Genomic DNA, 72089 nt, shown 5'->3' on the forward strand with positions numbered 1-72089 from the left:
GTCTGAAGCTCTTTTAGTTCATTCCTAGCTATGACCTTAACACCTTGCTATTTTCTAGTTCATTGCTAACTTTAAGCGATTGAACATTTTGGTTTGCATTCCCTCGCTCCGTAGATGTAGCCATCATAACTTCTATCTTGCTCGCCGTTGTTACTACAAAAATTATAGGTATTATAGTAACATCCTGCTATTATTTAGTTCATGGCCAATTTTAAGTAATTGCACATGTTAGTTCGCATTCCCTGCTCTATAGCTTTTGGCATCGTAACTTCTATATTTGGTTTACATTGCCTCGCTCTGTAGATCTAGCCATCATAACTTTATCTTGCTCGACCGTTGTTACAAAAATTATGGCCTCGCTACTATGTTGTTTGTGCCAATTTTTTACTCCATGAACATGTTGGCTTGCATTCCCCGTACTACGGGTGATGCCATTGTTTTGTATCTACTTCATTGTAAGCTAACAAAGTAAGGACTTAGTTTGGCATGCTATCACTCGCTTATCTAGCCCGTAGTACAAATAAACTTGTCATATTACTAGATAATAATTTTGCGTGCCATCTTGTTCTTCAAAAGCTGCATTATTGACTTGTTTCTCTGACTTGGCATGACGCTCACATATGGAATGCTGAACATATTGGTTTGCATTCCCTCTTATACAAGTTCACATGTGATCCCACTATATTCTGTATCTGGTCCATCCTAAGCTCCAGCATTAACTATCCTCTATGTGTTGCTCATTACAAGTTTATATCCCGAAACATCTTGATTTGCATCCCCTTCACTACAAGTTCAGGAGTATTATTTAGTTCACGGCCAAAATGAAGTAATTGCACTTGGCACATGTTGGTTCACATTCCCTCCTCTTTAGCTTTTGCCATCGTAACTTCTATTTTTGGTTTACATTCCCCGCTCCGTAGATGTAGCCATCATAACTTCATCTTGCTCAGTCGTTGTTACAAAATTTATAGCCTCGCTACTATGTTGTTCATGCCAATTTTGTACTCCCGAACATGTTGGTTTGCATGGGACTCGACAAGTAGTAAGTCTCGTCTGTTTCATTCTAACATGCTCGTTATATTGGTCGTTGGTATGCGGCATGCACTCTTTGTTTGCTTATTGTGCGCATTACAATGATCTTGTTATAACGACGAAATGATGAGTTCCAAATTCTTTGGCAAACAATATTGTAGTGTCTTTGCCTTTCCATTGTTGTTGTCTTAACTTGTAATGTCTTTGTTTCGGATATAGGTGCTGCATGGACAACTTAAAAGATTGCCGGATCGCTTCATTGTATTGCTAGGTTTAATTACCATTCAATTTCTCCGGGTTCCGTAATATTTTTTCAAAGCCTTGCAGATCGATGTAATATTTAGTTAGTTTTTATAGTTCTTTCGCGCATTTTTCTTTGGTGCTTGTGGTAAGTGAGGCTATCCGACGTAAATCAATGTCGCGTAAATATTCTCGCATCTAAATCACGAATTCCCATCCCTTAAACGGCCTAATTAACCGAAATCACATATGTGCCGGCCCGCAAAATCCTAAAGCGCCTATTATGCCGACATATAAACAGCAACTAAACGGGCCGGCCCACTTACTTATTGGGCCAGCCCACTTGATTTACGGTGGACCCCACACTCTAATTGGGCCGGCCCACTTGCTTTAAGGTGGACCCCACCCACCACTGGGCCGGCCCACTAACTAGTTGGGCCAGCCCAATTGCTTTTGTGGTGGACCCCACATACTAAATGGGCCGGCCCTTTAAGAGGAAAGTGGGACCCACCTGTGTTTTTGGCCCGCCCACTATCTTGTTGGGCCGGCCCACTTGCTATATGGTGGACCCTACATACTAAATGGGCCGACCCTTTAAAAGGAAAGTGGGACCGACCTGTGCTTTTGGCCCGGCCCACTATCTTGTTGGGCCGGCCCGCTTGCTACATGGTGGACCCCACATACTAAATGGGCCGGCCCTTTAAGAGGAAAGTGGGACCCACATGTGTTTTTGGCCCGGCCCACTAGCGTGTTGGGCCGGCCCATTTGCTATATGGTGGACCCCACATACTAAATGGGCCGGCCTTTTAACTGGAAAGTGGGACCCACTTGTGCTTTTGGCCCGGCCCACTATCTTGTTGGGCCGGCCCACTTGCTATATGGTGGACCCCACATACTAAATGGGCCGGCCGTTTAACTGGAAAGTGGGACCCACCTGTGTTTTTGGCCCGGCCCACTAACTTGTTGGGCCGGCCCACTTGCTATATGGTCGACCCCACATACTAAATGGGCCGGCCCTTTAACTGGAAAGTGGGACCCACCTGTGTTTTTGGCCCGGCCCACTATCTTGTTGGGCCAGCCCACTTGCTATATGGTGGACCCCACATACTGAATGGGCTGACCCATTAACAGGAAAGTTGGACCCACCTTTGCTTTTGGCCCGGCCCACTGGCTTGTTGGGCCGGCCCATTTGATCAAATGTGGACCCCACGTACTAAATGGGCCGGCCCGATAGCAGGAAAGTGGGACCCACAAGCTAATTGGGCCGGCCCAATAACTTCGTGGGCCGGCCCACTTGCTTTAAGGTGGACCCCACTTTGTAAATGGGCCGGCCCGATAACAGGAAAGTGGGTCCCACATGTTTTGTCGGCCGGCCCTTTTGCCTGTTAACCGGTCAAATGAGTGCATTCGGCCCGGCCCACATGCTTAGTGGGCCGGCCCATTAATGTTTTGACCAGTAAACCTTAGAGATTAGGCCCGGCCCACGTAACTAATGGACCAGCCCAGCTATATAGTTGACCGGTCAAACTAAGTCAGCTGGCCCGGCCCGCAAACTTAATGGGCCGTCCCGCTTAAGACGTGGCAGGCCTCGTGTGGGCCTACCATCTACCACGGGGTTTCAGCGGTTAACGCCGTTAACCGCGCTAACGCGCGTCCGCCACGTGTCGGCTTGCATGACGTCGGCAGTCAACGGGCTCCCGAAAACACTTCGCAACGGTCCGATTTTCCGTGGCGGAAGGGCGCCCAAGCGCGACGGACCGAAAAAATCGTCGTAGGACTTTGCCTGACGCAGTTTCGACAACAGAACCCATATCGTCGGGTTAGGCCCATAGGCGACGAAAAATACCCCTTAGCGGACGATTTTGAGACGTTGTCTATCAGAACTTTTCTTGTAGTGCTATTCAATCACTACAACCATGCTACTCCATCTAATACACACTTCTGTCCACGCATGTTCTTGCATACAGGTTGGATCAGAACAACCACTTAACATGGGGTACATGATATGTGTCTAACAATACACATTACACATAATAGATTCCAATCTTATATATCAATATGATAGAATAAAGATCCACCACATAGGAATTACATATATGACCATAATCATGTGGGCAGCTCATATGGTACTAAGATCTATGAAGAACAATAAAGAAATAGATCAAGCTACTGCCACAAACCCATAGTAGAGGTGGACTACTCCCCATTTGTCATTGTGATGATGTTTAAGAAGTTGGAGAAGGCGGAGATCCCTCTGAAGGCGGCTCCGGCGGAGTTTACCCCTCCAATCTTCGCAAATTCAGCCTCTATTTTGGTGTTTCAGTGTTTCTGTAGCACTCTCCCCGATGGAACCCTGGGGGTCGTATATATAGGGTTTTTTTTAGGTCAAATGAAGTCGGTTGGCGAAAGAATCGGGCGAATCGAAGGGCCGAGGGACAAAAGAGATAAGGTGGCGCACCCACCCATACTGGGTGCACCACCTGCCCTCTTTTGGGCCTCTAGGCCCCTCTCGTGAGTTCCAAGCGCTCCAAATGCTTCTCTTGATGAAATCTTGACATCCCCGAAATCCTAGATCAATTTGACTCTGTTTAGGTCCCTCAAAGTAAATAAAATAAAATATACAAAACAAGGTTTTCCAGTCCTGCAGAGTTATAACCCAAATAAAGAGGATCAATGGTAAATCCCCATAAATCAATATAAAACATGGTTATAATATCATATATGTTGCAAACATGTGTGAATATGTATTAGTAAACTACAAAGTTCATGTATGCATTTTACATGCATCATATATACATACAACTTCAGCTAGAGATGGACCAAATTGGCCACACTAGATAAAAGCCTAATAAAGGTTCAACCCTCAATCCCCCTTAAGATGGGTGATAGATATCTATCATTCACATCGTGTCACAAGCCAAATTGCACTCCTTAGTTCACATACTCGTGGTCAGACAATCTGTTACTTGATGTCCTAAACTCATGTAAGATATTTTGGTAATTTGTATATTCAATTTCTCTTTAATAAATAATCGGTCTATATCCACATGTTCAGTTCGATCATGATGCACATGATTGTTGGTAAAATTGATTTCTGACTTGTTGTCAAACCACACACTTAGATGGCCATGTTCAACACATTCAGTTCACTAAGGTGATTTCTCACCCACAACATTTTACTTAATCCTGGAGACACTACTCCATACTCAGCTCCAATAGTTGATTTGGACTCTACGGGTTGCTTCTTACTCCGCCATGACACCAAGTTTCATCTAACAGTAACATGTTAGCCTGATGTTGATCTTCTATCATTGATACAACTCATCGAGTCGGCATCACTGTACGTCATTCTGATGGACTCGGACACTTGTAGCCACACTTCCCAGCTACACAATAGTCATATAGTTCTTCATTTGTGTAATGTTCTTCGTAGAAATTATGCTTCCCACTCTTGAGCATACGACGTGATTTTTGCGAAAACAGAGGGAATAGTAGAAATTATCCTTCTCACTCTTTGGACCTTACAAAGTGATTCAGCCCGTGGGAGAAGTGGCAAACAAGTTAGAGTTGTCAGCATCGAGCCAAATCCACCCTGGTTTTCATCATCTGTCCCAGTTTCTCTAACGAGGGAGGAGCAGGAGCCAAGCGAAGAAACAAAAGAAGCTACTGGCGCGAGTTCTGTTGGCACCCAACTCAGGAAAGAACAGACATCAAACCCAGCTGAAAACAAGTGCAAGAAGCCCACATAGACATTGTTATTTGGTCGTTATTGCTGTTATCAGAGAGGGATATCGCATAAGACATTTGAAACCCCACTTCGTCGAGAATTTCATGTTGGACCTGGAGTAGGTCAACCAAGAACTCGAAGGCTGAACACAAAGGTGGCAACCTAGGGCACCCCGAAATCGTTAGAATAATGCCAAACTTTGCGAAGGGAAGACAACTCGCTCCGCACGCGACAAGTGGCGCGTTGTAGTGTTAGAAAATCCTTGGGAAGTGGTATCTCTGTTCGCCACGTGTCGCAAGGGGAAGCAAGGTAGGGATGGGGGAGGAGAGAGAAGACATAGGGGGCTAGTTTGTGTCAGCTTTTCCCGTTATTTTCTAGATTCGTTTTTTCGAAATGAAATATCTTGAGAAACGTAAGTTCAAATTACGATTTATTTTCACTTTTGAGATCCTCGCGTCGAGATCTTCAAAACTAGATCCCACGTTGATAGATTTCGGAATAAGTTTTCCCGTAGTTCCAATACTAGTATGGTTGTACTCGTGATGTGTACCTAATTGTACTCATGCTTCAACTGATAAGTACTTTTATTTTTAGTGTATTTGATGCAACTTTTTCCTTTACTCAGTAACTGTACTTACTCGTGTGCGTTATTGTACATGTGTTTCTATACTTGTACTTGCTCGTGTGCGTTGCTGTATTTCTGTACCTGTACTTAGTCGTGTGCACGACTGTACCCATACTTGCTCGTGTGTACGGTTATATTCATAATCTACATGTAATTGTACTCGTGTGGTGCACGTAACTGTACTCGTGTGTTGTATGTAACCGTACTCGTGTGGCACGTAACTGTACTTGTGTGTTGCACATAACTATACTCGTGTATTATATATAATTGTACTCGGGTGTTATCGTGTCATCTTATCAACGGTACACTTGTACTTATACTTAGTAGTGTTTGTGACTTGGAATATTTTTTAACTAGCAATCAATGCGATGATCGATGCTAGAACGAATAGCAAGCCAAGTGAGGCATGCACGTGCTATGTGCGTACCTGGTCATGCATGGTCTAAAGAGTGATTCAGCCAGCGAAAAGAGTCATTCACGCACGACGTGAGGAAGTACGTGTACAGAAACTCTCGAGGGCGATGGCGGTTGGTGAAGGCCTTAACCTTGTACAAGATCTCCATCTATCCAGAATACGAGTGGCAAGTGATGTCTCTCGGTAATAGCATCACTAAATAAACAGAACCTTGGCAAATATAGCCATATTATGCAGGAGATTAAGACTGACATAGGGCATAGGGGGACTTGCAGAGGTGTCCTTTGTGCATGAAAATCGCCTGTCAAATAATCTCGTAGCGTAACACGGCAACAAGAACAAGGTACAGAACACATAACGAAAATTTGCAACACGTTGTCAGCAGAAACAAGTAGCCGGCCTTTCCCTCGCGATTTCCGCTCCCAAATAAGCACGCCCTAGCCCTATAGACGAGAAATCACTGTCTACATATACGTGGGCGTCCCCGGCTTATCCGGGACGTCCACTTTGCTGTAACATTCGTGCAATTCAGTTGACTAGTCCTAAAAATTGCAGAAAACATCTTACATTTTGAAAAATTTAATTGATTAGTCCTTTGTCTCCTACAGAACAACGCCCATGTTTTCCTATATCTCCGCATCGATCCATTGGTCAATGTAATTATGTTGTGAAATTAAGAAATTTAAGGATTAACATCTAAATCAATGGGATTATGTTCAGATATTAAGGATACACACCAAAATTAGTTGGATTTGAACCCTCCTTCTATGGACTGTTTTTCGGATTTTTTCCTCCTCCATGTGTTTCGTCCATGGTATTTTTCTCTCCCATTCCATGTAGCAACAGAATCAACCATCCTAGATATGCATATTTTCTAATTTTATCTGTAGAAAGAATGGAGAAGGAACTGACCGGATTCAAAGAAAATTACATGAACCATAGATGGAAGCAAATCAGACTGGAATCAAAACCATATTGGAAGTATCAAACAGAAGGAAATCAGAACTTGGACCAAATCCATATTAGAAGAATCAAACAGAAACAAATCAGATCTTGAAAACATGGAAACCAATCACGTAGGGGAAAGATAGAAATCAGATCGGGAAAACATGAAAGGGGGAAAATAACCCATGGATTTGGACCCTTGACCAGGACCCAGCAATATCCGCCTCCACCGATGTTGCCGCCGGCGCCATACTCCGGCCGCCGGCATCGTGCTCCAGCCGCTATGCGCCTTCTCTGCTCCCAAGAGATGTACACGGTACACATTGGCTACTATATGGGAAAGAAAGTGGACAAGTGCAGGTTGTTTCGTGTAAAATGAACAGCACGCATCTTAGCATGTCCGTGGCCGTTGGATAAGCCTGGGACACCCACACCGTTGTAGAATCTCTGCGTCGCACATCACTCTCCACACTATACAAGCGCATTACGCATAACCCGTACACACTTTATCAAACGCTGCGTCAATTCATGCGCTAGCTAAGGTAGGAGTATGTCAACATCGATCAGTATGTCACTTTGACGGGTAGGTGTGGCGCCCCTCGTCATCGTCGTTGGCGTCCTCGTCCCTGACGCGCTCATGCTGGCTCATGACGTTGCGCAGCTCCAGGGGCGTGGCGGACAGGGCCTTGATGATGTGCCCGATCCCGTTGAGCGGCGATGGCAGCGTCTTCGGCAGGCTCGTCCCCTTCTTCAGCGAGGGAACCTTCCGCTGCCCCAGCTCCACTTGCCCCATCAGGTGCACCACGCCTTTCTCTTCATCGCCCTCCGGCCCGTCGTCGACCTTGAGCGCCACCGCCTTCTTCTTGTTCCGGTACGCCATGTACAGCGCCAGCTGCGCCGTGCCCATCGCGAAACCCATGGCGTTGGGGATCTACTCACAACAAGTAGTGCAATTCAGAAGTTCAGTTAGTGTCAGATTGAAGTGTATATATCGGAGTCTATGATGATGATCGATGCATGCGCGCGTACGTACCCCGATGAAGAAGTCCTTGACGAGCAAGGAGTAGACGCTCCAGATGCCACCATTGAGGAAGAGGAAGAAGGACAGGAAGAAGGGCATGTACTCGACGCTCTTGGTCTTCACCACCGTCATCTGCATGCATATCAAATCATGGCTTAAGTTTTGTTCAGTTATTAAGCTTCACTATGTCAGTCGCTGCATACTTACACTAGACCGACCGTGTCACGTGTCGGCACATGCAGAGAGCTCCAGACTGAAGAGCTTGCATGTCCATGGAATCAAAATCTAAAATTGAAGTCTGCTGGTCGTAAATCGGAACAAACCCATCAAGCCTAGCTGGTAGCTGGAAAGATCACAGACTGGACCAAGGTGCCGATTTAAGTTGAGGGGTCTGGTTCGATTTAAGGACGATTTGAGGAGTGCTCTTCTCCTGTATACGGAGTAAATCGAAGAAAGCGATATCAGACCAAACACCCTACTAACTCATCACAGGGAGACGGGCGTGATTGGTCATCTGAGGTAGGCCAAAATCTCCCCCACTCTCGCCAGAGCAGATTGCATCCACGATCTCGTTTGCACCACGCGTCCACAAGTTTATTGGGGCTTACGAAATTCCAGACATTCCATGTTTTGTAAAGAATATTGGAAAATGACTTTGTCTGGTTAAAGTTACTCTGATTATTGAAAGGAAAAGCTACCGCGCGCGAGACTTTTCAACAAAGCTTTTACTGAAGGTTTTAGTACTACTGGAGAGATGATCGATGCTACTAACCATTGCGGCCATGGGCGCGGCATACATCCCGATGGTGAGCGCGGAGCAGAGCAGCCCCACGGCGAAGAGGCGGACGGGGCCGTGCAGCGCGAGAAGGCCCACCAGGACGACGGCAGCGAAGAAGCTGACGTTGACGGCGAGCACGACCTTGACCATCTTCATCCTGGTGTCCCTGGGGGCGTAGGCGAGGTAGAGCGCGACGTAGACGGCCTGCAGCGCGGCGCCGGCGCCATTGACGGTGACGATGAGGAGGCCACCGGGCTTGAGGAGGCCGTAGAAGGTCCAGAGGGAGGTGGAGAGGAGGGTGGTCACGTACGGCAGCCACCTGAACTCCTCCGTGCTCTTGTTCTTCACCACCCTCCGGAACGTCCCGCTGAATTAATTGAACACCAAATTAACATGATCAGCTTCTCGGTGTATCGTCCTCGCGGATGATCGAAGTTATTAGGTGCTAGGGTAGCTGAACTCACATTGGAGACGTGAAGACCAGTATGGAGATTATGTTCCCTGTTGCAGAGACAGATCCAAGAAACAAAGAATGATGGTGAGAGTCGTGTGAGTTAACCAAGTAAGAGGATGTGACCATGAAGGAAGCATGAGTGAACTGACCAATGATTCCGACGAAGAAGCTTGGATCGGCCATTGGAGCTAGTTTGTTGCACCGTACGTAATAGGCGGGAGCTGTATACGAATGAGATGTCAAGCTATGCCTCTCACACAAGTGACCATATATAGAGACAGGGCTGGTACTCTCAACTCTCCTCGAGTGTTTGGTTTAATGGGGATCTTGTCCGATAAGCACACATCAGATTTCTTTTTAATTAACACAAATGCTGGTAGCTAGGCAGCGTATCTGCAAGGGCTGCCACATATAGGCCGGCAGGTCGGTCGGTAGACAGTCGTGGCGTTCGACGGAGCAGTGAAATCCATCCCGCGCGGACTTTCTTGACCTGAGATTTCACCTCAGCTTCCAGGCCACGAAAGCTTTGCTTTTCCGATCGAGCACGTAGGTAAGCAGCCGGTAAGCCAAACATTCCAACCACTGTAGATAGATAACCATGCCCTAGTACGTCAATGGTTCGTTAATTAAGCACTTTGGAACTCCGATTCTGCCTTGTCGGCCGCAACAAGTCCGGCCAGATCACCACAGTTTCAGTAGCTTTTGGAACCGGCCGCTCAGTCGCTCGGCTCAGTAGAGTTGGTAGCTTAATTAGCTAGATTGATTACTAGTTAGTCGGGGATGGCATGATGCAGAATCCAGACGCACGCCACTGAGAGGCCGAAAGGTAGCGGAAAGTGACGTCGGCCAGGCCATGAGAGCGGAAGAGATCGAGCTGAGTAGACGACGGAGGTCGACGCGCATTCTGGACGGCGGACACGTCGCGCCGTGGAGGCGACGCGGCCGGGAGCGGGAGCAGGCTCCGTACAATGCGCTGGCTACACCGCAGCCGATAAAGCCTCTCCGATATTCCGGCGTGGCGCGTCACCCAGTCCCTGTCCGGCGTGGCCCGCCCGGAGACATGGACGTCATGGAAGAATGACGGGGATAAATCTAGGGGAGAGGGTGACGCCGTCGTCGTCGTCGACTAGCGAAGTAAATAGTGATCGATAGTAATCGCGTATCGCGTCCCGATTAGCGGGGCAGATCGCGGAGCAGGTGTAGTCTGACGGAACAGTTCGATGAGGAATTTGCCTTTCCTCTCTCTTTGTGATCGAGTGGCCGCCGATGCGCACGGCAACGTCCGGAATGAGATGCTGCGCGCACCGATCTGCTTTCGTACCAGCACATCTTACTTGCTTCAAGCATCCGATGTTGTTACGGACGGGCCTAGTGCCCTGGTCGACCTCGATATGTCGACGGGAACGAGGACGCGTGTCTCGGACTGTCAATTTTCTGATTATGTTTGTTGTTGCAGTTAAACTACGGACGCTTGATTTTCACAGAGGCAGATATATAAGCTTAGATTCATGGATACATGTGTGTAACCATTCAATGGATCACGGCTTGTTCTATGTCCAGATGCTATCGCTTCACTCTGCGGTCTACCGATGGCCTACAATACAACACCCAAACCGGGAACGTATCTGGTGCAAATGGACTAGTTCCTGAAAACTCTGAAAATTTTGGATATGGACCGCTAGATTTTTTTTTGATTAAACAGCAGGACTCTACTGCACACCTTTTGTCACGCCCCGAAACCGGGCCTAGTCGTGACAACGCCACATATTTATAACCTTCCGATTATAAATATGTAAGGCTCAAACTAAGACATATTTACAAGGTAAAACAACACTTTATTTGCTATCTTTTCTATTACACAAGTCATAATATATTATTTATATTCCCTTCCCGTACACTAAGCCTACGCCTCGCCGTCATCTTCAAACAAGACCTAATTCTGCAAAAGAAATGGAAGAGGCAAGGGTGAGTATGAGGGCATACTCAGCAAGTAGATACAACAAGAAAACACTAGATGATCAAGAGATTAGCGGAAATCAAGGGATAATAATAAAGTGTCAGTCGGAACCGGATATCATAGATACAACAAAGGAATGGAACTCGGAAATGGACAAGGAATATATTGGTATCACACATGACAGCAAGCTTCCCAACCCGGGAGTCACAGGGGTGAATATCCACACTTATACGCTCTGCGAGAGGGTACTCCGACATCGACAGTCTTGACTAGCTCCACCGACGCTAGCCAAGCAGTGCCCTTTTATCCGCTAAGACCCGGACGCTCCGACCTACTCGATGTCGATCGCTCCTACGGATCCATCACCGACACGTTCCCGAACGGAGGCCGTCCCCGGCGGAGAACACGAGACAGTCCCATACCCGAACGCGTGACCGGTACAATATGTTTGCCGTCGTGACACCAATACAACAAGATCAAGGATATTCGCAGGTAAGTGATACAAATCACTATCTTGAGGTCAATAACCTCAAGGCTCCACATGAGCTCCCGCAAATAATGCAACTCGGAAAGTTGGAGATGACTACCCGTCTCTCTCCAACACGATGATCAAACATGACCAAGGATCATGCGACAATATATCCAACGGATAACATGTGCATATGCTAGAGATATAATCAACAAAATATCTCTCTAACCATACAGGGACAAAGATAAGATCAACAATAGTCTAGTGCATGTATAAATACGAGCACCACAAGAGAGTAACAAGAATATAGACATCAGAATAGGAAAGATATCTCTAGGAGTCAAGATCAGGAGGATGTCTACTTGCCTCGGTACTACTATCAAACTGGCCATCTCAAAAATTGTGTTGGCTACTCCAGGTACTAGCTAGCTAGGATCTGCTCTGTGTATGAGCCCAGATGCTAGCCGAAAGAATACCCCAACGCCAGGCTCTGCCTTTCCTCTCTCTCTATGTACGCGCTCTCTCCACTGATTAACATCTAAACTGATACGTAGTACTTTAGCTGGAGAAGCAAGAGCTGCTACCTATTTATAGGACTCGTGAGCGGCGCTGAGAAAAATATCTGGCCGCTGCCGATTGAAAACTGTCTAGTTGCTGCCTCTCCCGGTGAGTCAAAGATCACTCCTCTTACGTGTCACTCACTTACAGGTTGATAGCCATGCAAAAGATCCACGCAGGAGCCTTGCCGACTAAACTATTTCCAGAACGTCTCAACTCCCTCTAGTACACTGCCACGTCTCACTATGATCCAGCGATGTAGGCAAAGAGATGCAGCTAACGATGCATGCAAAGAGAGAGTACTAAAATATCTAGCATTGATCTATCTAGAACGTGTATCATACTACTAGTATAACTAGGTATTACTTCTAGGTGCTAGCTGCATCCATCGATGGATGGATGACTGAACATGCACACACAAGGGTTCACCAAAAGTAGTTATTTTACTTTTTATTGCAAGCAAAGCTTACCAATTATTTGAAAAATAAAGATCAGCAAATATAACATTATTAGCAGCAAACTATATTCCAACTCAAAATAATAAATAACTTAAAAGTTAGAGTTATCACATTCTCCCCACCTTATTAGAATTTCGTCCCCGAAATTCAACAAAAAAAAACTTATATTTTAAAAAAAACAAGCATGCATATTTAATCATGCAACATGAAAAACAAAGTTAGATAAACATGCAATATATAAAGCAACCGCCTCTAGCTTACGTGCCTAAACTACCCCGTTAGTTAAACCCACATTGGTTTCAAAATTTTAGTTTTGATTAGCCTAAGCTCTGATACCACTAAATTGTCACGCCCCGAAACCGGGCCTAGTCGTGACAACGCCACATATTTATAACCTTCCGATTATAAATATGTAAGGCTCAAACTAAGACATATTTACAAGGTAAAACAACACTTTATTTGCTATCTTTTCTATTACACAAGTCATAATATATTATTTATATTCCCTTCCCGTACACTAAGCCTACGCCTCGCCGTCATCTTCAAACAAGACCTAATTCTGCAAAAGAAATGGAAGAGGCAAGGGTGAGTATGAGGGCATACTCAGCAAGTAGATACAACAAGAAAACACTAGATGATCAAGAGATTAGCGGAAATCAAGGGATAATAATAAAGTGTCAGTCGGAACCGGATATCATAGATACAACAAAGGAATGGAACTCGGAAATGGACAAGGAATATATTGGTATCACACATGACAGCAAGCTTCCCAACCCGGGAGTCACAGGGGTGAATATCCACACTTATACGCTCTGCAGAGGGGTACTCCGACATCGACAGTCTTGACTAGCTCCACCGACGCTAGCCAAGCAGTGCCCTTTTATCCGCTAAGACCCGGACGCTCGACCTCATCGATGTCGATCGCTCCTACGGATCCATCACCGACACGTTCCCGAGCAGAGGCCGTCCCCGGCGGAGAACACGGACGAGTCCCATACCACGAGCCGTGACCGGTACAATATGTTTGCCGTCGTGACACCAATACAACAAGATCAAGGATATTCGCAGGTAAGTGATACAAATCACTATCTTGAGGTCAATAACCTCAAGGCTCCACATGAGCTCCCGCAAATAATGCAACTCGGAAAGTTGGAGATGACTACCCGTCTCTCTCCAACACGATGATCAAACATGACCAAGGATCATGCGACAATATATCCAACGGATAACATGTGCATATGCTAGAGATATAATCAACAAAATATCTCTCTAACCATACAGGGACAAAGATAAGATCAACAATAGTCTAGTGCATGTATAAATACGAGCACCACAAGAGAGTAACAAGAATATAGACATCAGAATAGGAAAGATATCTCTAGGAGTCAAGATCAGGAGGATGTCTACTTGCCTCGGTACTACTATCAAACTGGCCATCTCAAAAATTGTGTTGGCTACTCCAGGTACTAGCTAGCTAGGATCTGCTCCGTGTATGAGCCCGGATGCTAGCCGAAAGAATACCCCAACGCCAGGCTCTGCCTTTCCTCTCTCTCTATGTACGCGCTCTCTCCACCGATTAACATCTAAACCGATACGTAGTACTTTAGCTGGAGAAGCAAGAGCTGCTACCTATTTATAGGACTCGTGAGCGGCGCTGAGAAAATATCTGGCCGCCGCCGATTGAAAACTGTCTAGTTGCTGCCTCTCCCGGTGAGTCAAAGATCACTCCTCTTACGTGTCACTCACTTACAGGTTGATAGCCATGCAAAGATCCACGCAGGAGCCTTGCCGACTAAACTATTTCCAGAACGTCTCAACTCCCTCTAGTACACTGCCACGTCTCACTATGATCCAGCGATGTAGGCAAGGAGATGCAGCTAACGATGCATGCAAAGAGAGAGTACTAAAATATCTAGCATTGATCTATCTAGAACGTGTATCATACTACTAGTATAACTAGGTATTACTTCTAGGTGCTAGCTGCATCCATCGATGGATGGATGACTGAACATGCACACACAAGGGTTCACCAAAAGTAGTTATTTTACTTTTTATTGCAAGCAAAGCTTACCAATTATTTGAAAAATAAAGATCAGCAAATATAACATTATTAGCAGCAAACTATATTCCAACTCAAAATAATAAATAACTTAAAAGTTAGAGTTATCACACCTTTATTAATTAAAGCACACTTACATCATCCACCAACAAAGGTATGGACCACTAGATTATGCACCAAGGGTCATATTGTGAACAACCATCAAACCTCCATCCATTTTAGAGTTAGGAGTCTAATATTATTCTCCATCACATGCTTGGTTCTATTCTCTCTCCCACCTCTCACCGCAACGAATTGGTTCTGGAGCGCCACACTTGGAAGCTCTAGCTAACACCGTCAACGGTCTTGGATCCTGTACCCCCCTCCCTCCCCGCGTCCTGTCCCAGCGGATCCCACTCCAAAATCCATGGGAGTTTTTTTTTATCCAGACCAAGTTACGCACATGTGCATCCCTTTTTCTTAGGGAGAGGGAAGAGTCCTCCTCCCCCCAATGATTGGTGCCCCCCTTTTAGTGTTTCCCTAAAGGCCGGACGGCTGGGCCATTTTGGAGAAGCTATTCATTTAGAATTTTTTAGGGATTTTTTTGGCTCACAAGTTATCAACCCTCTGCCTGCTATTTACCAATGGTAAATACGGAAAAGTTGCCGACCCGAAAAGCTAATTTCTTTTGAAATATTTTGGCGACCTTTTTTGGTCACAAGTTATCAATCCTCTGCCCTGTTATTTATCAATGGTAAATGTGAAAAGTGTCCGACCTAAAAAGCTAATTTCACTTAGAAATATTTTGACGGTTTTTTTAGCTCACGAGTTATCAACCCTCTACTCATTTATCAACGGTAAATGTGAAAAGTAACCGTCCCAGAAAGATAATTTCATTTAGAATTTTTTAGGGATTTTTTTGGCTCACAAGTTATCAACCCTTTGACCGTTATTTATCAATGGACAAATGTGAAAAGTTACCGACCCGAAAAGCTAATTTCAGTTAGAAATATTTTGACGACTTTTGTTAGCTCACAAGTTATCAATCCTATACCCGTTATTTATCAGCGGTAAATTTTGAGAAGTGACCGGCCCAAAAGGCTAATTTCATTTAGAATATTTGATGACTTTTTTTTAGTTAAGTTATCAACTCTCTGTCCGTTATTTATCAACGGTAAAATGTGAAAAGTTACCGACACGAAAACTAATTTAGGTGAAAATGATATTCATTTTAGTTGCAAGTGGTAGTTCATTTGAGATGCAAGTTGTTTCCCCACCCGTTGTTTTCCCCTCTAAAAAACCACTAGCCCGAAAAAGGGAACTATAAAAAAACTAGTCCGGCTAACATGAATCTTGATACTAAAAATAACACCTTATAATATAACATAAAATGAGAGCTTTCAAAAAGGAAATATTGAAAAGGGGATTGTAAAAAAAACTTGAACCACTGGTTTTCTCTTTATAAAATGATTGACCCGACAGAGATGAATGAAATTGTAAAAATAACCCAACTTGACCCGCTATCCTCTTGCTGCCCTTCCTCATCTACACAACGGAAGCACACACGAAGCGCCTATTATTCTTCATGTGACACACCTTTAAATCTTATCTAGTATAAGTGAAATATTATAAATACTAAAAAAACATGAAACAATATATATGGAAAACAAAAATAAACAAATAATAAAATCAGGATAAAAAACCAGTCGAAGCCCTGAACGATTAGCAGAAAATATTTTTTGAGATAAACCACAATATATTAAGCAAACAAGCCGCCTCATTGAAAACCTTCCAGTCCCCTTAGGTACCTGATGACCCACAAGTATAGGGGATCGCAACAGTCTTCGAGGGAAGTATTACCCAATTTATTGATTCGACACAAGGGGAGACAAAGAATACTTGAAAGCCTTAACAGCGGAGTTGTCAATTCAGTTGCACACTGGAAACGAGACTTGCTCGCAAGAGTTTATCGGTAGTAACGAGTTTTATAGCGAGTGGCAGTAGTGAAATAACGAGCAGCAGAGTAACAAAGACAGCGAGTAGTGATTATAGTAAACGACGGGATTAAAATACGTAGGCACGGGGACGGATGACGGGCGTTGCATGGATGAGAGAAACTCATGTAACAATCATAGCGAGGGCATTTGCGAGATAATAATAAAACGGTATCCAAGTACTAATCAATCAATAGGCATGTGTTCCAATTATAGTCGTACGTGCTCGCAATGAGAAACTTGCACAACATCTTTTGTCCTACCAGCCGGTGGCAGCCGGGCCTCAAGGGAAACTATCTGGATATTAAGGTACTCCTTTTAATAGAGTACCGGAGCAAAGCATTAACACTCCGTGAACACATGTGATCCTCACATCGCTACCATTCCCTCCGGTTGTCCCGATTTCGTCACTTCGGGGCCATTGGTTCCGGACGACGACATGTGTATACAACTTGCGGGTAAGATCATAAACAACGAATATCTTCATGAATCAATAACATGTTCAGATCCGAGATCATGGCACTCGGGCCCTAGTGACAAGCATTAAGCATAACAAGTTGCAACAATATCATAAAAGTACCATCTACGGACACTAGGCACTATGCCCTAACAATCTTATGCTATTACATGACCAATCTCATCCAATCCCTACCATCCCCTTCGGCCTACAGCGGGGGAATTACTCACACATGGATGGGGGAAACATTGTTGGTTGATGGAGAGGCGTTGGCGGTGATGGCGGTGATGATCTCCTCCAATTCCCCGTCCCGGCGGAGTGCCAGAACGGAGACTTCGGCTCCCGCGACGGAGTTTCGCGATGTGGCGGCGTTCGGAGGGTTTACGGCGACTTCGACTTCTCTCCGTGCGTTTTTAGGTCGAGGCGAATAAGTAGTCCGAAGGGGCGTCGGAGGCCGGCCGAGGGGGCCACACCACATGGCCGCGCGGGCCCCCCCCTGGGCCGCGCCGCCATGTGGTGTGGGGCCCTCGGGCCTCCACTTCAATTGTCCTTCTGGCTCCGTCATTATTCTGGGAAAATAGGCCCTTTCGTCAAAATCCCGAGGTTTTTCCTGAAAGTTGGATTTCCGCACAAAAACGAGACACCGGAACGATTCTGCTGAAAACGAGCGTTAGTCCGTGTTAGTTGCATCCAAAATACACAAATTAGAGGCAAAACAATAGCAAAAGTGTTCGGGAAAGTAGATACGTTTTGGACGTATCAACTCCCCCAAGCTTAGCTTATTGCTTGTCCTCAAGCAATTCGATTAACAAGCGAGCGATAAAAGAACTTTCACGAACACATTTGCTCATATGATGTATATATTCTCATGATATGGCTAATACTTGAGCAGTTCATAATAAGGTACATGCAAATAAGATCATCTAACGACTATGTCAATCATGAAGAGGTACCAACAATTAATAATAAGCATCATGAATCATGTATATAAGCGGGATTGCAATGTTCATAAGAGAGTATGATAAAGTGGTATCTCGCTTGCTCGTATTTGATTGGCAAAACATAAATGCCCGGGCACCTCCGGAGTTCATAGAAAGACTAGAAGTAGTGATTGTCAAAGATAAAAGCATCAAAGTTATACCACAATCAATCATATTTTGAGACAAGCATATTATACTAAGAATGACAGTTGTGCTCTCAAGAAAGTGCTCAAAGAAATAATGGAGACACAACATAAAAGTAAAAGATTGACCCTTCGCGAGAGGAAGCAGGGGATTAACATGCGCTAGAGCTTTTCATTTTGTAAAGACGGGAGTAAAATTATTTTGAGAGGTGTTTGTTGTTGTCAACGAATGGTAATGGGTACACCAACTACCTCGCCAACCGGACTTTCAAGAGCGGCTCCCATGAATTATTTGCATATTTATGTGGCACTCCTTCCAACCTTTCTTACACAAACCATGGCTAACCGAATCCTCGGGTGCATGCCAACAATCACATACCATGAAGGAGTGCCTTTTTACTTTAGTTTTATTATGATGATGACACTCCCCCCAACCTTTGCTTACACAAGCCATGGCTAACCGAATCCTTCGGGTGCCGTCCAACAATCACAAACCATGGAGGAGTGTCTATTTAAGTTAATTAATTCGGGATCGGGAATCCCATTGCCGACTCTTTTTGCAAAATTATTGGATAAGCGGATGTGCCACTATTCCATATGAGAGTCCGTCAAAAGTAAATGACAAGGTTGAAAGCTAAACACCACATACTTCCTCATGAGCTATGAAACATAAACACAAATTGAGAAGCATTTTGAAGGTTTTAAAGGTAGCGCATGAGAATTTACTTTGGAATGGTTTGAAATGCCATGCATAGGTATTTATGGTGGACACTTTGGAATAACTTGGTTTTCATGTGTTTGGAGGCACGAGCAGCGTTCCCGCTCAGTACAAGTGAAGGCTAGCAAAAGACTAGGGAGCGACAAATCAAGAGAGCAGTAGCTGTCATAATCATGCTTGCGGCAAAATAAATTAATTGAGGCATAAAAGTGATACAAGAAATCTGAAGCAATGTAAATCATTGAGGCTCAATTGACTTTTGTTTAGTCATATGCATGCGTGAGCATGTGCCAAGTCGATATAAATGAATTATTCGGAGGAGGATACCACAATGCCATACTTACTTATGAATAAAACAATGCAAGCAAACATCCATGACATGCTACTCATATTAATAAATTGGAGCTAAGCATGAGAGATCATGAACTACTAGACTTTCTCAAATAACATATACCTCACATGAACCAACTAAGCATGCTCACATGGATGAGTATATGTACAAAAATGAAAACAAATAGAGTTCATACCAGACCTCTCACCACAATCGGATTGTCGTAGATCGTCATTATTGCCTTTTCACTTGTGTAGCTTGGATAATATGAAACGAAAACCACGCTCCAGCCACCGAAGACCATTGAACTCAAGATGAACTTTACAAGACCAAAGAAGAACAGCAAATATTTTTGGTGTTTTCGAATTTAAGAACAAGAACGAAAGGAAACAAGCAAACAAAGCAAAATCTTTTTGGGTTTTCTTATAGCAAACTAGCAATAGCAAATAAAGCGAAACAAATGCAAGAAACTAAGATAAACAAATGGTGAAGAGAAACAACAGAAATATTTTTGGTCTTTTTGTGTTTTGGGAAAGAAACAAAGTGGAAACAAGGAATAGCAAACTAAAAGAAACACGAGAAAAGCGAGATGGCAGAAATCTGCCAAAACTGACAGCAGTACAGAAATCGATTTTTACAAAAATCTTACGTTGCTCAGTTCGAAAAGTGTTCAACTAATGAAAGTTAGATAACAACCTGGGGAACATGCACAAAAATTTGCAACTCAAAATACTGTTCTGGCTGGGCGCACGAATTTTTACGGTAACAGCCCAGAATCTGTTTTCAGGCAGCACTTCCCCAAATATCATCTTCCTCTCATTAGAAAACCACTCAAAGAGACTAAACAAGTATATACAAGTATCCAGCAATCATAATATGCAAAGAATGAGTGATGCCGGTATACCTCCCCCAAGCTTAGGCTTTTGGCCTAAGTGGAGTTCAATCCCATCGAGGGCACTGGGTTCCACGCCGGTGGATCATATGTGGAGTAGTCATAATAAGGTGCCGATGCGGAAGAAAAGCGCGGGGGTTCCTCATACCCAGCTTGTGGATGCGAAGAGCTTGCTGCATCGGATGACGAGTCGAGGTGTTCCTCGACCTCATCCGTGTTGTCTCGTGCACGATGGCTTCCTCCCTCGATGTATGCATTAACTGCACTTTCCGTGATGACCAATCCCCCTGGAATCAAGGTTAAACGAGAGAAGGTGCAGGGCAATCCTACTAATTTTTCAACTTTCTTAGTCCTTGTCCAAGATTTCTTGTAAAATGTTATTCTATAAGACAGGTTCCCTAAATTAGACGAATTAGAAAGAAATTCATGCTTAATCATGGAAGCTATGTCAAGTTTCTCCATAGGGAGCGGAATATCAAGGCTGTGAGGTCTCACATTATGCATAGCTAATAAACGAGAGGCGATGAGACCTCCACAAATTCCTCCCTTCTCACGATTAGTGGCAAGTCTGTTGGCTATCAAAGCCCCCAAGTTATAAGTCCTATTACTTTGTAATGCGGCGGCTAGAAAGGCTAGATCCGGGATAGTTATTTTACCTCCATTCTTTCTCGCTAGAACGCACTTGGTAATGAAATAGGCGAAATAACGAATAGGCTGGGAAATGAATACTACTGATTTTACCATCATCTCTCGAGAAACTCCTTCCATGACAAATCATCTCGAAGAGGTCCAAGAGCTCTTGCGGCGATCCCTTTATCTTCTCGCATGATCCCCATTGCGGCACTTTGATTGCTGCACAAAAATCACTGAATGGCAAGTTGACAGTTTTATTATAAATTTTGTACTGAACCATGGGGTTAGATCGTGACCAATTGAATTTAAAATCTTGCACTACTGACATAGTCAACTTCACATATTGGCATGGTTCCCCATCAACAAAATCATCCAATCCTGCACGAGAGATTAAATTTTGGACGTCCTGCAAAATGCATGCACTTCTCATGAAATCCACACACGGATAGTAAGTGGGATATACTCCTTCTTCCCGGTGAACTCTCATGACCTGTGGCACCTCCAACTCATGTTGGTTGAGTTGGTACCTACCTCCTTCCATTTTCTGAAATTTTTAACAAACAATATAAAACTTGATTTGGTGACATATAATTGAGGGGAACTATTATAGGAACTTGCTAGAGTACTAATCATGCATCAAAACTAATTTCTACCACTTAGAACAAGCATGCAAGCTCACCAAACATGTTACCTACATCAGCAAAATATTCAAGATATACTCAACCAAACAAAATTCTACTTGGATGGGTGGAGGAGTCACATACCAAGGAGCAAATGTGCCAAATTTCAGCAGGAAATCTGAGCTGAGCAAAGAGATCGAGAAATGCTGGAGTTCTTGAGCAAAAACGCGAGTGAGAGGAAATTGGTTCGAGTTTTTCGGGAGAGAGAAGGTCTTCGGGAGAAAGAGATGACAAAGTGGGGCAAGGAGGGGCCCACACCACATGGTGGCGCGCCCACCTCCTTGGCCGCGCCGGCTGTGGTGTGGCACCCTGTGGTGCCCCACAGGTCATCCTCGCGGTGCTCCCGAGTGCCTCGTCGAAAAATAGGACCAACGGTGTAATTTTCGCGAATTTTTGAAAACTTTGAAAAATGCACATTTTACGGATATTAAGTTTATTATTACTGGCCAGGAAATTTTTTTTTTTTGAAATCTCAAATCAACCAAGAAACTTTGCAAATTAAAAATGCTACTGCAACTAAAGCAAGTGGAGGAAGAAAGAGATGTTGTTTACCTCCTCTATGCATATAAAAGGTATTTGTTAACAAGGTTGATCAAGTCTTGCCACCAAATAAATTTTACATAGCATATGAAGAAATAAACCTCAAATCAATCATGTTACCTTGAATTGTATTGATATGGATCCAATCACAAGAGTTTGATATTCTTCTTTAGGCTCATATATAGGACAATCGATAGTTCCAACTTTGATAGTTCTCACATGAGAAATAGTATTAACTCCGCATGCTTTTTCAATCCTCTTGGGGAAATAGACGGTGTGTTCCTTATCATCAACATTGAAAGTAACCTTTCCTTTATTGCAATCAATAACAGCCCCTGCGGTGTTAAGAAAAGGTCTCCCAAGAATAATAGACATATTATCATCTTCGGGCATTTCCAACACAACAAAATCGGTTAATATCAAGCGGTTATTAGTAACTTGAACAGGGAACATCCTCACATATATCAACGGGAATAGCGAGTAGATTTATCAGCCATTTGCAAAGATATATCGGTAGGTATCAACTTATCTAAGTAAAGTCTCTTATAAAGAGAAAAAGGCATAACACTAACACCGGCGCCCAAGTCACATAGAGCAGTTTTAACATAATTATTCTTAATAGAACAAGGAATGGTAGGTATACCCGGGTCGCCCAACTTCTTTGGAACTTTGCCATTGAAAGAGTAATTAGCAAGCATAGTGGAAATTTCCTCATTGGGGATTTTCCTTTTGTTAGTAACAATATCTTTCATATACTTTGAATAAGGAGGCAATTTAATAGCATCGGTCAAAGGGATTTGCAAGAATAAAGGTTTCATCCAATCACAGAATTTATTATAGTGTTCTTCTTCCTTTGATTTTAGTTTCTTAGCAGGGAAAAGGCATTGGCTTTTGCACCTAAGGTTCTCTTTCATTACCATGTTTCTCAGTAATAAAATCTTCTTTAGTATACTTTTTATTTTTAGCATGCTTTTCGAGTTCTTTTTCAACCTCTTCTTTATCGGGAGTATCATTCTTATCATTATCTTCACTATTATCATGTTCATTACCACTTTCGGTTTCGAGCATCGAAATAGGAATACTATTAGGATCATTAGCGAGGTTCGAGAGGATTCTACAACATTTTTATGTTTCTTTTTCTTTTTCTTAGAATGAGATCTAGGTTCAATGCGTTGAGAATCTTGTTCAATTCTTTTGGGATGCCCTTCGGGATATAGAGGATCCTGGGTAGAGACACCACCTCTAGTTGTTACTTCATAAGCATGTTTTTCTTTAGCATTATTTCCTAACAAGTCATTTTGCACTTTAGTGAGTTGATCAATTTGAGTTTGAACCATATGAAAATGTTTAACAAGCATCTTAACATCATTGGAGGTTCTCTCCACAATATCATGCAATTCACTAATAGCTTGAGAATTTTCCATTAGATGATTCTATACTCTCATATTAAAATTTTCTTGCTTAACAATATAATTATCAAACTCATCTAAGCATTGTGCGGGAGGTTTTGAATACGGAATATCTTCCCTAGTAAAGCGTTGAAGGGAGTTTACCTCAATCATGGATGAAGGGGGAATTATCTCACATATATCTTCTATTAGAGGTAGATTCTTCACATCTTCAGATTTAATACCTTTCTCCTTGAGAGACTTCTTGGCTTCCCTCATATCTTCATCATTCAATTTAATTAAACCCCTCTTCTTCACTATTGGCGTTGGAGTTGGTTCGGGCGTAGTCCAATCATCATAATTCCGGCCTATTTTAGCCAATAATTCTTCGAGCGTCGTCCGGAGTTCTTTTCTCGAAAACACAACCGAGCACAACTATCCAGGTATGCCCTAGACTCAATGGTTAGTCCACTATAAAATATATCAAGTAAATCATGCTTTTCTAAATCATGGTCAGGCAGAGCTCTAATAAGAGAGCAAAATCTTGCCCAAGCCTCAGGCAATTTCTCTTCATCTCCCTGATCAAAATTATAAACTCTCTGCAAAGCAGCATGTTGAGCACTAGCAGGAAAGTATTTCCGAAAGAAAACAGCAAGCAATTCTTTTGGACTTTTAATAGAGCTAGGTGGCAAACTATTATACCAAGTTTTAGCGTCATCCTTTAATGAGAATGGAAAGATTTTAGCAACAAAGTAAGTACGCTTCTTAACATCATCAGAAAACAAGCTACTCAAAGTAGATAACTCGGTCATGTGTTCAACGAAGCACTTTCTTTTTCAGTACCACAAAAGGGTGTTTTCTCAACAATAGCTATATGAGATAGATCAAGAGAAAAATCATAATCTTTATCCTTAATGTTTATAGGAGATGTGGCAAATTTAGGATCGGGAGACAGGTTTATATCTAACGAGTATGTTCTGCAAGCAACTTTTTAATTTTTCTTGCATCGGTAGTAGCATGGCATTTTTCAATAAAATCATCATCAAGTTCCACATAATCTTCATCAAGATCATCACTAGAGTATTCAAGTTCGGGTGAATTAACGGGTGTAGTAACATCGGGAGTTTCAGCATTTTCAATTTGTCTAGACCTAGCAATTTTAGCATCTAGAAAAGTTCCCAATGAACCACTATCATCAAGCACGACAGACATATTATCGGTATTATGAGAGTTTTCGGATTCAGCAGAAGTACCGAGCATTTGAAGCATGTGGCGGTGAAACAAGTTTATCAATCACGGATGGTGAATCAAGAGCAACGAGAGGTACTCGAGTTGTACCTTTTCTTGTAGTGGATGGTAATATGGCGACCTTAGTATCGCGAGTTTTACCCATGATGGAGAATTTGCAGCGAACAATATCAATCCAAGTGAACTTCCGAATAAAGCTATGCTCCCCGGCAACGGCGCCAGAAAATAGTCTTGATGACCCACAAGTATAGGGGATCGCAACAGTCTTCGAGGGAAGTATTACCCAATTTATTGATTCGACACAAGGGGAGACAAAGAATACTTGAAAGCCTTAACGACGGAGTTGTCAATTCAGCTGCACACTGGAAACGGACTTGCTCGCAAGAGTTTATCGATAGTAACGAGCTTTATAGCGATAGCAGTAGTGAAATAACGACAGCAGAGTAACAAAGACAGCGGTAGTGATTATAGTAAACAGCAGGATTAAAATATCGTAGGCACGGGGACGGATAACGGGCGTTGCATGGATGAGAGAAACTCATGTAACAATCATAGCAGGGCATTTGCGAGATAATAATAAAACGGTATCCAAGTACTAATCAATCAATAGGCATGTGTTCCAATTATAGTCGTACGTGCTCGCAATGAGAAACTTGCACAACATCTTTTGTCCTACCAGCCGGTGGCAGCCGGGCCTCAAGGGAAACTACTTGGATATTAAGGTACTCCTTTTAATAGAGTACCGGAGCAAAGCATTAACACTCCGTGAACACATGTGATCCTCACATCGCTACCATTCCCTTCGGTTGTCCCGATTTGTCACTTCGGGGCCATTGGTTCCGGACAACGACATGTGTATACAACTTGCGGGTAAGATCATAAACAACGAATATCTTCATGAATCAATAACATGTTCGGATCCGAGATCATGGCACTCGGGCCCTAGTGACAAGCATTAAGCATAACAAGTTGCAACAATATCATAAAAGTAACATCTACGGATACTAGGCACTATGCCCTAACAATCTTATGCTATTACATGACCAATCTCATCCAATCCCTACCATCCCCTTCGGCCTACAGCGGGGGAATTACTCACACATGGATGGGGGAAACATTGCTGGTTGATGGAGAGGCGTTGGCGGTGATGGCGGTGATGATCTCCTCCAATTCCCCGTCCGGCGGAGTGCCGAACGGAGACTTCGGCTCCCGCGACGGAGTTTCGCGATGTGGCGGCGTTACGGAGGGTTTACGGCGACTTCGACTTCTCTCCGTGCGTTTTTAGGTCGAGGCGAATAAGTAGTCCGAAGGGGGCGTCGGAGGCCAGCCGAGGGGCCACACCACATGGCCGCGCGGGCCCCCCGGGCCGCGCCGCCATGTGGTGTGGGGCCCTCGGGCCTCCACTTCAATTGTCCTTCCGGCTCCGTTATTATTCCGGGAAAATAGGCCCTTTCGTCAAAATCCCGAGGTTTTTCCCGAAAGTTGGATTTCTGCACAAAAACGAGACACCAGAACAGTTCTGCTGAAAACAGCGTTAGTCCGTGTTAGTTGTATCCAAAATACACAAATTAGAGGCAAAACAATAGCAAAAGTGTTCGGGAAAGTAGATACGTTTTGGACGTATCAGTACCCTGGTAAGGAAAATAGTGCGTCAGAAACTTGCTGCTGCTAGTTCACAAAAAGGTTTACATCAGTTGCTAGCAAGGAAACTAAATAGTCTGGAGGGTCATCAAGCCAAACAATCGACTGATCCCCAACAACAATAGAAGCTAGACAATGTGCTACGAGATTACTTTCCCTAGGACTATGGCTGAAGGTAACATGGGCAAAACCCCGCGCTAAAAAAGCACACTCCTCATAAACTGCTGCAGCTGCTCCAATTGAATTGCCTCCCTCCTTCATAATCTCAACAATTCCATACAATCACTATTCACCTCCACCTTCGTGCATCCGATTTAACCTGCTAGAAGAAGGCCATTACGAAGAGCTATTGCCTCTGCCATTGCCGCATCCCCAATGTGTTGAATTTTACAGCAGCTTCCGCAATGAATCCGCCACTAACATCTCTAATGACCGCCCCCGATGAGCCAGAAAAAATCCCGAGAGAAAGCCGCATCAACATTCAGCTTCACATATCCTTCCTTAGGTTTTTCCCATCCATGTCTGCGAATTCCCGAGTTCTTTTTCAAAGCTCTATAATAGTTCAATACGAGCGCAGCTATTGCTTGAGCACTTCTTGTCGGTTTCTGCACCTTCTCTTCATGCACAATTTTCCCCCTTTCCCACCATATATACCAACATGCTACAACAACCAATTCTTTCATGTTTAGTTCAAGAATAAGCGGTACTTTCTTGTCATCCTTCCGAAGGATAAATTCAAAAACACCCGAACCTGCTCTATCAATTGTTATTGATTCCTCAATTTCTACCATAATACCCAGATTCTCCATATTTCAATTGCTCTTGGACAGGTGAAAAAAGCATGATGAGTGTCCTCACAGTGTGTTGAACACACAGGGCAAAGGCTACTGGTGATAATATGCCTATTAGCCAAAATAGCTCTGCAAGGAATTGTACCATGTAAGAATGTCCAAGAGAATTTTTTTATTTTTGCTGGGATGCGAAGTGACCAGACATTAGCCCAAACTGGATTATGCTCAGCCGTACTCTGTTGATTGGTCCTTAACAGTTTCTGACCATGTTGATGATCCCATTCCAGAAAATATGCTGAGCGCACAGTAAAAATCCCAGTCTTTATGAAATTCCAAAAGACAAAATCTTCCATCATTCCAATCGCAAGAGGAATTTTCAGAATTCTTTTCAGGTCCACGTCATAAAAGAGAGAGCGGATAAGGTCCTCATCCCAACATCTAGTTTCTGGATCAATTAGATCATACACCTTTGTACACTGTATTACCCCTTGGTGTCAAAATTTTCCTCGATGGGTTACTCGGAATCCATGGATCGTCCCAAATATTTATATCAGAACAGCGAGTCAGCGACGATTAGCAGAAACTAGAGAAGAAAAGCTACATACAAACAGTACAGCGAGTCAGCGACGTATTGGAACATATGGGCCTGGTCCATCTAACGGTCGCTTGGAGCGGCGCGACGCGGACACGCCGCAGAGGGCGTTGCATAGAAGCTCCCCCCTAACTACAGGCCCATTGTACTCTTGGTCGACCTACCAGCCCATATGGGCCAGCCCCACCCGCCTCTCTACTCTACTAGGAAAGGCGAGCGAAACCCCACCCGCCTCCCGCCCGATTCCCCAAACTCCCCGCCGGCAGCCCTTTCGCTGGTGGCGATGTCGGCCGCCGCCGTCGACGGCGCTCCGTCGTCGCAGCCACCCCCACCGCCCACCGTAGAATCCGTCCTCCACCTAGCCTCCCGCGACCCCTCCGCCGCGGTCCCCCTCCTACGCGCTCTCCCCGCTCACGCCCTCGCCGACCTCCTCTTCTCCCTCTCCGCCGCCTCCCCGCCGAACCACCTCTCCCTCCTCCCAGCCCTGCTCTCCCTCTCGCCGCCCCCCTCCGCCGCTTCCGCCGTCTTCTCCTCCCTCCTCAGCGCGCCCAGCTGGCCCACCCCGGCCCTCCTCGCCGTCGCCTCCCTCCTGCGCGACCTCCCCGCGCCATTCCGGTCCCGTGTCCCCGACTGCCTCGCCAAGATACTCTCCCTCCTCCCCAGCGCCGATGTCCAGGACCTCCCCGCGCTCGCCTACCAGCTCCTCCTCCTCGCCTCCAAGCCGCTCCACCCCCGCGCCGTCCTCGCGGGCCTCCTTCGCTTCTTCGGCACTCGCCGTGTGCGCGCCCCGCCGTCCATCGCACGGCAGGTCGAGGGGACTGTGCTCATGCACGTCGCCTTCGCGGTTAAGCAGGACCCTGCACTGGCAAGGGAGGTAGTAGCCGCCGTCAAGGCCGACGCCGCGGGCGTGCTCAGTGGCTTCGCCGTGGCGGTACTGCTGTCCGTGGCACGCGTGCGGAGATTCAGCGAAAACGCTGTGGGCGTGCTCCGGGACGCTGCCGCTACGTCACGCCGGGATTATCGGATGTCCAGGTGAGGGCAATCCTTGTTTAATTCTGATGTACTACTATTTAGCCTAGATGTGTTTGTTCTGATTTGCTGGTTTCGTATTTGGTGTCCTTCAGGCGCTGCAAGTGGTTGCCGGATTGCCTCAAAGAGGAAAGCACACGGACTGCTCATTGCGTCGAGAAGGCATTACTGAAAGCCGTGAGGGATTTGTATTTTCGATCTGTGATGTGAACTGCTAACTGATCATATATAGGATTCCTAATTCTCTTCGAGATTGTAATTTGGGCCTAATATGAATGCAGGTCCATGAGAGCATTGGTGGGAGGGAGCATGTTGTTCCAAGCATCGTTCAGGTAGGCTTTCTCTTGTTAGGAGCCTCAGATGGTGACCGAGGGGAGGAAGATGCTCCGGGTCAAGGTGTCATGAGCACTGGAGAAATAGGTGTTAATATGCTCAAGTCATTGTTTGAGATCCACGAAATGGCACGGACTGAGGTATGATTAAGGCAGTCTGATCTTTTCTGTTGATTAGGAAGTCAGTTAAATGCTTACCTGCTCGATTCGTTTAATATGACATAGCATGTTTCCATTTGGTTTCCCTGAGGTCAGATCATTGAACAATGCAAGTTCCGGATTCTCTCAGCAAAGCCTCAGCAAAGTGCACCAGTTCTTCGGTAACAGAAGCTCGAAATCCCGTTAATAGCTTGTCAAGTGTGTTCTTTTCCTCATAAAACCATCCTCTTCCTACAGGTTGCTTGGATTGTTAGTCCGGAGCCATCCATTTCCAATGGTAGAATATGTTGCGCACCTGAAGGAGTTGCTGGATTATTTTGCCTTCATGAATGACAAGATATCGACAGGTCTCATCAATTGCATCTTGCCACTCACAAAGTTCAACCGTGATCTGAAGGTCTGTGATTTTCACATTATTCCATGTTTTTGTGGTTGTAAAACAAGCATAATCATCATAATGGAATTTAATTTTCAGGATTACATAATATTGGTTGTAAGGAAGGCCATGTTCAAGCGGGAGGATGCTATCCGGATTGCTGCCACAAATGCTATAGTCGAGCTGATTGTTACAGAAAGCGAGTATAGGAATAATGAAGCTAATCCTCTTCAAGACTCATCAAGTCAACCAAGCTCTAGCCAGCTACCTGAAATACATCAAGAGGTTGGCGGGGTCCTCTTTCAAGAATTAAGTGGGTTGCTTCGGAGATGTCTTTCTCAGCAGGTATCACTTGCTTTACAAATTAAGGAGTACTTCTATCTTTCATCTCTACTTGTGCAAATATTGTTCCTAACATCTCTATTCTGCTATTACAGGTTAGAGTCAAAATGGTCCTGTACGAGGGTCTCATTCGAATAGTTACCTCTGATCCAGCTGTTGCAGATAGTGTCCTCGATTTCCTGTGGCCCCACTTCCTAAACTATTACATAGAGGTAAAACTACCTAAGAAATTCTTGTGTCTACTTCTGTCTGTTTGGTAGTAGGGTAGATTCATTCTTTTAGCAAGCCTAATAAAGTTGTTCTAATGGGATATTGTTGCCTGAATTGCTTCAGGATGCAGAATGCCCCCTCAAAATGGATTCATGCTTTAAAGTTGAGGATGCCAAAGTATGCATCGTGGAACCTCTGGATTGCCTACTGTCATGTGTCTCGTGCATTCTTCGAGTTCAGCAAAACAGTAAATGTTCGCGACCAAATGATGCATATTGGAAGTGTTTTGGTTTTGCTCCTACGCAGGATAATGAGGTTTGCTCTTTCCTCATTTTAAAATCCTTAACTAAAGGCTTTAAACATATTGTACTTATGACCTAAGGTACTGTCAGGATGGAAGATCCTCGTCAAGGGACTTGTTCATGAAAGGATTATCAAATATCCAAAAGTATTTGAAGAAATGTCTCACAGAAGGTTTGTGACAAAGGCAGCTCATTGGTGATTAACTGTATTATTCTATATGACACATACTTTTGTGCTTACAGTTTATTGATTTATAATAGATCAAAAAGGACAGACCCAAGAAGTTGGTTCTACTTCATCATCTTTGGAGATAGTTCATTGTAATAACACTGGTATGCCTGGAATCATAGAGGTTTTTGTTGATTTTGCCGCTTCAAAACTAGCGGAAGCTTCTGATGAATCGAAGGAGAAGTTAGAAAAAGAAATACTGGAGCTCGTTCATGCACACAGTGTCTTTGAGAGGAAAACAAGCAAGAACAGGGAGAAAGTTGCGCGAGTAAGAGGGGATTCAAGAGGTGCTCTAGACAGGCAGACCAATGAACCCAAGGAAAATTCAAATGCTTCTTTCCCGAACTTACATGAAAAGAGGGGGAAATTTACGAATTCAAGTTTGTATGAACTCTTACTGATGTGTGTCAAACTGTGCAATGCTGATAATTTTGATAAATGCAGTCAGCGTCCTAGCCAATCTAAGTTGAACCAGTGGTCCAGTCTATTATCTTTTGTACTGAAAGCCTGTTGTGAAATGTTCAGATCACTTACAGCTAAGGCCAGTGATGTGACCATTGGAAATCTAAGAAGAATGATGTATGAAGATGTAAAAAAGTTAGCGCAGCCAATTGTGAAGCTCATTTGGTGGCTTATGTTTGATTCAGAGAATGGTGGATTCAAGAACACAACCCAAGGGAAGAAAACAGTTGAAAACAAAAGGGATAAATTATATCTGGCATTGGCATGCTTTAAAGAACTGTTTAAATTGAGTGTATCAGAAGATTGTTCAAGTGACATGATTGAACTTCTGATATCTCTGGCTCCTTCAAATATAGAGGATATGTTGGACGCTGACCAGCTTCTTGACAATGATGCCACTTTGACTGAGAATCCAGAAAACAGAGGCACTCATGTGTTTCTGAACATATTGAAGATGTTATATGCCCGAGCTCTTTCCCAATCCCTTTTACGGGAATCTGAGGTAAGTCTAATGGTAATTTGAGGAGGATTTGAACGCATGATGGATTGTGTTTCACTGGAACATTATTATAAATATGATGATTATTCGCATGGATTTAGCATAATAAGCATAATCACACTAGATGCTAATGCTTCTGCACCATCCATTTCTTTGGAAATATTCACACACGCCTCCTAGTTTGCATGTTCCTTGTTGGCCCATTTATGTTTTTACAGGCAGCAGTTGTGCCACAGTTCAATTTTACGTGATGTAGATAAGTTGATGTTTTCATATTTATGATAGTCATGAACAAAAGCTCTGTTCAATCGTGAGATATCTTACCCGCCCAAACTTGCTGTTTTCAGTTCTTGAGTGATTTGATTTTGTTTGTTTTAAGCATGTGTGAGTGAGACATGCCAGAGACGATGTTACATAATCCTCATTGAAGATAGAAGTCAATGGTTGGATCTTAATGGTCTGCGTTGGTAGATAATTAAACTAAGTTTCTCACATTAAAAAAAACTAACGTCTGTGTTCATTTCTGCAGGCTGTAACTGAATTGATTTTTGGCGTATCAAGGAAAATGCATCCTGAACGAAGGCATCTTGTCGGACATTGGGCGGCAGGCTTATGTAGAAAGAAAACTGTCCAAAACCCAAGCACTGCACAAGAGGTGGTAAAACTCGCTGTCCATCTTATGACAGCTCCAGATGACATGATTCTTGTGCATGAGATGGCAACAGAGTTGGAGAAATTAGCCTCTGGAGATGAGGACTCTAGAGATTCTTCTGAGGCATTTCTTATTGTCAATTGTAAAACAAAAAATTCGCTTGCTGCTGGCTTCCTTCATATGGTGGAGTCATCTCTTATTGAACTGGAATGGGGTCTTGGTAAGCTTAAGGCAATGCTTACATTAGGTTATGGTTCTGCTAATGTTGATGAGGATCAACCAGCAGATGAAAGGACGCAAAGACTATTTTGGGAGGAAGCACTCTACTCAAGATCAACATCAGTAGTCCACGTCCTTTCGTCTTTCACTCATATGAGCCTCAAAGGTATGTTGAGAAGGTTTAGTAAGACCTCCTTTACTGTTCCATTCCTCCATGCACCCTGATTTTACATCTGCATTCTCAGATTCTCAAGCAGAACAGTTTCTGAAACTGACTGCGAAGTTCTACAAGCTCTTGGCCAGCATGTCAAAGTCTCAGATTGCACCTAAGGGTTATAAGCAGTTCATACCTGGTCTCAAATTCCAGAAACTGGCAGAAGTAACTTGCAGGATGCTTACTGCTCCACTTTACAAGTTTGTCGCAACGCATCAAGAGGTCTGTGCTACTCTATATACACCATCGGTGTTTATTGCTTACATGACCTCAGTTAAAATATTTTATGTTTTTTTCTTTATCTTTATTCTTTGGTTACAGAATCAGCAACCACACAAAAAAGGGACCCTTGCCAAGATCAAAAGGGAGAGCAAGTGCATTCCTGATCTTATTTTCCAGGTTGAAGATTATGAGAAGTATCTAATCCAGTTAAGCAAGCTCGCAAAGGTGAACCTTTTGAGGTATGCCAAGCGCAGCGTAGCAAGAGATTTTCGGATACAACCAAAGGAGAAAGCTGCAGAAGAAGAACGTGAGGAGAAATCTGAGGAAGAACAACATGAAGGGAATTCTACTCCAGTCAGTGCCGCATCACCTGAGAGTGACCCCGACGAGGATGGGGAAGAAGGTCAAGATGATCCTGCAGATGAAAACCTACAGGCCAGTAGTGCACAACCCCATGATGCCGTCCAAGATTCTGAATCTGATGGAGAAGAGGAGGAAATGGTAGCACAAAGGCAGAGAGCCAAGACAAATCAAATGGTCCAAGATTCTGAATCTGATGGAGAAGAGGAGGAAACATTTGCACGAAGGAAGAGAGCCAAGACAAACCAAACGGTCCAAGATTCTGAATCTGATGGAGAAGAGGAGGAAATATTATCACGAAGGAAGAGAGCCAAGAGAAACCAAATCGTTGAAGATTCTGAATCTGATGAGGAAGCTGAAGAGTAGTGAATTTTCTGTAGGCAGCAGTCACAAAACATAACCCAAGTTGGAAAATACTGAACATACTATATGTAGATAGTTTCGAACTGTTTGATTTCAGGCGATGTATAGACGTAGTAACAGTGGTTGCGCTCTTGCTCTTGGTTGAAATTTTCTTGTGAATTTTAACAGCTATAAGATTTGACATCCTACCATATTTCTTCTCGAGCGAGATGTGGTTCTATGTTGGCAATCTTTGATGATTGAAATATATCCTGCCTGTCGTATAAATGCAAACCTGGTACTGTACTTTATTCACTGCAAAGGATGAACTTCCTCTACATTTGAAAAAGATTCAGATATTGACTGCAAGGACTCCATGGTCAGGCAAGCATATTATCCCAGTGTAATGATTCATGTATACCATATATTAGTTGATGTTTCTTTTTACAAGAAGTCTGGTAGTCGTTGTTATTAAAAAAAAAACACTTATCCAAGCCACCGAACCGGACCCATCTGATCCGGTTTTTATGGGGAAATCAGACTGCACGGTCGGCGACATCTGATACAAGCCACCGAACCGGACCCAACACAACCCGACCTGGTGGACTCGAACCCATTCGACGCGACTCGACCGCACCACCACCAAGCCTATATAAGCCTCACTCTCTCGTCCCGCCCGCAAAACCCTAGAATCCACCCCCCTCCACCGCCGCCGCCGCCGCCGCCGCCGCTCAAGCTGCGTCACCGCCGCGCGCCGCCATGGTAACATATCTCTCGGCCCTCCCTACGCTCATCTCCGTAACCGTGGACCCGGCCTGAACCGTCCCCCCCTCTCCTGGCAGGGAATCGACCTCGTCGCCGGCGGCCGGAACAAGAGGACCAAGCGCACCGCGCCCAAGTCGGACGATGTCTACCTCAAGCTCCTGGTCAAGGTAACCCCGTCGTCCCTCCCCACCCCAATCCCCATTTCCCCGCCCGAATTTCCGGATTCCTGAGTCCCCGACCTGCGCGCGCAGCTCTACCGCTTCCTGGTGCGGAGGACCAAGAGCCACTTCAACGCCGTGATCCTGAAGCGGCTCTTCATGAGCAAGATCAACCGCCCGCCGCTCTCGATGCGCCGCCTCGTCAAGTTCATGGAGGGCAAGGTATCCCGTGTATCCTCCATGTTCGTTTGATTCGGTGTATATTGGTTGATGCGTGCCTGGCCTGGGGTAGTTTGTGAACCACCCTTTCGTCTTTGCAATTGTGGGCTGCAGGATAACCAGATCGCCGTTGTCGTTGGCACCATAACCGACGACAAGAGAGTCTACGAGGTGCCCGCAATCAAGGTGACCGCGCTCAGGTTCACCGAGACGGCCAGGGCCCGCATTGTCAATGCTGGTGGAGAGTGCCTCACCTTTGACCAGCTCGCGCTCCGTGCTCCTCTTGGACAGAACACGGTAATTTCTGCTGCCTTCCTTATGTTATCATTCTCCTTAGTCACTAAGTTGATGATATGAGCAATTGCTATGGGAGTACAATGTTTTGAATCGTTAATAGTGGCAAGCAGGCGAAGTAAAGTAAATGAACTCACTGTAATCCTCTCCCATGTTAGGTTCTGTAGTTTGCTATCTTTGTTACAAGAAGCTTTTATTATACAGTACTTCTGATACTATCGGCATTGTCAGTTTTAGCATGTGAAATTTTAGTTACTTAATTGGTCTCAGCATCCCAGCCTTGTAAGCAAAGTTTGTGGGCTGCATCACCTGATGCTGTGCCCTTTCTAGGAATGCATCTGAAAGAACATGATTATCTTTCCTTTTAACTGTCCAAGTCCATACACATTAGTTTCCCTGCAGCAAAGATATGTTATAGCCTTGCATTGTACACTTTCCTGATAGTGATTCCTGAGCTACTTTTCATCAATGAATATCATTGAAAATGTGAAAGCCTTTGTTCTTCCATCCTAGGCTTTGTCATGTTTGAAGGAAATCGTTTATGATAAGTAGCTCAGGATGCTGTGCCAAGAAATTTACAGAATCACCATCCTTTTTCTTGCTTCCCCTCTTCTCCATAATTTGATTACTTCTTCCAGTCTCTTCTGTCTCCATTATGCTGTCTTGAATCTTCGATACCAGTATTACTTTTGATTCATCCTCTTGATCTTGCTAATGTGGAAGTAACTGGTATTACCATGGTGCTACCATCTTCACAAGTAGGGAGTTTGATTGATGCGTCAAGGCATTGTTTTAGTTGCCATGACTGTAGTAGGCATTAGGCAATATGATTGCTGCTTCAGTGCATTTTCTTGATGCAACCCTCATTTGTCTTCTTTTCTTGCCGATCCCTTTTCACATTGGTTTCTGCATGGTGCTAACCCCGGGCTTGTCAGATCACAATCTTATGAAGAATGAAGCCCCAATGCCTGTGCTAGATCCACAATGCCATTCAGTGTTGCAGGCCATGACACTTCTCGTGATTGAGTGGCCTGTGTCAAAGTAATGGATACATGCATAGCTTGTCTCTTCATGTTTTTACAAACATAATTTTTGTTGAGTTGATGGCAGTGATTAGATCATACCCGCGCTTCTGATTAATCCATGAAGCACAAGGGAAAATAATGGTTGAATTTCTTAATATGAGCCATACAGCTATTTCTTTTCTTCATTTAATTAAATCCTTCCAGATTTTCTTCTTGATTTCGTGCTCTGGTCTGTTATGGCATTGATACAAAACTTTTACTGTACATGCAAGTTCTGCTTGTGAGAATTTATGAAAGAAAACTGAGATAGACCTGAGCCTTGTACCTGCAGATCTTTCTAGGATCATTAATCATTTTGAGCATACATTTGCATTTGCTATATTCTTCTTGGGAACCGTACTCAGGACCAAGGAAGCTTAGCTGATGCATAAATTTATATGGTTGTCTTACCAGCCCATTGCGTTATTATATGATTGCTTTGGTGCCAAATATTCTAACCAAAATTCTGCTCTTTCATCTCAGTACATAGTGGTGGGTTGCTTCTGCTGGTTTCATTCATTCAAATGGTCTAACATCTACATTTTTCCTGAGATGTCAGGATATAATGTTAAGAGTGTTTTTGCTGCTGTCCTGGTCTCCATTTTAGTTTCTTGAGTTTTTGTTGACAATTTGTTGTGGTCTTGGAAGAATAGCATATGATGCATAATCTTATGTTCAGCTTATTGTTTGATACCATTGCACGTTTGCACTGTGATTACTCTGCTTACTGTCTGATGCCACTAGTTGAATAGCGTTATTATACAATATATACAAAACTTCATCACACATTGCAATTTGCATTCATGGCTATTGATGCATTCAATTCGAGAACTAATATATGGAAAAGATATCTTGTAAGACATAAATCTATTTCATGTTCACATTTTTTGGGTGGTGGGTTCTAATGTTAACTATCTTGTAATGGCCCAGTATGCTGTTGATGGTACAATCTTATTAATGTTAACTATCTTGTAATGGCCCAGTATGTTGTTGGTGGTACACCTAGCAAATCCTCACAATTTAAATTTATTGTGCCAGGTTCTCCTGAGGGGTCCTAAGAACGCTCGTGAGGCAGTGAGGCACTTTGGTAAGGCTCCTGGTGTACCGCACAGCCACACCAAGCCTTATGTCCGTTCCAAGGGAAGGAAATTTGAGAAGGCCAGAGGAAGGAGGAACAGCAGAGGCTTCAAGGTCTAAGCTATTGCATCGTGTCCATGTGCTACACAGCTCATGTTTGTTTCTGAGACTTCTGTTACTACTGAAGTGCCAGGATCCTCTAAATTTTGTTCGAATGCCATGCATTGTGCAAGAAATTTACATGTGTTTTCTGTAGACAATGGATTTATATTTGGGATCAGTGCTCTCTGGTTTTCAAGACTATGATAGGTAGTGTGTATGTTTGACGCCCTTAGTCAGTAAAAACTGATTGCCTACAACATGATCACTGGTGGCACATCCTTAGGTGAACGGGATTACAGCTGATCCTACAATTTTACGTTCCCCTTGTATTCTTGGGCTTGCGGTATCCAATTGCACAGGATCAAAACCGAGTGCAGATGGACGTGTCAGCCAATATTTTGGAGTATGTGGAGGACACGGTGCTGTTGGATGAAGTCGGGCGAAAAGAGATGCTGGCAGTTGGGCGAGTGAGAAAATTCTTTGAATCACTTGTAAAAACCCTAGCGTCACCCTAGCGCCGTCCTTGCTCAAGGAGATTGAGGCCTCCTCAAAGCTATGTGCAGATGAAGAGTCTTTTACACCGAAGAGGGTCACTAGAAGGTTGGCTGCGACCAATGGTGGCACACGGGAAAAAGGTTTCTGCGGCTGAGACGGTCTTGTTGAAGTCGCTTGGCATTTGGCCCTGAGAACCTATCGGTAACTACTTCCTCCGTCCTGGTTTAACGGTCACTATATCATTAGATTTAGTCAACGAAATATAAACTTTGATCATTGATTTGTCAACGAAATATAAATTTTATGTCTACAAAATCTATATCATTAGATTTATATGCAAAAAAGCTTTTCAATGATATATTTTTTGTGACATATATTTTATATTTTATTGATCAAAATAATGGTCAAAGCAAATTTTTTAACTGCGTGCACACCTCTTAAACCGAGACGGAGGAAATAGGAGAATTTTCAAGTGTTCAAGGAAGTGTTTGACATGCCTCTGACCCAAACATTGTGGATCCTTTTCAGAGGTTGGATGCTTTATTCAGAAACACCGCTGAATACTTGCACAGAAGAAGGTTGGAAATGTAAAACTGAAGATTGGGATAAGACCCTAATTTTCAGATTGGATTTGGCTCACGAGAGCAGAGATCTGACCATGGTGGAGAGGTGGTTGAGGAGAATGTTGAAGCTCTCGGTTTTTGGTCTAGCTTCCTTTGAAAGAACCATGGCGTGACAGGGATCTAGAATAAGAGCATCTCACCCGCGTCCCTAAACGGTGCCAGATTTAATCTAATTTTCAGATTGGATTTGGCTCACGAGAGCAGAGATCTGACCATGGTGGAGAGGTGGTTGAGGAGAATGTTGAAGCTCTCGGTTTTTGGTCTGGCTTCCTTTGAAAGAACCATGGCGTGACAGGGATCTAGAATAAGAGCATCTCACCCGCGTCCCTAAACGGTGCCAGATTTAATGTTTGGGGACGTCCCTTCCCAGGCGCGTTCTACAAAATAAAATATCAGATTTTTAAAATTTAAGCGAAAACAACTAAATTCATTCAAACTAGCTATACTAGTCTTCAACCCGTGCACCCGCACGTGCTAGGTATTTTTTAGATGCACATTAATAGTATAAATATGAAAATTACAATAGAAAATTATGTAATTTGCTGCTATTTTTTTAAAAATGTGGTGCTTTTATTTATTTTCCTCAAAGATAAATTATAAGCACATAGAATATGGTGAATGTTTATTTTGCAACATGTTGACATAAATCTGAGCAAATTAATATGGCATAGTCCAGACTTCTCATATAGGTGACTTTTCTTGCACATAAACGTTCTCCTGTATACAACTTCGACTATTAGCTTTTATCTAAATATATAACTAAAAAGTTTATATAATTGTGATACTCGTAAATATTTTTTTGGTTTCAACTGACGCTTGTATACTGTATCTACGAAATGTTGTAACTTTTATCAATAAGAGTTCCTGAATTAATTAACATTATTTTCTTAAATAAAAAACCATATAATAATATTCGTATAGGCAGCTTGTAGATATAACGCGCGCATGCAAGGATATCAGGAAATGAGCCAAATTACGTTGAAATATGTTAGCTGCATGCAGTATAGGGTATCATACCAGAGACTACATGTCGCTATTTCTGGACCAAGTGCCGATGTACTATAGGTAAAAGTAGCCGCAGCTCCATACGAAAGCGATGGTACACTTCAGCGCTTTAGCAAATTTATGCTACACGTGTGGTTTAATAATATATACTTCATTTACCTAGAAAAAACATGGAGATGAGATCATCAGAGGCAGATATGATGCTATACTGCATTTACCTAGAAAAAACATTGAGATCGGAGGCGGATATGATGCATATGGGAGCTTTGTTAAAAATAATGTAGAGGAGATGCATGTACTGTACAACGACGCAGATGTAGCGATCTTCTTTTCTGTACCGAACTCTTCCGTCACCCCTCCCAAATTATGCTTCTTGCAGCAGGCATTGATTTCCTGTAAACACTGAATTAATTGCTCGTAGTCGAGGTTGCAGTCCATGTACAACACAACCACATCTATGCTTTGGAAGTTCCTGTGCATATAGGCTTGATTCATCGAAATAAAGATGATGTTAGGTATGGCTCGTTATGAAAATAGTGATATTCGCATGCATACGTTAGAGACTTGGGAGTAGATAATACGTAGCAACCATGCTTGAACAAAGCATCAGGTGGATTTCTGAACTCGAAATTCAAACGCGGCCCTCATGGTGGCCAGACGCCCTGCCGCATCAAGCTTCGGACGTCAGTCTCGGCGCCTAATCCCTGGATGGCTAGACGTCCCGCATCATCGAGCTTCGGACATCGCTGGTGGCTTTGCAAATCTGGATTGCTAGACACCCTGCAGCATTGAGCTTTGTACGTCGCTGACGGCTTGGCGTCTCTTGATAGATTAGTTGTGACAAAATCCTGGTCAAGCAGTGCCAAGGTCTGCCGCCATGAACGGATGATAAACCCGTCGCTATGGCGCTGTGTTTTAGCGACGTCCTCCACAACCATGTTCCGATGGATAGACCACGCCGACACACCCGTGCCTGTATCTTGAGTTTCAACATGACCGCCGTTTTAAAAGCCAACTACATGGATAATCTGACCGTCAGCACATAGCCTGTAAAAATGACGAATGTTGAATTCACTAACCTCCACCCGAACGCTTCATCTTTTTTTATCAGGCATGCTCCATCGCCGGAGTTACTGGAGCAAGAGATATACGAATCTGGAGTCTGATCAATTAGATGTAAACATGAAGAAACGTGTGGCCAAAGGAAAGAAGAGAGACATGAGAGATAAGGACTACTACAATGCCATTGAACGGAAAGAATTAGGATATATGCTACCGACAGAATCGGGTTGATTACTCCCAAAATTAACATGGAAGCTTGTATGGTGCAACCGAAATCAACCGAACGTGTTAGCGTGATTTTTCCGTGGCACATTATAAATCACAACTATCAACTGTAACGTGTCAACGTTACAGTTTATGGTACACTATAAATCACGACTTTCTAGATTAATCATAACCATAAATTTTAGATCTAACTATCTTAATTATTCGAATGATGTGGATTAACGTGGCGCCTTTTATGGTGCCTCCAATTAGTAAATATAAGATATTACATAGATTTGAATGAAATTGGATGAAATTTAAACTAAACCCTAATCTAGTAGTACTTGCGGCGGTGATGAGGCGTTGCTGACGCTCGTACTCCGCCAGTTGCGCCGCCTTCACGGCTTCATCGTCGTCCTGCTCCTACTTCACCTCCGGCTTCGGGATTTGGAGGGCGCCGCCGGCGCGCCTGTGCTGCTGCCGGCTGATGTTGTTGCCACCGCGCCTCGGATTGACGGGCGGCGTCGCGAACTCCGCCTCGTCCTTCACCTTGCGCTTAGGCGCGGTGCAACGAAAGCACCGATCGCGCTGGCCCAAACAAAGAAGAGTTGGAGGAGGACGGGTACGTCCTCCTCGGCTGCCAGCGTGCTGCGGACGTAGGAGATGGTGGCGGCGACAACGGCATCTCGAGCCTGGGCGCGCCGTTGTGGATGCCATCGACGACGTGCTCCAAGGTGCGCCCGGGAACAACGCCCACGCCTCCGCCACTGTGAGGCTGCCGCGGCGCTATTGCGGGACGACGACATTGGAGCGACGAGGGAGGATATTGGGAGCGGCGAGCTTGGGAGCGGCGAGGGAGGAGGAGATCTGGAGCGGCGAGAGATTGGAGTGGCGAGTTTGAAATGGGGAAGGAAGGAGGGCGCTCTTAATGCACAACGGCGGCAGGTGAAGCGGCAGCAGGGCGTTAGCCACAATAAACGTCGGCGCGGATGGCCGCGCGACCATGCACGACGAGACGCGTCACTGCTGCTGGTGTCACGGTTGATGGCGTGGATGGCCACGCGGCCATGCACGACGAGACGACGAAGAGGAACTGGCCTCCCAGACGCCACCGACCACCAAGACCTTCAACACTGCTATTGATGTCACGGTTCATGGTGCGAAGGTGGATTGTGTGGCGGGCGATTGTGTTGGTTGGCAGGAGGTGTTGCCGCGGCGTGGCCTTGATACGTCTCCGACGTATCGATAATTTCTTATGTTCCATGCTACTTTATTGATGATATCTACATGTTTTATGCATACTTTATGTCATTATTATGCGTTTTCCGGAACTAACCTATTGACGAGATGCCGAATTGCCAGTTCCTGTTTTCTGCTGTTTTTGGTTTCAGAAATCCTAGTAAGGAAATATTCTCGGAATCGGACGAAATCAACGCCCAGCATCTTAGAATCACACGAAGCTTCCAGAACACCCGAGAGCCGCCAGAGGAGGGCCCTATGGGCCCCAGGCGACAGGGTGGCGCGGCCCAGGCCTTGGCCGCGCCCCCTAGTGTGTGGGCCCACCAGGCCCCCTCCGAGGCTGCCCTTCCGCCTACTTAAGGTCTCCGTCGCGAAAACCCTATGACGTTCGACGAAACCAGAGAAAACCTTCCAGAGCCGCCGCCATCGTGAAGCCAAGATCTGGGGGATAGGAGTCCCTGTTCCGGCACGCCGCCGGGACGGGGAAGTGCCCCCGGAAGGCTCCTCCATCGACACCACCGCCATCTCCATCAACGCTGCTGTCTCCCATGAGGAGGGAGTAGTTCTCCATCGAGGCTCGGGGCTGTACCGGTAGCTATGTGGTTCATCTCTCTCCTAAGTGCTTCAATACAATAATCTCATGAGCTGCCCTACATGATTGAGATTCATATGATGATGCTTGTAATCTAGATGTCATTATGCTAGTCAAGTGGGTTTTACTTATGTGATCTCCGGAGACTCCTTGTCCCACGTGTGTAAAGGTGACGAGTGTGTGCACCGTGTGGGTCTCTTAGGCTATATTTCACGGAATACTTATTCACTGTTATGAATGGCATAGTGAAGTGCTTATTTATATCCCTTTATGATTGCAATGTGTTTTGTATCACAATTTATCTGTGTGCTACTCTAGTGATGTTATTAAAGTAGTTTATTCCTCCTACACGGTGTAATAGTGACAGTGTGTGCATCGTGTAGTACTTGGCGTAGGCTATGATTGTGATCTCTTGTAGATTATGAAGTTAACTATTGCTATGATAGCATTGATGTGATCTATTCCTCCTTTCGTAGTGTGAAGGTGACGAGTGTGCATGCTATGTTAGTACTTGGTTTGGTTATGTTGATCTGTTATGCACTCTAAGGTTATTTAAATATGAACATTGAATATTGTGGAGCTTGTTAACTCCGGCATTGAGGGTTCGTGTAATCCTACACGAGTTAGTGGTGTTCATCATCCAACAAGAGGGTGTAGAGTCTAACATCTATCTATTTATTCTGTTATGTGATCAATGTTGAGAGTGTCCACTAGTCAAAGTATGATCCCTAGGCCTTGTTCCTAAATACTGCTATCGCTGTTTGTTTACTGTTTTACTGCATCTATACTTCCTGCAATATTACCACCGTCAACCACACACCAGTCCTGGACAGCAAAGCACTTTTCTGGCGCCGTTACTACTGCTCATATATATTCATACCACCTGTATTTCACTATCTCTTCGCCGAACTAGTGCACCTATTAGGTGTGTTGGGGACACAAGAGACTTCTTGCTTTGTGGTTGCGGGGTTGCATGAGAGGGATATCTTTGACCTCTTCCTCCCTGAGTTCGATAAACCTTGGGTGATCCACTTAAGGGAAAGTTGCTGCTGTTCTACAAACCTCTGCTCTTGGAGGCCCAACACTGTCTACAAGAATAGAAGCTCCCGTAGACATCAAGCTATTTTACGGCGCCGTTGTCGGGGAGGAAAGGTAAAAGGTACTCACACTCCGGATCTCGGCTACTAAGCTATTTTCGCCGTTGTAAGTACTCAAAGCTATTTCCTTTAGATCCTGCAATTGCATCTTTTTGTTTCTTGTTTACACTAGTTAGGCATAATGGACACCAATGAGCTTCTTATTCTATTTCCTGATTTAAGACATGGATGGTTTGATGCGAAAATTAAAAAACCTATGGAACATATTAGTATGAACGCTTTGAACACCATTGTTGCTAATGATATGGAAAATTCTAAGCTTGGGGAAGCTGGTTTTGATGAGCATGATATTTTTAGTCCCCCAAGCATTGAGGAGAAAATTTACTTTGATGATACTTTACCTCCTATTTATGATGATTATAATGATAGTAGTCTTTTGTTACCGCCTGTTATGGAGGATAAATTTGATTATGATTACAATATGCCTCTTATATTTGATGATGAGAATAATAATGATAGCTACTTTGTTGAATTTGCTCCCACAATTACTAATAAAATTGATTATGCTTATGTGGAGAGTAATAATTTTATGCATGAGACTCATGATAAGAATGCTTTATGTGATAGTTATATTGTTGAGTTTTCTCATGATGCTACTGAAAGTTATTATGAGAGAGGAAAATATGGTTGTAGAAATTTTCATGTTACTAAAATGCCTCTCTATGTGCTGAAATTTTTGAAGCTACACTTGTTTTATCTTCCTATGCTTGTCACTTTGCTCTTCATGAACTTGTTTATTTACAAGATTCCTATGCATAGGAAGCATGTTAGACTTAAATGTGTTTTGAATTTGCCTCTTGATGCTCTCTTTTGCTTCAAATACTATTTCTTGCGAGTGCATCATTAAAACTGCTGAGCCCATCTTAACGGCTATAAAGAAAAAACTTCTTGGGAGATAACCCATGTGTTATTTTGCTACAGTACTTTGTTTTATATTTGTGTCTTGGAAGTTGTTTACTACTGTAGCAACCTCTCCTTATCTTAGTTTTGTGTTTTGTTGTGCCAAGTAAAGTCGTTGATAGAAAAGTGAATACTAGATTTGGATTACTGCGCAGAAACAGATTTCTTTGCTGTCACGAATCTGGGTCTAATTCTCTGTAGGTAACTCAGAAAATTAAGCCAATTTACGTGAGTGATCCTCAGATATGTACGCAACTTTCATTCAATTTGGGCATTTTCATTTGAGCAAGTCTGGTGCCCTAATAAAATCCATCTTTACGGACTGTTCTGTTTTGACAGATTCTGCCTTTTATTTCGCATTGCCTCTTTTGCTATGTTGGATGAATTTCTTTGATCCATTAATGTCCAGTAGCTTTATGAAATGTCCAGAAGTGTTAAGAATGATTGTGTCACCTCTGAACATGTTAATTTTTATTGTGCACTAACCCTCCAATGAGTTGTTCCGAGTTTGGTGTGGAGGAAGTTTTCAAGGGTCAAGAGAGGAGGATGATATACTATGATCAAGAAGAGTGAAGAGTCTAAGCTTGGGGATGCCCCGGTGGTTCACCCCGGCATATTTCAAGAAGACTCAAGCATATAAGCTTGGGGATGCCCAAGGCATCCCCTTCTTCATCGACAAATTATCAGGTTCCGTCTCTTGAAACTATATTTTTATTCGGTCACATCTTATGTACTTTGCTTGGAGCGTCTGTGTGCTTTTATTTTTGTTTTGTTATTTTCATTCTCTGAATAAATACATGCTTGTGTGGGAGAGAGACACGCTCCGCTGGTTCGTATGAACACGTGTGTTCTTAGCTTTTAATGTTCATGGCGAAGGTTGAAACTGCTTCGTTCATTGTTATATGGTTGGAAACGGAAAATGCTACATGTAGCAATTGGTATGATGTCTTGAATAACTTGATACTTGGCAATTGTTGTGCTCATGTTTAAGCTCTTGCATCATATACTTTGCACCTATTAATGAAGAAATACATAGAGCTTGCTAAAATTTGGTTTGCATAATTGGTCTCTCTAAGGTCTAGATAATTTCTAGTATTGAGTTTTGAACAACAAGGAAGACGGTGTAGAGTCTTATAATGTTTACAATATGTCTTTTATGTGAGTTTTGCTGCACCGGTTCATCCTTGTGTTTGTTTCAAATAGCCTTGCTAGCCTAAACCTTGTATCGAGAGGGAATACTTCTCATGCATCCAAAATCCTTGAGCCAACCACTATGCCATTTGTGTCCACCATACCTACCTACTACATGGTATTTCTCCGCCATTCCAAAGTAAATTGCTTGAGTGCTACCTTTAAATAATTCAAAATTTATCACCTCTGATTTGTGTCAATGTTTTATAGCTCATGAGGAAGTATGTGATGTTTCATCTTTCGATCTTGTCGTTTACTTCTGACAGACTTTCACAATGGACTAGTGGCTTCATCCGCTTATCCAATAATTTTGCAAAAAGAGCTGGCAATGGGGTTCCCAGCCCCGATTAATTAACTTGCATTAATAATTCTCTTCACATGTTTTGCTCTATTCATCAGTAAGCAACTTAATTTTGCAAATAGACACTCCTTGATGGTATGTGATTGTTGGAAGGCACCCGAGGATTCGGTTAGCCATGGCTTGTGTAAGCAAAAGGTTGGGAGGAGTGTCATCCATAAATAAAGAAAAACTAAACTAAAGTACATGTGTAAACAAAAGAGAAGAGGGATGATCTACCTCGCTGGTAGAGATAACGTCCTTCATGGGAGCCGCTCTTGAAAGTCTGGTTGATAAGGTAGTTAGAGTGCCCACTACCATTCGTTGACAACAACAAACACCTCTCAAAATTTTACTTTTATGCTCTCTTTATGTTTTCAAAACCAAAGCTCTAGCACAAATATAGCAATCAATGCTTTCCTCTGCGAAGGACCTTTCTTTTACTTTTATGTTGAGTCAGTTCACCTATTTCTCTCCACCTCAAGAAGCAAACACTTGTGTGAACTGTGCATTGATTCTTACATACTTGCTTATTGCACTTGTTATATTGCTTTGCATTGACAATTATCCATGAGATATACATGTTACAAGTTGAAAGCAACCGCTGAAACTTAAACTTCCATTGTGTTGCTTCAATGTCTTTACTTTAAATTATTGCTTTATGAGTTAACTCTTATGCAAGACTTATTGATGCCTGTCTTGAAAGTGCTATTCATGAAAAGTCATTGCTTTATGATTCAGATTGTTTACTCATGTCATTACCATTGTTTTGATCGTCGCATTCATTACATATGTTTACAATATGATCAAGTTTATGATGGCATGTCACTCCAGAAATTATCTTTGTTATCGTTTACTGCTCGGGACGAGCAGGAACTAAGCTTGGGGATGCTGATACGTCTCCGACGTATCGATAATTTCTTGTGTTCCATGCCACATTATTGATGATATCTACATGTTTTATGCACACTTTATGTCATATTCGTGCATATTCTGGAACTAACCTATTGACGAGATGCCGAAGGGCCAGTTCCTGTTTTCTGCTTTTTTTGGTTCCGGAAATCCTAGTAAGGAAATATTCTCGGAATCGGACGAAATCAAGACCCAAGCATCCTATTTTGCCCGGAAGCATCCGAACACCCGAGAATCGCCGGAGAGGGGGCACAGGCCCACGGGACCATAGGCCGGCGCGGCTCGGGTGTGGCCCGCGCCACCCTATGGTGTCGCCGCCTCTTCGACCCTCTGACGCCGCCTCTTCGCCTATTTAAGCCCCCTCGACCTAAAACCACGATACGAAAAAGGCCACGGTACGAGAAACCTTCCAGAGCCGCCGCCATCGCGAAGCCAAGATCCGGGGACAGGAGTCTCCGTTCCGGCACGCCGCCGGGCGGGGAAGTGCCCCCGGAAGGCTCCTCCATCGACACCACCGCCATCTCCATCAACGCTGCTGTCTCCCATGAGGAGGGAGTAGTTCTCCATCGAGGCTCGGGGCTGTACCGGTAGCTATGTGGTTCATCTCTCTCCTATGTGCTTCAATACAATAATCTCATGAGCTGCCTTACATGATTGAGATTCATATGATGATGCTTGTAATCTAGATGTCGTTATGCTAGTCAAGTGAATTTTACTTATGTGATCTCCGGAGACTCCTTGTCCCACGTGTGTAAAGGTGATAGTGTGTGCACCGTGTGGGTCTCTTAGGCTATATTTCACGAATACTTATTCACTGTTATGAATGGCGTAGTGAAGTGCTTATTTATATCTCTTTATGATTGCAATGTGTTTTGTATCACAATTTATCTATGTGCTACTCTAGTGATGTTATTAAAGTAGTTTATTCCTCCTGCACGGTGTAATGGTGACAGTGTGTGCATCCGTGTTAGTACTTGGAGTATGCTATGATCATGATCTCTTGTAGATTGTAAAGTTAACTATTGCTATGATAGTATTGATGTGATCTATTCCTCCTACATAGTGTGAAGGTGACAGTGTGCATGCTGTGTTAGTACTTGGTTTACTCGTGTTGATCTTTCATGCACTCTAAGGTTATTTAAATATGAACATTGAATTGTGGAGCTTGTTAACTCCGGCATTGAGGGTTCGTGTAATCCTACGCAATGTGTTCATCATCCAACAAAAGAGTGTAGAGTATGCATCTATCTATTCTGTTATGTGATCAAAGTTGAGAGTGTCCACTAGTGAAAGTCTAATCCCTAGGCCTTGTTCCTAAATACTGCTATCGCTGCTTGTTTACTGTTTTACTGCATCTCTACTGTCCGCAATATCACCACCATCAACTACACGCCAGCAAGCTATTTTCTGGCGCCGTTACTACTGCTCATATATATTCATACCACCTGTATTTCACTATCTCTTCGCCGAACTAGTGCACCTATTAGGTGTGTTGGGGACACAAGAGACTTCTTGCTTTGTGGTTGCAGGGTTGCATGAGAGGGATATCTTTGACCTCTTCCTCCTTGAGTTTGATAAACCTTGGGTGATCCACTTAAGGGAAAGTTGCTGCTGTTCTACAAACCTCTGCTCTTGGAGGCCCAACACTGTCTACAAGAATAGAAGCTCCCGTAGACATCATTGGTCAGTGTGCTTGGGGACGTTGTGGACGACGGCGAAGCAGCCTGTAGCAGTGGCGTCGATCGGGGAGGTCTGGATCGACGGCGATTGCTGCAGAGCTTCCGCGGCTCCGATCTTCCGATTGAGCTTGCTCCGGCGACGATTGAGGTGGCTGACGGTGCTAGGCGAAGCGGTGGTGAGAGGTGGTCATGGTGGTGTGCTTGGATCGTCGAGGGGAGGTCTCCTTTTATAGGCGCGTGAGGGTGCCGTGGGTGCTGTGGCAAGTCGACAAGGGCGCGGCCACGAGAAAGCGATGATCACTAAAACACGGAAAAAGATATGGAACACACACACGAGATGAAAGGGGTTAGTGCGACCAAGGAATGAGCGGAAAGATGTAAGAAGCCCTTAACAAGGGTGCTCGGTGTCACACTAACACAAGGAGAGACAAAGCTTTGGTTGCAACGGAGAGACAACTAGATTTACACGCGGCCTCTCTTCTCTTTTCTCTCTTTTGCTTAAAAGCTTTTCCTCCTTTGTATTTGGTGGCACTTGACACTCTTTTGTATTTTGTGGCACTTGCACTCTTTTGTTCTTTTGCGTTTTGGCGGCTTTTGTCTCGCACTATGTTAGCTTAGCTTCGCCTTTGCTATTTTGCCACACGAGTTTTTCTTAAAAGCTTGACTCCACACTACACACACACCTCACAACGGGGCCACGTGCAATGTCTCGCAACACTAGTCAAGCAATGCTCGGAAGGTTAGATCGCAAAAGGTAAAGAGGATTTGCAAGTTATACCTAGATGGGGCGTAGGCGGTGATGAACACTCAACTTGCAATATGGTGGTAGGATCAAGAGTACGTTTGCAAGCTCGGGGTGCCGAGAGTGTCGTCGCTTGCTTCGGAGCTGCGGGTTAGTGTTACACACAAGGCACTCAAACCGGACAAGCAAACACAAGGTAGGCGAGAAAAAGTTGGGTCAAACTAGCTTGGCGGTGGTGGTAGTGGTATGCCGGTGGTCTTGCGGTGGCGGTGGTGGTGGCGGTGGTGGTGGCGGTGCCGCGGCGGTGTTTACCGGTGATTTGGGGGGGCGGCGGTGTTGGCCGGTGGTGGAGAGGGGGTGGTGGTGTTGGTCGGCGGTGGTGGGGTAGGGTTGTGGTGGGCGGCTTGGGGAGGCGAACGGTGGTGGCGGCCGGGTCGTGGCCGGTAGTGGCGGCCGGTAGTGGAGGCTGGAGGCTCCACCCGTGCCCTGCCTGGAGGTACCGCCCGGAGCTTGGTGGAGGTACCGGCCGGCCCTTCTTCTCCACGTGAAGTTGCCTGTTCTTCCCTTTTCTCTCTCCTGTTCTTGAGGAACTCAAACCAAATCAACCCAAAACGAAGGAAACGACGAAATTTGTGGATAGAAAGTGGAGGAAGTAGTAGATCAACACTAATAACACCGAATCAATGGACCAAAACCACTCAAAACTCAACAAAATCGCAGATCTGTCAAAAGGCAATTTAGGGCTATTTTTTGGGGATTTTTTGGGAAATTTTTTAGAAACGAAATTGGGTGGGTGGGGGGTCAAATTCGCGGTAACCTTGAGCTGCTGATACCATATGATGAGGTCTAAGACCTAGTTTGTGGCCCAATCTTGCGAAATCGACCCGAAATCAAAAGGGGAAAAGGTGGAGAAACGAAGAACGAGACGAACACGAAGAACACTACGCACACAAACCCGATACAATCGACTTACACTCCCGTGGCTCGACAAACCACGCCGGTAGAATCACACTAGGAGAGACCACGAGGTTGAATCCCGGTGTGAGAGATCGGTGATGAAGACGAACACTTGTGCGAGAGAGAGAGTGGGTACACTAGAATCTCACACACAACTATTAATCTCCAACAAGAGTAGCCTTGATGAAACACAGGAGATAATCCCAGTTGATGAGCAAAGCTCTAAGAATTATCCAAGTCTATGTCTAACCCTAGCAAATGGGGGATACGGGAGCACATATAGCTCAGAATTTGGTCAAGGGTAGTTTGGGGAAAATGCTAATTAAATTACAACCGTCGGATGGCGAAGCAACGTTTCAGATTTGGGCCAATTCGCGCGCGGGCGGTACCTCGGGCGGAGGCTCCGGCCAAGGTACCGGAAACATGCTCAAATCGACTTGAAGTGTACTGGGGAGCTGGGCACGCGAGCGGTACCCCGGCCGGTACCTTGGCCGGAGGTACCGGCCTCCTCTTCCTTCCCGCGGGGCGTCCTGGAGGTGGCGCCCAACTCCCGCCGGTAGTACCGGCCAGGAGGGGCCGGTACTACCGGTCTCCCCTTGCAGCGCGCGCCCAGGGGTGGAGGCTCCGGCCCCCCATGGCCTGGAGGTACCGGCCTCCTTCTCCCTGGAGGCTCCACCCTCCTCTTCTCTTTTTCTTGTTCCTTTTTCTTTCTTTCTTCTTCTTCCTTCCTTCTTTCTTCTTCTTCAAGTCCATTAGCTTTAGCTTCTTCTTCCTTGATGAATGGTGCCTCCTCTTCCTCGTATCCTTGATGATCCTTGTACCTAATAACACATAGAGTTTCAGCATGAGGTAGCATTCCGTCCAACGGTGTGTCAAGGTCAAGAGTAGCGAGGATAGAGTTCACCTTATCGTGTAGCGCTTTAACTCGGGCTCGTGTCATCGGTCCAGTTGGGGGAGTTGTTGGTATTGGTGTGGAGGTGTCCGAAGGCCACCCCGCATCAGTGCACAAACATGGAATCATCACTCCCATAATATCATTCAAAAACAAAAGATACCAAGTGAATCAAACTCTAATGATCACCACAAGATAGTGTTCTAAATCAAATGAGGAAGCTCCCCAAGGTACATGCATAAAATAAAATGTTGCATTTGAATACAATATGCATAACATGGAATCCTCACTCCCTCATTTAAAACACAAACATTTGTAATAGATCATAGATAGAAAAGTAAGCTAAACACTTGCAACTAACAAATAGTTGAGCAACAAGTAAGAGGCACCATAATAAAAAGGCTCAACCAAGAGGATATGTGAAAGGCATGATAAAGCATATTATAAGACTATTACAAGGATGAGCAAAAAGCATCATCATAGTCTTCAATGAATTATATTGCTTAGCATGACCAATCAACACGCGATAAATAAATAAGATATCAAAAGGAGTTGTATCATCTCTTATGTGTATAAGTTTCTCTAAGTGGGCAATATCACAAAGATATTTATCCACAAAGAAACATGCACACATAAAATAGATACGCAAGAAAAATAGTATGATATCCAAGACGAAGTCATGCAATATATCAATAAGATTTTTTTGCTTAATAGCATGGCCAAAGGCTCAATTTTATCTTATTGTACATTCATGAACTTCAACCACAAACAACTAAAATACATCACAAATATCAACAAGGGATAGAAGGTAGTTGGGATGCATTTGAGAAAGGCAACAAGTATCACAAACGGGGATACCAAAAGAATTAACTAAATTTGCACTTTCATCTATATTGCACATGTGAGAGCCTTGAGGAATTGATATGCAACAAAATTGCTAGATAGGCATAGTTGGGATGGATGAATCATGAGCATGATTTAAAATACTTCCCAACAAATGCACTCATCTCAAATTACTCACATTCACAATAAAGAGGTTTCATTAAGACTTTTGCAAGAAGCACAATATTTGCAAATCAAGAGATTCATGCCAAGATGCAACCATAAGGTTGGATACAAGAAAAGTATGCATGAGAAGATACTTGTTACCAAGATAGCATTGGTGTGGATGTAGTAGATATGTGTTCGTTGACCATCCTAGCTTGCCTCAAGTTACCATTGAGTCACCACTTCTTTCCAAGAGTGAGACAAGCATTCAATGCATATCCATTGTACCTAACACAAAGGTAAGTACAAAATGGTCCCCAAACTAATTGGGTCCGAAGTAGTTAGACACACTACAACATATAGGACAAACTCCACAATTCTATGTGCATATAGATATGAAATTGAATTTCATGCACATCTTAGCCAAATTAGGATTTGATGGAGTTTACCCTATATATTGGATCAAAGAAAGTAACACATGCCATAAGATATACATATATTAAATATGCATGCACAATACTTTTACAATTTGGACAAAACACCAAATAAATCAAGAGACAATGGTTGCCCAAATTATATCAAAGAATCAAATTAACACAAGATTGACTCCAAAGACTTATCTCATTATAAGAAGCTAATTAAGCCTAAGCACAAAGGAATGAGATAACCAACTCCCAAGAGAGCAAGGTTCCAACAAAAAAACCAAACCCTCGACACTTTTTATGATGGCACAAAGTACCAAAAAGAAAATTTATGTCTCCCAAAACCAAATTTTTGATAATGATCAAGAGAAGTTTAGGAATTATAACAAATATAGGAGAGCTCCCCCAATATTAGTGCATTATCTAGGATTTAGAATATGGATACAAAATGCACAAAACTAGGATCATCACGCTACCTATATCTACTAAAAATGCTAAGAAAGTTTGAATAGACAAATTAGATCCATGAGATGCAAGGAAGACACATGGGAGTCAAAGCACAACAAATTCATGGCAATGAATAAGGCAATTTAAACACAAGAGCCAATGTAGATATGATCAATAAATATCTACCTCATAATTGATTACCAATTGTCCTAGGACAAGAGGTATTAGGAAATATTTCCCGGTGGTAGTTTGTAAGTACACATAAGATCATATTTACAACGAACAAAGCATATCGTAAAAGATAAGAGTTAACCATCATGCAAAGATAGTTTCTTGATAGCTTCATTTAGTCATACCAACATGCAGGGCAATTAATAGTATTCATACCAACATGCAAAGCAATTAATAGTATTCATACCAACATGCAAAGCAATTAATAGTATGACTTGAAGCACATGGTTTTCCAAAAATGTATTGAGGGACACGTTGTGAAAAACCATGCCAAGAAAAACTTTCACAAATAAGATCCACAAAGATATTAGCAATGAAGCCATTTAAGAAAATTGGAGCTTGTTTGAGCAAACATGCCACATAGGAGAGAGATAATTTACGGTATCAATTCTATGTGACACAACCTCAAATGTTCACATTTTCTAGGCTTGTAATATGCACAAAGCTTATTACTCCCCCATAATGTGATAAGGAAATTATTTTCACAAGAGGCAAATAAGATCCAAGTAGAGATATTAATGGACATTAGAATTTGAATTTCTCATGAAGATGACATACCACATAGCGACTAGATAATCTCGCAATATCAATTCTAAGTGATATTCCTCATGTACACACATTGTTTAGGATCATGAAATTCCCAAAGGAATATCACTCCCCCAAAATGGGATTGTCCATTAATCGCTCATAAGAGCCATATAAGATACAACAAGATGCAAAGAGGCTCCAACACAAACACAAATACATGGTGTGCAACCCAACATGCATAGACTTGATTTCTCAAGCAAAACTATTAGGAAGCACAACATATACAAACACATGTTAGGAACAAAACTAACACATGCAAAGGGGCAAGTAACTTTCAATATAAATGAGTTGAGAACATGTTACCGCAAGGAGGAACATTGGATATATGTTAGTAGCAAGATAATCAAAAGACTTGGCTTGATATAATATAAATGATGAAGATCCCTTAATTCTTCATGATGTAGCCAAGTCTCCAATGCTCTCCAACAAACACCTATTGATCAAGTTTTGGATTGTTGGTCCCCAACTAAGTTGGGTCCTAAGAGGTTAGTCACAATAGGCTTGGCAACCCAAATGGTTCTTTTCTTGACACCACTTTGGGCACCAACAAATTTGGCAAACACATTGCCACCCTCATCCTTACGAAGAGAATAAACATCATCAATGGTGATAGAGTTGGATGAGGTACCAATAGTGCAAAAGGAGGAGATGTGGCCCTTCTCACGGCATATGTAGCAAGTTCTTTTCTTCTCCTTCTTCTCACTAGATTTCTCCACAATGGGAGCATCGGCTTGATTCTTCTTGGGAAGTGGCATTTCTTCAACTTGAGGTTGAATATGAGTTTGAGCTTGAGGCCGCTTCCCTTTTTGCTTCTTCTTCAAAGGGCAAGATCTAACATGATGCCCTTCAATTTTGCACTTGAAGCAAACAATCTTGGCCGGGTCTTTGACTTGTAATTGGCCCTTCTTAATCTTGTTGTTCTTGGACTTGTTCTTGTTGTTGGAGTTGAATCCAAGTCCACTCTTGTCATTGGGGGATTGTTGCACACTCAACATCTTGTCAAGTTTGCATTTCCCTTCATGACTCTTTACCAAGTCGGTCTTCAAAGAAGTGACTTGGGCCTTGAGCTCTTTGATTTCCTCTACATGGTTAGTAACAAAAGTACTAGAGGAAGTAGAACCTTCATTGTTAGAGCAACAAGGCAAGGAAGATAATTCATCACAAGATTTAGCAATACTATGAGTGGATGAATTACTAGGACTAGCACATGGCAATATAGCTTTTTGGGTAGTAGTGCTAGTATCCACATGAGGCTCACAAGGTGTTGCCTTTGATATGATAGCCTCATGAGCTAACTTTAGCCTATCATGGGAGGCTAGAAGATCCTTATGGGAGCTAGAAAGCTTTCCATGATTTTCTTCCAATTTCCCATAATTGCTAGTTAGCAATTCAAGTTGAGCCCTTAGCTCAACATTCTCCTTCAAGATAGATGCTTCACAAGAAGTAGAGTTAGTAGCACAAGCATCATCACAAGACATATTAAGAAGAGAGGGTAACATAGCATGCTTTTTTAAATATGAAGCTTGTAGTTGCTCATATGACTTGGTGAGGATAGAGTGTTCGCTCTCCAAGGCCTTGTGGGCCTTGTCTAGATCATCTAGATCCTTAACAAGTTTATCATGACCAACACCAACTTTGAACTTTTCATTTTTAAGCAATTTTAATTTAGCTTTAGCATGGTCTCTTTCTTTAGTGAGTTTAGCAAATATTTCATTTTGAGACACCTCAAGGGTTTGAAGTTGCTCCTCAAGAGAGGCTACGGTCTCTTGTTCTTCTTCAAGATCATTCTTGAATGATGCTACATCATCGGCATACTCTCGTTCAAGAGCACCCTTTTTATCAATGGTGTTCTCATGCATCCAAATAAGTTTTTGGCTCTCAATAGCGGTAGTCAAGATTTCAAAGAAGTGAGAGCTAGCAATTTTATCTTTGTAAAGAACCTTGAATACACTCTCACCTTTATCGCGTAGAGAGACAACCCAATCCTCTTCTTCATATCCATCCTCATTCTTATCACCACGAGACATATTAGGTTCCATGGTAGGAGGTACCATGGAACCCTTGGCCATAAGGCATATATGAGGACCGTGAGATAAAGATGAGGAGTTACTTGAGGCTCCTTTCAAGATCTTGTCTTGACCAATAGAATCTTTGGTTTCCTCTACATTGTTAGACACACAACAAATAGAGGAAATAGAATAATTTTTATCATGGCCACAAGACAATGCAAGCATATCATCATTAGATTTTTTCAAGCAACTTACACATGATATGCAAGGACTATCAACACAAGCATGTAAATCATTTCTAGTGCTAGATGTGTTTAAGTCCAAAGATGAAGCATTGCAATGAGATAGAGATGAAGAATCATCAATAGTAAGCTCAATATCAATATTGCAATTTTCATCACCACTCACCATATCATTACCTTGTGTCTTACCACACTTTGGTGAAGTGGATGAAGATGAGAACTCATCACAGCCGGAAGTGGAAGCAAAACAATCATCCTCAATGATAGTGGACACATCATATTTATCTTGAAGCTTTGTCCATAATTCATGAGCGCTCCCAAAAGGCATGATTGAAGAAGTAACTACATTGCTCACAACAATGGAAAACACATGAGAAGCAAGAGCATCGAGACAAGAGTTTTTCTCCTCCTCAAGAGATAAATTTTGAGGATCCTTAGGAGAAGAAAAACCCATGTCAAGAAATCGCTCCATGTCCGGGGACATACGCCGCAAAATATTAAGCACATAAATTTTCCATAGATCAAAATTTGTGCCATCAAATATAAACAAGTTATTGTGCGCTAATCCCCTAACCGACATCTTTACTCTCAAGGCGGTGAAGCCTAAGAATGAGAGACCTTGCTCTGATACCAATTGAAAGGACACGGATGTCGCCTAGAGGGGGGGTGAATAGGCGGTTTAAAACTTTTACGAGATGGGCTTAACAAATGCGGAATAAAACTAGCGTTTACTTTGTCAAGCCCAAAGCCTATATACTATGGTTCACCTATGTGCACCAACAACTTATTCTAAGCAAAGGTTCACCTATGTGCACCAACAACTTAAGCTAAGCAATACAAGCAAGTACGTGATAGCAAGATATATATAACCTCAAGCACGATGGCTATCACAAGGTAAAGTGCATAAGTAAAGAGCTCGGGTATAGAGATAACCGAGGCACGCGGGAGACGATGATTTATCCCGGAGTTCACACTCTTGCGAGTGCTAATCTCCGGTGGAGAGGTGCGGTTGCTTAGTGCTCCCGAACGCCACAAGAGGCTCACCTTGAGGTGTGGTTGCTCGATGCACACCAACGCCACAAAGGCCTCACCCCAAGATGCGGTACTCACACCACACACCGAACGCCACGAAGGCGCCTCACCTAAATCTCCGGTGACCCTCGCCACAAAGGCCTAGGTCACGGTTCCACTAAGGGATTTCCTTCGAGGCGGAAACCGGGCCTTACACAAAGATTGGGGCACACATCCACAACTTAATTGGAGGCTCCCAACAAACCGCCACAAAGGCCTAGAATCCGTCTAGGGTTCCAAGAACCCAAGAGTAACAACCTTCTTGTTTTCACCACCACGAATCACCGTGGAGAACTCAAACCGATGCACCAAATGCAATGGCAAGAACACCACAAAGATGCTCAAATCCTTCTCTCTCAAATTCCAACAAAGCTACAAAAGCTATTGGGGGAATAAGAGAGGAAGAACAAAGGAATTCACAAAGAACACCAAGATCAAGATCTAGAGAGTTCCACTCACAAAGAGATGGATTTGATTGGTAGAAATGTAGATCTAGATCTCCTCTCTCTTTTCCCTCAAGAATATGCAAGAATCATGGGAGGAATCAAGAACTAGGGCAAGCTTTGAAGTACAACAATGGAGGGGAGAGAGAGAAAGTGAACCAACCAGCCCAAGGAGGAAGAAGGGGGTCTTATATACCCCTCCCAACGAAATATGACCGTTTGGGGCCTCCCAGGCCGGAAAATCCGCCCCCGGGCCGGATTATCCGCCCCCCGAAATCGCCCCTGGACTCGGGCCGGATATTTGCCCGGAATTGGCCATTCGGGCCGGATTATCCGCCCCCCCCCGAAAACCGCGAAACACCAAAACTAAAACGGGCATAACTTTAGCATCCGGACTCCGATTTTGATGATCTTGGGCTTGTTTTGAAGCTAGGAACAAGCTCTACAAGATCATGCAGGAAACCATCATAGTCCAACAAGGGAGGATAGAAACAAATGATGAAAGGTTTGAACTATCTAAAAAAGACATACCTGTAAAACCTCCAATCTTGAAAATGCAACAAGTTGCCCGTGCAAAAACCATTCTTGATGAACTAGAGCTTGTCATGAGAATAAGCACAAGCTCTAAATCATCACATGGATAAGATCCAAATAATAACCAAGAAAGATGATGAACCAAACTCGAAAACGCAACAAGTGATCTATGCAAAATCCGTTTTCGATGAACTAGAGCTTGTCATGAGAATGAGCACAAGCTCTAAAACATCACATGGATAAGGTCCAAATAACAACCAAGAAAGATGATGCAAGGATGCAAAGGTTTGAGCTCTCTCCGAACGATACGATCTAGTTACTCACTCGAGAGCCCTCTTGATAGTACGGCAACTAAACTATAAACCGGTCTCCAACTACACTATGAGACCGGTGAGAAAGAAACCCTATCAAGAGCAAACCTTATACTTGCGCATTCCACTTGAGCTTGATGATGATGATCTTGACCTCAACAAGATGGAACGCCTTTCTTGCTTGTGCTTGCTTGACGAAGTCTTGTAGATTGCTCCCCCATAAACCACCATGGGAGAGCTTCTTCTTTGGCGCATCTTCACTTAACCATGACCACCATGTGGATTGCTCCCCCATAATCCACCATGGGAGAGCTTCTTCTTCGGCGCATCTTCACATATCCATGATCATCATATGGATGGCAAGACTCAAGCAAAGGATCTCTTCGAGATGGCTCATCTTGAACTTGCACTTCATTCTTCATTCTTCATCATGTTGATGTCTTGAAGTAACTTGAGGGCTCACTTCATCTTCATCTTCAAGACATACTTGACACTTGATATCCTTCATCAAATTCTTCTTATTGCAACCTTGAAGCCAACATATGGTTCAAGAATTGCCTATGGACAACTCCTACAAATATAACTCAATGCAAACATTAGTCCATAGGGATTGTCATTAATTACCAAAACCACACATGGGGGCTCCATGCACTTTCAGCGGTATTCTACCACCGTCATGCGACCTTGCTTCAGTTCACGGAACTCATCCCTCATCTTCTTGATAAGACCCGGGGGTACATGGTACTTGCTGAACTTGAGCTTGAAATCTGCCCAAGTCATGAACTGACCTCCGTTCATGGCACGGGTGCTAGTCCACCGAGGCTCGGGCTGGTCCAGCGAGGTAATGGGTTGCAAACAGGACCATCTCGTTGGCCTCCACTCCAGCTACCTCCAAGTTGTTCTCCATGGTCTGAAGCCAGTCATCGGCATCGAGGGGTTCCTCCGTCTTGCTAAACACCGGAGGATTGGTGTTCTGAAAGTTCTTGAGCTTTGAACCGGGATGCTCATGATTCCCATGGCCTTGGTTGGCGAGGTTTTGCAGTGCCGTGATGTTGGCTTGACGTTCAGCCCTTTCAGTCTCCCTGTCTGCCAGCAGGGTTGCAGCAGTTACATCATGGCATCGTTGTTGTTGCGATTGGGAGGGGCCATCTGAATATATAGGAGATTATAAGATAAGAGGAAAATTCTATGGTTTATTTTGAATAAGTTCAAAAACTTGTAAAAACTTGAATGCTTTGGATGACACACACAAACATTCATTCCTTCATTCATGCCACATCACACATTACAAACTAGCAGTTCAACACTCCAATGGTTTTAAGAACCATTTCACATGCTACGATACAAAGGTCGGGATACAACTCATGCCTACATCAGTGCTCAGGTGCAGCTACCCTCGTCCTCAACGTCGATAGGAACGACGTCATCAGGTCCCGGCTCCAGAAAAGCGTAGTCCTCCTCCTCAGTGAACTCGTCCTCCTCGAAGTCGTCATCATCACTCAGGAAGGCGCCTCCTCCCTGAATATCGATACCGGCTTCGTCTTCCTCCATCTCCAGTAGCTGCTCCTCCTGAGCCTTGACAGTGGTCTCAAGTGATGCTATCTGAGCGCGAAGGCGCGTGATAGTAGCATCCTTCTTCGCACACCGCAGGCGAAGCTTGTTGCGGTCCCTGGACAGCATCTTGATAGCATCGCCATGAGTGGCCAGTGCGAGGTGAGTATGGTTTGCGTACATCCGGGCGTTATCCAGATCCAGCTGAGTATGATACAGCATGAAGTCTAGATGCTCGGCGTGATGCCTCAACTCAGGGTGAGACTGCAGAGCCATGGGCACTCCTACTGCATCACACCTCACCAAGTGAGCGAAGCGGGACGCGAGTAGGCGCACCACATTCTGTCCGCAGAGGCGCGCTAGTGCCTCCTGAAGAGCTCTCGCCGATCCGTCGAGCCGGCTTGCTCTCACGGAACGAGAACAGGATCCTCTCCTGGTTGGGAGACTCCATCGTGCCTCGCAGATCTGCAGTGATGATCCACTGCAACTCACCACCGGGCTGGTCGTTCACCTGAATCCCGTGGAACTCAGGGTGAAGTCGCCCAAGGAAAGCCGAGACAGCGGTGAGGTCGTGCTCGAAAATCAAGCTGCCTCCGTTACCAAGTTGATAAAACTTGGTGTTGACGGGTGCGTTGGGATCCATCTGAAAGCGAAAAGGATGAGTAAGTTAGAGAGTGAATAAGTGTGGCAAAATTTTAAGCAGATTCAATTAAGAAAAGTACATTATTCATCAAATTTCGAAATAGTCTCAAAGGCAAGAATGCGAGTAAATTTTCATAAATATTCTTTTCATTTGGTTTCAAAGTTAAGTTTTTATGAACGTCCACTCTAACTAGGGTCTTCTAAGGTCAAACAATGGCTCTGATACCAACTTGTCAACACCCGGGTTTTTAAGTCCGGATGCCTATTATGTCATTCATCGCAATCCCAGGATAATGTTGTTGCGAGGCATAATAGTCGAATATCACAGTCATTATTTATTACAAGCCATAATGTCTTACAATCTTGAATCACATGATTCATCTTACATAAATAGTTGATCTTTCAATCAACATACATACGCAAATTCATACATAGCGGAAGCGTAATAGTAAATGGACTCTCTAGTCCACATGCCAACATTTGACGTCAGAAACCCCTAGTTGTCGTAGGCGTCCTGCTGGTCATCCTCGTGATAGTTCTGTTCATTATCGTACTCTGGCCATTTGAATAGCTAGGGACAAAGCCGTAAGTACTTCAAGTACTTGCAAACTAAAACTAATGTAAAAATGTCAACTCTTGGAGTAAAGGTGCTAAGCTCTAGTTTAATTTGCATAAGCCAAATTTTAGTTCACAAACATTGGATCATGTACTAACTCACCCAAATGGGAACATTAGTGTCATTCCCACAACATTGGTAGTAATTCCAACAAATCACCAAGTCACCATTCACTAAGGTTTTTAAAGAACTGACACAGGAAACTGTATGGCCCTTCCAACCGTTCGTAACCGTGGACACGGCTATTCGAATAGATTTACACTCTGCAGAGGTTGCACAGTTGTGCCACAACATTTGATTTCATCCGTCGGAATGACTCCGAATCATCGTAACACAGTACGCGGATCATCAACCATAACCTTTAACTTACAAATCCTAGTATGAGCACCTCTCCCCATGAGCTTGGCCTCCCAGTGAAAACCAACTGTTAACCTGGGAACTGCACAGGGCTTGGCCGTACAATTCACCTCAATTCACATCATTTCTCAACAACGGAGGCAGCCTCGGCATAACCCCTATGACGTGTGTTTAGAGGGAACTCATACTAAAATCTATAAACTTCCAGTTAAGCCCTACCCATAATCAGGTATTGTGGGGGTACTCAAAAATTGGAAAGGTATCGCATTAAACCAATATCAGGTTTTCATAAAAAATCACCATCTTCTCTTGTTCAAAATCAACCTCAAATCATTAAATGGAATGTTTCATCATTCCAAGGTTTCAAAATTCAACAAGTCATATGTTCCCATCTAGAGTAGTCAAATTTTTAGTACTTTAGCACTAGCACTAATCATGAGGGGTGCTACATTGCTTTGCTATCTATAAGACTAACTTTGCTACTCTGGTAATCTTGTTCCTTAGACCAAAGTTACTCCACTCTTTGAAAACACAACAAGTAGAACTTGTATGGTGTAAAGATAAGATAGGCTTGTATGAAGAAAGGTAAGAATCATGGTGCCTTGCCCAAGGAGGGCTTTGCACTTTGCAAGAGTATTAGCTTGCCTTGATAGTTCTCTAGGTTTTCTCCTTCTTCTTCTGGGTAGAATCCTTCTTCCTCTTGGTAATCTCCGGTGCTAGCGTCTAAATTTGAATATGAAGTATAATCACTAAACAAGCTCAAAGCTAGACTAAGCACATCATTACTTCACACAAGCTAGGCTAAGCACACACATGAAATAAGTAGGTGCATTGGTTGGGTGACTTGAGGAAGAATAATTTCCTCTCATTCATATGTGACAAATAAATTCCATATGGTTCTTGAGGAATAGTTTCCTCTCATTGAAATCTTCTTAAGATTTAATTTCTCAAATAATCACACATGAATTCGTATTGACCTAAGTCAAACATTCATCATCATTATTTGAGAAAATGATTTAAATGAGGTAGACCACCTCATACCATTTAATAATTCTACAAATGATTAAATCTCCAAGCATTTCATAAAAGAGTGTTGGACCAGGGGTCCAAACATCTCATGAATTCACTTGAGACAAGATTTAAATTAAGTAAAATACTTCATAAGATTTACATATTAGTTTTGGACAATATCACTTAACTAAACTAGCCATATTGTCCATTAATTAAACTAGGGCATGATCATGCAAAGTGACCACACCATTTTCTTGCAGAAACAATTAGTGTAAGTCAAATGTGAGCTATAGGAGTTTGAATTAACTTAATATCTATTTTGGTTGATTTTTAAGAATTATTTGAATAAGAAAAAGTCCCTGCCTTCTTCTTTTTATCATTTTATTTCTACAATGAATCTCGAAGTGAGACCAGTGGCAAATTGTAGAACTTTTTACTAGCTTTCCAAATATATAAAATTTGTTAAATTTGGCCAAGCCAAACAGATTCTATGTAATTTCAAAGTTGGGTTCAGTATTGAATTCAAACTAAAATTATTAAACAAGATTTGAATTAAAAAGGCCGGCGGGAAAACTAACTGGGCCTAAACGTTTAAAACGGCCCAAGGCCAGCCCACCACGCATCCACGCACGCGTGGGCTGCCTGACAGGGCTCCACCCGTCAGTGACTCATAACGCCCGAAGCGGTATGGATCAATGAGGCGCGTTGGATTAGAACAGGATCCAACGGCGCACGTTCATCGTCGTCGACGGCGAGAGAGGAGCTCTGGCACGGCGGTGGTAGGGGTCGGAGGCTCACCGTGGCTCCAGCTAGGGTTGGTCAGTGTGCTTGGGGACGTTGTGGACGACGGCGAAGCAGCCTGTAGCAGTGGCGTCGCTCGGGGAGGTCTGGATCGACGGCGATTGCTGTAGAGCTTCCGCGGCTCCGATCTTCCGATTGAGCTTGCTCCGGCGACGATTGAGGTGGCTGACGGTGCTAGGCGAAGCGGTGGTGAGAGGTGGTCATGGTGGTGTGCTTGGATCGTCGAGGGGAGGTCTCCTTTTATAGGCGCGTGAGGGTGCCGTGGGTGCTGTGGCAAGTCGACAAGGGCGCGGCCGCTCCGGTGGGCTAGAGGGCTAGGCGACGACGGGTACGTGTTCACGACGTCACCGCGGTCCTCTGAGCATCAATGGCGCGGTAAATGGCAGCGTACGGTGGTCGGGCGGACGCGTGTACTGTCGCGGCCGTGGCGGGCGCGTTCGTCCTCTCCGGCGGCCGTGGTCGCCAAGGCATGACGTCGGCGTGTCCGGCGAGCTCCGCGTGGCGAGGAGAGTACCAGGGTGCGCGGATATGGTCGGGGTACGGCGAGATTTGGCGAGCGCCGCGTGGCCGGGTCGCGCGCGTCCGTGCGCCAGTGACGTCGCCCATGCCGCTCGCGGCGTACCTGGGCGTACCTGGGCGCGCGTCGTCCGGGTCCTGTCGTCGTCCTCGCGATCGACGGCGTGCACGGGCGATCTCAGCAGGTCGTGGGCGACGCGTTGGACACGGTGGCCGTGCAGATGGTGGAGAGAAAAGGGGGGAGGCGTGTCGAGGTGCGACGTGGCCGGCATGGCCATGTCCACGCCATGGCTGGCCTCTCCTGGGGCTTCCTTGGCATGGGCTTGGTGTAGGAGTGTCCCCTGGTCATGACTAGGGTGTGTGAGGGTCAAGTGGTGGCTTGGTTTGATCACATTTTGAAAATGGAGATTGTTGAATCTGTTTCAAAGTCTCATTTTTGCTTGATCCTATCTCTTGATCCAGAAAGATTTTGGTAAGATGATCTTTACAAAAGTTGTTCACCTTGTTGTGTACTAGGATGACATGCCAAGAGTTGGATTTGTTTGGTTTAGAAAACTTGAAATAGAGAGGCTCAAAGTGGTGACCAGATTATAAAAGTCAGAAATGACCATTATCTCATGTGAGCCAAAAATGAATTTGGATTTGATTCAAATGGTATTTCTTTGATTCCCCAAAGTTGTAATAACCATCTAATAGCATATTACAATTAATGGTGAAGTCAAAAGGGTCTAGGGTCAAAATTTGCAAAAATGGCATAAGCCATATGTTAGGGTTTTTAAGGTTTTCTCTTATTTGATTTCTTTCTCTTTTTGATGGATTTGAAACATGATGATCACTTGATCACTCTAGGGTTTTGGAGTTCATCACATACACAAAGTAACAATCATCATGGCATATCACTCAAAATGCACAAGTCCTATGTAGGGTACTATATGCAAAAGGAAAGTTTTTGTTTGTTCTGAAATTTGGATACTTGGAATTGTTCTTCTTCCTTGTTTTCAAATTTGGGATGTTACACTAGAGTAGCACACAGATATATTGTGATACAAAACACATTGCAATCATAAAGAGATATAAATAAGCACTTCACTATGCCATTCATAACAGTGAATAAGTATTCTGTGAAATATAGCCTAAGAGACCCACACGGTGCACACACTGTCACCTTTACACACGTGGGAAAAGGAGTCTCCGGAGATCACATAAGTAAAATCCACTTGACTAGCACAATGACATCTAGATTACAAGCATCATCATATGAATCTCAATCATGTAAGGCAGCTCATGAGATTATTGTATTGAAGCACATAGGAGAGAGATTAACCACATAGCTACCGGTACAGCCCCGAGCCTCGATGGAGAACTACTCCCTCCTCATGGGAGACAACAGAGTTGATGGAGATGGCGGTGGTGTCGATGGAGGAGCCTTCCGGGGGCACTTCCCCGTCCCGGCGGCGTGCCGGAACAGAGACTCCTGTCCCCCAGATCTTGGCTTCGCGATGGCGGCGGCTCTGGAAGGTTTCTCGTACCGTGGCTTTTCCGTCGAACGTTTTAGGTCAGGGACCTTTATATAGGCGAAGAGGCGGCATCAGAAGGCCAACGAGGCGACGACACAACAGGGGGGCGCGGGCCCCCCCTTGGCCGCGCCAGGGTAGTGTCTGGTGGGCCTGTGGCCCCCCTCTGGCCTCTCTCGGGTGTTCTGGAAGCTTCGCGTGATCCTAAGATGCGGGGCGTTGATTTCGTCCGATTCCGAGAATATTTCCTTACTAGGATTTCTGAAACCAAAAACAGCAGAAAACATCAACTGGCCCTTCGGCATCTCGTCAATAGGTTAGTTCCGGAAAACGCAAAAATATGACATAAAGTATGCATAAAACATGTAGATATCATCAATAATGTGGCATGGAACATAAGAAATTATCGATACGTCGGAGACGTATCAATCCCCAATGGAATAACAGATCACACAAACTTTCAGTAGCATAAAACTCCAGATCGATGCGAATTGGAGAGTAGTATTCAATAGTTTTGCATAGCAAACAACTAAGAACTAGGGTTTATCTTAAACGTGGTCTAAAGCATCTAGGGGGGCGTCCTGGGCACTTATATAGGCGTCCGGGACGACTTCTGGTCGAGAAGATACAAGAATAACCGACCCAGAATAGATCTGGTCGAGACAGACTCGGACACGGCCGGTCTGGGGGCCGGTCGACCGGGCCTGGGACCGTGCTGGCCGGTTCAAACCGGGCCAGGGACCGAGTGGCAACAGGGCTCTGGAATTGTCGCGCAGTAACCCTTCCGGTTGCAGTCAGCAGGGCACCCGGTTGGCGCCGGGGTGGATCCGGCAGGCGCCCGGTTGGACTGGGCCAGGGACCGGGCGCGCCGGCGTGGTGGCCGGTCTGACCGGGTGCTGGGACGGCCTGGACTTCATATTCTCCTCTCGCGCATGCCTCCCGCTCCTCCCTCGCGCGTCCATGAGATATCTTCATGTCCAGCTCCTTGTCCAGCTCCACGTCCATCTTCACGTCCAGCTGCTCCTCTCCTCCTCGTGCGATGTTTGTCTCCTGTTCATACCTGATGATACATAAGTAATAGGACTTAAGTAGTATAAAGTTCTCATCAATCAAAGTATCGTTTAGGAACAAGTTCACCTGTTGTTTAAGTAGCTTCGCACGAGCTCGTGTCATTGGTCCAATCCTGACTTCATTGGACTTGAGCTTCACAACAGGTTCATCTTCGATTGGTAATGACGAGAGGTAGTAGTGAAGTAGGGATGTCCTCATCATCTCCCCCCCTTCAAAAGGCGTCGACCTCGACGCTCCAAGGTCTTCTCCGTCATATGGTGTCAAATCAGCAACATTGAAAGAATTAATGACACCAAACTCATCCTCCGGAAGATCTATCGAGTATGCATTATCATTGATCTTGGCAAGCACTTTGTAAGGACCAGCACCACGAGGCTTCAACTTAGACTTCCTCAGCTTCGAGAACCTATCCTTGCGAAAATGTACCCATACCATATCACCAGGCTTGAACAACATCTCCTTGCGCTTCTTGTTCTTCCTTGCAGCATTGCTCTTGCCTTTCTTCTCGATCAACTCTTTAGTCTTCTCATGAATTTTCTTCACAAAATCTGCCCTCTTGGATGCCTCCATATTGACTCTCTCATGTATGGTCAAAGGCAACAAGTCAAGTGGAGTAATGGGTTTGAAACCATACACCACCTCAAAAGGACATAGCTCAGTGGTAGAATGTACCGCCCTATTGTAAGCAAACTCCACATGCGGCAAACACTCTTCCCACTCCTTCAGGTTCTTTTTCATCATGGACCTCAACAGTTGTGACAAGGTTCTATTCACCACTTCAGTTTGACCATCAGTTTGGGGATGACAAGTAGTGCTGAAAAGCAGCTTCGTCCCCAGCTTTCTCCAAAGCGTCTTCCAAAAGTAGCTCATAAACTTCACGTCACGATCAGAAATAATAGTCTTCGGAACTCCATATAGACGTACGATCTCCCTGAAAAACAGGTTAGCAATATGCGACGCATCGTCGCTCTTGTGGTAGGCAATAAAGTGTGACATCTTAGAGAATCTATCCACTACCACAAATATAGAATCATGGCCTCTTGTAGTACGCGGCAAACCCAACACAAAATCCATACTAATGTCTTCCCAAGGTATAGTAGGTGCCGGTAAAGGAGTATACAAACCGTGAGGCTTCAGCTTGGACTTGGACTTGTTGCAAGTAATGCACCTCTTGACATACCTGTCCACGTCCCACCTCATCTTTGGCCAATAAAAGTGGTCAGCTAGCATGAGTAGCGTCTTCTCACGCCCAAAGTGACCCATCAAACCTCCAGCATGTAATTCCTGCAATAATGGCAAACGCACAGACGATTCTGGAACACATAGTTTGTTAGCTCTAAACAAGAACCCATCATGTATGTGATATTTTTCCCATGCTTTACCAAGAGCACATAAGCGATATGGTTCAGAAAAATCATGATCAGTGGCATACAAATCACATAGTATCTCTAAACCAGGAATTTTAACATCCAGTTGAGTTAATAGCATATTCTTCCTAGATAGAGCATCAGCAACAATATTATCTTTTCCCTTCTTATGCTTAATAATGTATGGAAAAGACTCAATGAACTCAACCCACTTAGCTAGACGCTTATGCAAAGTAGAATGGGCTTTCAGATATTTTAAACCTTCATGATCAGAATGTATGATAAATTGTTTTGGCCACAAATAATGTTGCCAAACCTCAAGAACTCTAATTAAATCATACAATTCTTTATCATATATAGGATAGTTCAACTTAGCACCAGAAAGTTTCTCAGAAAAATATGCAATTGGGCGACCCTCTTGCGTCAACACACCACCAATTCCAATACCACTAGCATCACATTCAATCTCAAATTGCTTATTGAAATCAGGAAGTGCAAGTAACGGTGCAGAAGTTAACAATCTCTTAAGTTCATCAAAAGCATGATCTTGGGTTGCGCCCCACTCAAAGACAACACCCTTTTTAGTCAAATCATTCAAAGGTGCAGCAATAGTACTAAAGTTGGGCACAAATCTTCTATAAAACCCAGCTAGACCATGGAAACTTCTTACTTGACTCACATTTATGGGAGTAGGCCAATTTTGAATAGCTTCAATTTTAGACACATCTACTTCTACTCCATGCTTAGAGACAGCATAACCAAGAAATATGACCTTATCTTTGCAAAATGTGCACTTCTCAAGATTACCATAGAGTTTATTATCACGCAACACTTGCAAAACATGTCGAATATGTATAGTATGATCAGATTCATTGCGGCTGTAGATTAATATATCATCAAAATACATAACCACAAATTTGCCAATAAATTCACGTAAAACATGGTTCATCAATCTCAGGAAAGTGCTAGGTGCATTAGTCAAACCAAAAGGCATTACTAACCACTCATATAAACCAAATTTTGTTTTAAAGGCAGTTTTCCATTCATCCCCTTCTTTCATCCTAATTTTATGATAACCACTACGCAAATCAATTTTAGAGAACACAACAGCACCACTCAATTCATCTAGCATATCCTCTAAACGGGGAATAGGATGACGATATCGAATAGTAATGTTGTTTATAGCTCTACAATCTACGCACATACGCCATGTACCATCTTTCTTAGGAACTAGAATAACAGGAACAGCACAAGGACTAAGGCTTATGCGGATATAACCTTTGTCGACTAGCGCTTGTACTTGTTTCTGTATCTCCTTCGTCTCTTCGGGATTTGTTCTTTATGGCACCCTATTGGGCAGCGAAGCTCCGGGAATCAAGTCAATTTGATGCTCAATACCTCGCAATGGTGGTAGTCCTGCGGGTACCTCCTCCGGAAACACGTCGCCACATTCCTGCAAAACATTAGAAACACCAAGAGGAAGAGGGGTCATGTCGTTAGAAACCAAAACCGTACCCCTGTACAGAAGCACAAGAGGCATGGCCGTAGGATCCTCACTAAATTCTCTCATGTCTTCTTTGGTGGCTAATGAAACTAAGGAATGCACTCGCTCACTTTTCGTTATATCACTCACAATATTACAATTCTCTCGCCTATCTAAAGGTGCATCCTCCAAGTTTACTTCAATATTCTGACACTCATTGACAATTTGTTGTGGTGACATAGGCTATAAGTTGATTTTCTTGCCCTTGAACTCCAAGTGATATGTATTGGCGCAGCCATTGTGTTGCACAGAATGGTCATATAGCCATGACCGGCCCAACAATAGGTGACACACCGTCATAGGAACCACATCAAAATCAATGGAATCCTTATACGGTCCAATCTCAAAATCAACACGCACCATGTGGCTCACCTTCATCTCACCATTATTGCTCAACCACTGAATATAATATGGATGTGGGTGCGGTACATACTTCAGTTTCAGCTTGGCACATAACTCTTTGCTTGCTAAATTGCGACAACTTCCTCCATCAATAATAACCTTGCAAGCTTTATCAGGACCAACAAGTGCCTTTGTTTGGAACAAATTGCAACGTTGTGTAGATGCACTAGACTGCACATTAAGAACACGCTGTGACACAAAAATAGTTTGAGCTTCAGAAGGATAAGCATTGATGGCGTGTAAGACACACGTCCGTTGGGAACCCCAAGAGGAAGGTGTGATGCGTACAGCAGCAAGTTTTCCCTCAGTAAGAAACCAAGGTTATCGAACCAGTAGGAGTCAAGAAGCACGTGAAGGTTGTTGGTGGCGGAGTGTAGTGCGGCGCAACACCAGGGATTCCGGCGCCAACGTGGAACCTGCACAACACAATCAAAGTACTTTGCCCCAACGTAACGATGAGGTTGTCAATCTCACCGGCTTGCTCGTAAACAAAGGATTAGATGTATAGTGTGGATGATGATGATTGTTTGCGAAGAACGATAAAGAACAAATGCGATAGATTGTATTTCAGATGTAAAGAATAGGACCGGGGTCCACAGTTCACTAGTGGTGTCTCTCCCATAAGATAAACAGATGTTGGGTGAACAAATTACGGTTGGGCAATTGACAAATAAAGAAGGCATAACAATGCACATACATATATCATGATGAGTACTATGATATTTAATCGGGGAATTACGACAAAGTACATAGACCGCTATCCAGACATGCATCTATGCCTAAAAAGTCCACTTTCGAGGTTATCATCCGAACCCCTTCCAGTATTAAGTTGCAAACAACGGACAATTGCATTAAGTATGGTGCGTAATGTAATCAACACAAATATCCTTAGACAAAGCATCGATGTTTTATCCCTAGTAGCAACAACACATCCACAACCTTAGAACTTTCCGTCACTCGTCCCAGATTTAATGGAGGCATGAACCCACTATCGAGCATAAATACTCCCTCTTGGAGTCACAAGTATCAACTTGGCCGAGCCTCTACTAGCAATGGAGAGCATGCAAGAACATAAATAACATATATGATAGATTGATAATCAACTTGACATAGTATTCAATATTCATCGGATCCCAACAAACACAACATGTAGCATTACAAATAGATGATCTTGATCATGATAGGCAGCTCACAAGATCTAACATGATAGCACAATGAGGAGAAGACAACCATCTAGCTACTGCTATGGACCCATAGTCCAGGGGTGGACTACTCACACATCGATCCGGAGGCGATCATGGCGATGAAGAGACCTCCGGGAGATGATTCCCCTCTCCGGCAGGGTGCCGGAGGCGATCTCCTGAATCCCCCGAGATGGGATTGGCGGCAGCGTCTCTGGAAGGTTTTCTGTATCGTGGCTCTCGGTACTGGGGTATTCGCGACGAAGGCTTTAAGTATGCGGAAGGGCAGGTCAGGAGGCGTCACGGGGGACCCACACACTAGGGCGGCGCGGCCCAGGCCCTGGCCGCGTGGCCCTGGCGTGTCGTCGCCTCGTCGCCCCACTTCGTATCACTTTCGGTCTTCTGGAAGCTTCGTGGAAAAATAAGACCCTGGGCGTTGATTTCGTCCAATTCCGAGAATATTTCCTTACTAGGATTTCTGAAACCAAAAACAGCGAGAAAACAACGAACTGGCTCTTCGGCATCTCGTCAATAGGTTAGTGTCGGAAAATGCATAATAATGACATATAATGTGTATAAAACATGTGAGTATCATCATAAAAGTAGCATGGAACATAAGAAATTATAGATACGTTTGGGACGTATCAAGCATCCCCAAGCTTAGTTCCTACTCGCCCTCGAGTAGGTAAACGATAACAAAGATAATTTCTGAAGTGACATGCTATCATAATCTTGATCAATACTACTGTAAAGCATATGAGATGAATGCAGCGATTCGAAGCAATGATGAAGATAATGAGTAAATTAACAAATGAATCATATAGCAAAGACTTTTCATGAATAATACTTTCAAGACAAGCATCAATAAGACT

The 72089-nt window shown here is 43.9% G+C and overlaps 3 protein-coding genes, 2 non-coding genes and 1 pseudogene across 5 annotated transcripts; 5 read left to right on the forward strand and 1 right to left on the reverse strand.

Annotated features, from left to right (window-relative positions):
* Positions 1 to 7439: 7439 nt before the first annotated feature.
* Positions 7440 to 9420, reverse strand: LOC124695597 (bidirectional sugar transporter SWEET16-like). The gene is made up of 5 exons (XM_047228424.1): positions 9387 to 9420; positions 9248 to 9284; positions 8778 to 9150; positions 8018 to 8137; positions 7440 to 7915 (listed from the first exon to the last, which is right to left on the reverse strand). The coding sequence occupies exons 1-5, from the start codon at positions 9418 to 9420 to the stop codon at positions 7556 to 7558; spliced, it is 924 nt and encodes a 307-aa protein (XP_047084380.1). The 3' UTR covers positions 7440 to 7555.
* An 18497-nt stretch (positions 9421 to 27917) lies between these two features.
* LOC124695598 (Fanconi anemia group I protein homolog) lies at positions 27918 to 33896 on the forward strand. The gene is made up of 13 exons (XM_047228425.1): positions 27918 to 28777; positions 28870 to 28951; positions 29056 to 29247; positions 29362 to 29426; positions 29503 to 29662; positions 29741 to 29986; positions 30079 to 30195; positions 30317 to 30508; positions 30586 to 30667; positions 30757 to 31688; positions 32215 to 32722; positions 32802 to 32992; positions 33092 to 33896. The coding sequence occupies exons 1-13, from the start codon at positions 27918 to 27920 to the stop codon at positions 33716 to 33718; spliced, it is 4254 nt and encodes a 1417-aa protein (XP_047084381.1). The 3' UTR covers positions 33719 to 33896.
* A 530-nt stretch (positions 33897 to 34426) lies between these two features.
* On the forward strand, positions 34427 to 37569 carry LOC124702422 (60S ribosomal protein L18-3). The gene is made up of 5 exons (XM_047234563.1): positions 34427 to 34456; positions 34537 to 34626; positions 34711 to 34839; positions 34951 to 35133; positions 37233 to 37569. Exons 1-5 carry the CDS (start codon positions 34454 to 34456, stop codon positions 37389 to 37391), a joined length of 564 nt encoding a protein of 187 aa, XP_047090519.1. The 5' UTR covers positions 34427 to 34453; the 3' UTR covers positions 37392 to 37569.
* Positions 36037 to 36186, forward strand: LOC124705054. Its single transcript, XR_007003902.1, has one exon. It is a non-coding gene; the product is annotated as a small nucleolar RNA snoR134 (small nucleolar RNA).
* On the forward strand, positions 36235 to 36319 carry LOC124705032. Its single transcript, XR_007003881.1, has one exon. It is a non-coding gene; the product is annotated as a small nucleolar RNA U36a (small nucleolar RNA).
* On the forward strand, positions 36390 to 36478 carry LOC124704844 (annotated as a pseudogene).
* Positions 37570 to 72089: the final 34520 nt, after the last annotated feature.

This window comes from Lolium rigidum, chromosome 3 (assembly GCF_022539505.1).
Source record: "Lolium rigidum isolate FL_2022 chromosome 3, APGP_CSIRO_Lrig_0.1, whole genome shotgun sequence".
Taxonomy (NCBI): domain Eukaryota; kingdom Viridiplantae; phylum Streptophyta; class Magnoliopsida; order Poales; family Poaceae; genus Lolium; species Lolium rigidum.

Coding starts and splice junctions, on each gene's coding strand:
- LOC124695597 (XM_047228424.1), bottom strand. CDS start 9,420: ATGGCCGATCCAAGCTTCTTCGTCGGAATCATTG. Junction 9,285..9,386: donor CTTCTTCGTCGGAATCATTG/GTCAGTTCACTC, acceptor TCTCTGCAACAG/GGAACATAATCTCCATACTG. Junction 8,138..8,777: donor CCGCGCCCATGGCCGCAATG/GTTAGTAGCATC, acceptor ATATGCATGCAG/ATGACGGTGGTGAAGACCAA.
- LOC124695598 (XM_047228425.1), top strand. CDS start 27,918: ATGGGCCAGCCCCACCCGCCTCTCTACTCTACTAGGAAAGGCGAGCGA. Junction 28,952..29,055: donor AGAAGGCATTACTGAAAGCC/GTGAGGGATTTG, acceptor ATATGAATGCAG/GTCCATGAGAGCATTGGTGG. Junction 29,427..29,502: donor CAAAGTGCACCAGTTCTTCG/GTAACAGAAGCT, acceptor CTCTTCCTACAG/GTTGCTTGGATTGTTAGTCC.
- LOC124702422 (XM_047234563.1), top strand. Junction 34,840..34,950: donor TCAAGTTCATGGAGGGCAAG/GTATCCCGTGTA, acceptor TGTGGGCTGCAG/GATAACCAGATCGCCGTTGT. Junction 35,134..37,232: donor CTCCTCTTGGACAGAACACG/GTAATTTCTGCT, acceptor TTATTGTGCCAG/GTTCTCCTGAGGGGTCCTAA.